Source organism: Uloborus diversus, unplaced genomic scaffold (assembly GCF_026930045.1).
Source record: "Uloborus diversus isolate 005 unplaced genomic scaffold, Udiv.v.3.1 scaffold_327, whole genome shotgun sequence".
NCBI classification, from domain to species: domain Eukaryota; kingdom Metazoa; phylum Arthropoda; class Arachnida; order Araneae; family Uloboridae; genus Uloborus; species Uloborus diversus.
In genome coordinates this window covers 49,187-121,275 of record NW_026558491.1, presented here as the reverse complement: position 1 = coordinate 121,275, position 72,089 = coordinate 49,187, and the positions used below count along the sequence as shown (strand labels likewise).

The window sequence follows — 72,089 nt, the reverse complement described above, 5'->3', positions numbered from 1 at the left end:
CTGAAAACTGCCATTACAACTGCTGTCGAGACGATAGTGAAGCCTACTCACGAGTAATGGTTGGATTCCAGAACCGTCTAACTGCTGTCCTTGTTAAAGATGGCGGTCACTTCGAACCTCTATATCATTAATAGCCCAATAGGTCCTTTCAATATACGTCATTAAATTCTTCTCATGTCTCTTGCTTGTTTTTATTTTTTCATTTGTTTCAAACATTACCCGCTGGGCCACCCGGTATGTAGGAAACTGGAGCACTTCATTTTGCAAAACAAAAAAAATCCTTATCTTAATGTATAAAAAATCTTCTGTGGGGAAGTTTGTTTCCATATAGTCCTGGATCTGACAGCACTTCTGTAGGAAAGTTTGAGTAGGGAGAATTTTTTTTCAAAAATGCTTAGTAGGTGTCCTAGAAAGTATTTTGTACTCGGGTGGACATCCGCCACCTGTTCACTTCTACTGCTATGACGTCATCAAAGATGGCGGCATCTCGATCACATAAATGCTCATATTTATTTTAATACTTGACTTTTTTGTGTGATTCTTGCACATTTTTATACTAATTTATATTAATTAGTTTACTTTTAAGTTACAGTGTTAAAGTTTTCCCGAAAAAGTAGTTTAAAAACAATTTATTTTATTGTTTTTTATTTATTTTCCTTTTTTAAAATTCACTCTTTAAAATTATTTTTTCAACTGTCAATCGTTGCACAACCGTTTAAAATTATACTCAAAAACTATTTATGTAAAAAAATGTTTATTTGCCATTTTCACCTGGTGTGACTAATCAATCAGAATGTTTATTAGTCGCTCCACTTAGGCGCGCCACTATAGGCGGCGCAGACATAACATTCGAGCGCGTTGTTATTCTTCGAAGTAGTAAGTTGGCAGTCATTGAATTATATGATGCGTTATGAGTGCGACAGAGGGTGGTTCTTGAGATGATGAAACGCTATTAATCTGAATGTTTTTTTTTGTTCGAGATTTATCGAAATAAAATTGAGATATGGATATTATTAAATTGTCGAGAGTGTCAAAAGACAGCATAAGAGACCTCAAACCAGTTGAAAAGACTTGCATTATATGTAATAAAAGCGACAATAGTGTGAAAGGTACAGAAAATGGTCGTGAAAAAATCAGGGTCTCTGCAAAATTGCGAAATGACTTAGCGTTTTGAACGCGTTAAGTGAGAAAGAGTTGTTATACTACCATATGAATAATGCATAAGCAATACTGTCATAAGAAACCTCTTTTACAGCTTCAAAATGAGAAGGAAAAATCAAAAGATGAAGATGACGGCATCATTACTGCTCAGTCGAATGTGCAGGAAAGTTTAAAGAAATCAAAGGAAGCGTGCACGTTATAACAGTCCACAAGCATAAGGTATTCCTCATCGATTCCAATTGTGTATCATCTGTAACCATGTATCACATAATCGCATTTGCGAGAATTACAGAATAAGTGAGTATCCGAGAGCTAAGGAGTTTTTAAAAGCCACATTATACTACTTACAAGATGATATTTTAACTCGCATTTGTGATTTGGAGGATGTATCAAGTGTTTTCGGCGCCGATCTTTTGCGCCATGACAATTGTATTTCTGGATATTTATTGAAGTACAAACGAAAATTTGAAGCAGATGACAAGAGTACACCTCCAGTTTCAGAAAAAGTGGCAGCCCTTCCGCTTATAGCTCATGATATCGAATCTGGACTACATGAAGGCTCAGTTACATTCGAGACAAGTTTAATATACAAAATGAGGGCATCAAAATCAGCAACAATGAGCTTAAACTAATGCTATGTGATTGCTTTCAAAATGACATTACTTTCGCCAAACCTAAAGAGGCAAACAAACCGATTATGTTTTGTTCTGCGAATCCTCAAACAGAAGAAGAAGCAGATGTCCTTAGAAGCTGCAATCCTGTAACAGAATGCGCTATTCTCCCTAGTGAAAATGACCAGCTTTTACCGCCTTAAAGGCGGTTTTTGGACAGGCGGCAAAAGACGGTCAATGCCGGCTTTGACCGTCTTTATCTCAGATGGTAACGACCGGCTTTAACCGTCTTAAGACCAAGACGGTAGAGACCGGCTTCAGCCGGCTAAGGCAATGAAAGCCGGCATTGACCAACTGTTACCGCCTGCCCAAAAACCGCCAGCTTACTATACTAATGACAAGGATAAAGCTTATGCAAATAACACAAAAGGTTACAGTTTTAATGCATCTCACAAAACAATTCCTATTTTACCCTGCCTAAGTATATGATTTTTACTATTGTATTTTAAGATTTGAAGAAGATGGATTCAAATGCAAAGCGGTTATATAATCCCAAATATAATAAAAAACAAGGTGGTGCTTAGGGTAATCTCATACAATACTGAGATTACATACAACATTGTGACATTTAGCAACAATAGATTAAAAAGCAACAACTAAATGCAAACAGGACACTTAGTTCCCCCAATTGGGGGAAAATATACTTTAATTTTAAAAAGAATATAAAAAAAAAATTATATTAGGTTTAAAGAATACAATAAATACAATTTCAAAGCAATCAGATTAATATTACTTTTATACCAATAATGAAAACACTAAAGAGTTTAGCTTGCTGTTGTAAGCCAACAGGAATGTGCAACAGTTATTTCAGGAACTTCTAACAACGGTCGGAAAAATATTAACAAGACAGATTTAGACACTGCTGGTCGGTTGGTCAGTCTTTGAATTTGCCTACAGAGGCGAGCTCTTTTACCCCAAAACTGAAGGAAGTAAATCTTTGTATAACGCAAAACGCCGAAGCTACATTGCGTCCCCGCAACGGGGCAGTAAGTTAGTGAGCATTTCTCACCGGAGGAGGGAGTCAAGCGCCCGAAGGGAGCAGCCAAGCTGCATCAGTACCAAGTCATTCTTAGGGATAGGGGAGCTTTTCTCCCCAGGGTTGCGTACGGAAGTCAGGCAGGAGCGCATCTTCATCTGGGGGCACCAAGGGCAGTCGAGAGTTCTGGCGGGATGAGCCAATCCGCAGTTGGTGCAGAAGGGACCTTTTTCTTTATTGGGGCAGTCTTGCAGTCGGTGAGGGCCGGCGCAGAAGACGCACCTTTCCGTGATGTAGGTGTAGGAGCAGTGCCCCTACCTTTGGCAACGGAAACATTGGAGTGGGCCACGACGGGTATGCAACTTCTCCAGATGGGCGATGAAATCCCCGACTTTCATTCTTTTCGTAAAAAAATGTCCTCTTCTCTGCTTTCGAGTTTCCTGAGATGTACGCAGAAGATGGGGAGAGGGCCTTTCCGGTTGATGAATTGGAGTACGTGAATCACGTCTTGCTGAAGTTGCCAGAATGCAGATTTGATATCCTCCTGGCCAATGTCAGATGGGAGTCCTTTAACTACGACACGGGTTGGAGGGATATAGGCGATGGTTGGGGTGTGGAAGTCGATAGCATGATCTTTAGCGTAGTTCTCCACTTCAACTTGGCCATTTTCGGAAGAGGGGGTAATGATCCTCCTCCCTGATGAAAATCCTCTTCAGGGTTCTTTTTCTTGATTTCCTCGATAACGGTCTTAGGATTGGCAGCGTTGATAAGCACGACCGGTTTTCTTTTCTTTTGGCTAGAGGCGCCGCTCAGCTTTTGGTGAAGGATCTTGTTTTCCTCTTCCAAATGGGCGACCTTCTTGAGCAGGATCTCTGCCTCCTGGTGCTGCTGTAGTAATATTTTCTGGGTTATGCATGTGTCTGAACATGACTCTCTTCAGTAGTACCGCATCTCCTTTGGCGATTTCGTCGTAAGAAACTTTTTATTCTATTTCCTGCAGTTACGAGTTTTTGTTTTAAGTCCTTCAAAAATTGCATATCATGACTTGTTAACAGTCTCACCTATTCCTGACCATGCGATGCCTAAATCCTTGTATGTGGCTTCGAGTGTTGGGTAGTCTTCCATCTCATCGTCGGAGTATGCTGATGTAAACGAGCAATGGCTTTGCGAGTCATCATTCTTCGTCATGTCTTGGCTGAAATTACTGCCGGCGTGAAGGGGAAGGGACGCCGCGGTCACGGGGGAACTCCCGTTGGCCCCAAGCAGGGCCTTTTGGTTGTTCTGCCCCTTCGAGATTTTTCGTTTCGCCATCTCAGTAGAGCATGTCTTCCTCAGATCAATCCTGTCCTGAGTGTGTGTGTCGACTTCAAATGAATGGTGAGTAGACACTGCTGAGCACAGACCTTCTTTATGTACAATAGAGCTTGAAAATCCAAGGTAATTGGGGCTCATTCCACCTCGGGTTACCCGGAAAATTCCTTCAAATTAATTTTTTACCCTTTTCTGATGACATAAGGAGTAGCCACTTTTACTTCCTTATAGAAAGAAAAGCAGTATTTTTGTCGTGAAAAATTATCACTGAAATTTCCACATAAATTTTGTTTTTAATTACCTCTAATTGAATTTGGGTTTTTTTCCACAAAGTCTGTATGTATGTATTTACCCGAGCATATTGGTAGGCAACCAAACATATATTTTGACCGAATCCATTTCAATGAGTGTTGTCATAACGCTTGTATCTGTGTGCTTGTGAGCATATATATTTATAGACCGCAAACGTAACTGCACAGCATCAAATGTATCTGCGAACGGCGTGCGTCTATATTATTTAGCTATCATGCCTGTTTCCCATTGTAGAGATATGGGTGTGTAGAGATTGAATAAACACTAAAAAAATAACGATGTTCGATAACGATACAGTGAAAACAAGCCGTTCTATGACTCACACAAGTTGGAAAGCCAAATCTCCATGCCGGCATGCCGTAGACACAACATTCTATTTTTGCGGAAGAAGTAGGAGTAGGTAATTACCTGAAGGAGTACGAATACTCGGGAGAGTGTGGATACATCACCGCAAATCTATAAATTTTAAATTTGTAAGGCTCTTCAACAAAATTGTTTCAAAGAAATGCTAATGATTTTCATGGAAAATAATTAAAATTTAAGTAAGAATATGTTTAAGTTTGAACACAAAATAAAATGTTGCAAAAGTTTTTATTTCTTTCGCCATCTTTTAACTCAAGAAAAACTTAAATGGCATCAGTTTATTTATTAACGAATTTGTTTGTTTACGTTTGCTCTTCATGGTTGCTCGGCTCGTTTGTAGACAACAAGCAGCCCTGTAAAGAGAGCTGTGAAAATCATACTGCACTAATAACATTTAAAAATTAAAACTAAATGTTTTATTGATTTACCTTTGTCCTACAATAATTTACATTGTTTTAAAATATAAATAAAAGTGTTCAAATGCTAACAAGCCTCCGTTTGGTCTTGTAGCCCTTCACTGCACTATCATATTTGATGCATAATTTGTTTTCTCAGTATTTTGTCTTTTTCTAAATGCTGTGTTAAATTAGGAACATGAATGCATGCCTAAAAATCATTATTTGAACCACATTAAGTGTAGTTGACATCGATAGTCAGTTAATTCTTCCTGTTGCACATGTTGACACATTTACAAATTTTTTAGCATTTAGAGTCTTACCTCTTTAATGGTTTCATAAACTGCTTATATGATTACATATCATAAACCTCTTCGATGAAATATATTACTTACTTTATAAATGCAGTGAGTGATTTCAATTTCAGGTATCGAAAATGTGATAACATCCCTTCTTTAGAAAATGCTTTAAAAAAAAATCCTACCCAAAAGAAACTAGACAATCACAATCTGACACTTTTTTGTTTATTTTAGGGAAAAAAAGTAATTTTATTTTTTATCCATTACTTATAATTGGCATCTTATTAGTTTAAATAATGTTTTATTATTATGTTTGCAGAATAGTGAAAAAACAAAGAAGTTATACAAACAAAAATTTTAATCTTATCGCTATCAATATTCTGCACGTATAATATCATAAAAAGTATGCAAGTATGCAATCAAAGTTTAATTGCCGTGTGCCTTTTGACAAGAATTTCAATATTTTGTCTGATTTGATGGTACCGAATGGAATTTTTTTTTTTGTATCATTAACCAAATTAGTATTGCTTGCTTGATCTTTCAAATTGTCATCGGTACTTAACTGTAGATTTTCCTCTTTGGTACAATGTGGCATTGAGCAATGACAGCCTTCACCAATTGGGGTGAAAGTTGATACCGGCTTTGATCAAGGCAGTCAAAGGCTGTAAAGGTGATAGAACCATCTTGCCTGAAGCTAGTACTGCCTTTGACAGTCTTCAAGTTAGGTGGTCAAAGACGGTACCAGCTTCAAGCTGAAGGCAGTACCGGCTAGCAGCAAGACGGCTGAAGGCGGTACCGGCTAGCAGCAAGACGGCTGAAGGCGGTACCGGCTAGCAGCAAGACGGCTGAAGGCGGTACCGGCTTGCAGCAAGACGGCTGAAGGCGGTACCGGCTTGCAGCAAGACGGCTGAAGGCGGTACCGGCTTGCAGCAAGACGGCTGAAGGCGGTACCGGCTTTTTTCTAAGGTGGCAGAAGCCGGTCATTTTTACTAGGGCTACTAAGAGACGCATCGCAGGGGCTAGATTTTGAGCTCAGCGATCAATTTGGTGATGCGCAAGACCTTAAAAGATCTTGGACTAAAAGTAAAATAGCTGATGTTTTAATGAACTTTTTCAGTACATTATTTGACATAGATCCAAACTCCATGAAAGAAGTTGACAATGAACAAGAAGAGGAAGTATTCTCAGAAGTGGTATCTTAAGGCACAAGCGTTATTACAAATAATGTACTATAATATGCATCGTGGAACTAAAAAAAACTCCTTTACATATGATGATGTGCGAAGAAATACATGAGAAATGCAAAAGTAAAACATTGATAACAAGCTTGAATCATTTTGGTTTCAGTGTCAGCTACAGTGAGGTCATTCGTCACCACGATAATCTAGCACAATATGCTTTTAAACAGTCTCCTACCGCAGTGCCAATTCTCAGTCATTTTAAGACAGATTCATATACGGTTGGCGCTTTCGATAATTTTGACTACGAAGAATCTACTTTATCCGGTATAAGAGGCTCTCATGACAAAGTGTGCGTACTATTCCAAGATAAACAGCAAGACATATCAGTTAAACCATGTTCATCGGAAACTGGTATCACACGAGGTATGAACTATCTGAAAACTGTTCATTGTTCAATGACCAAGGGCTGATGGTAAAACCACAAAAAAGTGCATTGTTAAAAGAGCTGGAAACATTTTATGGTAGCACCAGTGAGGATACCTGGCTCAAGTCTGACGATAAAACCTGCTTTATAGTCGATGTTATGAACTCTGTACGAAAGGTTATGACAAATGAAAATAAAACCTTTTGTGGAGCTGTTTCAGCCTTTTCGTCATGCATCGGGAGCATCATCAAGAACTGTGGAAGAGTAGATTACATTTTTGACAGTTATCGCAAATTTTCTCCTAAAAAGTCTGAAAAGGTGCAAAGACAAGGTAGTAATATCGTTATAGATGTGGTCAAAATCTCAGAAGATGTTCCATTGCCTGTCCAACTCAGCAGCTTTTGGGGATCTTCAAGAAACAAACTGATGTTGCAAAAGTTCATTGCTGATACAGTGACAGCTTCTTTGACTCAAACACTACATAACACCAACCACACTTTTAGTGCCTTTCATGGTGATGAAGAGAAGGATGTAATATTTAACTGTACATCTGTGCAAAGTGGAAAACAGATAAATCACCCAGAATTAAACTGTCTGACAGTAGAGAAAGCTGGCTTCAGAATGTTTATTCATTCAAAACATGCATCCCTGTGTGGGTTCACTAAAATCGTTATTGTTAGCGCGCCGACACTGATATAATGGTGTTAGCTTTGTTTCACTATCTTACTCTTTAACGATTTGGTGTTCTAGAACTTTGGGTGCGTACTGGAGTTGGTGATTCTACACGAATCTTATCTGTTAATGATATTCACCGAAAGATAGGTGAAAACTTATGTTCGTTGCTTCCTGCCATCCACGCACTATCTGGATCAGATTATACAAGTAGGTTTGGTACCAAAAATCTGCTCTTCATTGTGCATCTGTAGAGTATTTGGAGAATTTTGGCGTATCATCTGACTGGATTTATAGCAAAGCCTTAAATCTGCAGAAAAATACTTAGTGCAAGTACTGCAAAAAGGGTCATTCTGTAAATCTTTAAATGAACTTAGGTTATATGGCTGTATCATCATGCCAAAAATATTTACACTGATAACTTGCCGCCTACTAGCAGAAGTGCTAAGGGCCACTTATTAAGATCATATTTTTACACATACCTACAACGACATTGTATTGGCGATGTTGCTATTGACTTAGATCCTTGTGAATTTGGTTTTGCAGTGGTAGATGATGATTTGATGCCAGAAAAAAACTTACAGAGATTTCCAACTGATTTTATTGGAGCATGTAATTGCTTGAAATGCTCCAAATCTTTCTTCCTGTACTTGCAGAGCAAATGAAGTAACCTGTTGCTCTTTTAGTAAGTGTAATAGTACGGGTTTGCAACCAACTCGTAACAACCCCTTTTAAATATAATTTTATTAAGTGCAACAAAAAAAATAAAAAAATAGTAAGTTATAGCAGTAGTAAAAATACATTGCTATTCGCCTTGTAAGTATAACTTGTACACTAATTGTAACTTATTGGCCAAATTTTCCTTTTTGTTGGTTAAGTATTAACATAAATTTGGGATTATATGGGGACGAAAGCGCGAGCCCGCCATCTTTGATGACGTCATAGCTAAAACATGTACGAAATGCCAGATGTCCACATAAAACTCTAAATACCTTTTAAGACACCTACTAAACATTTCTGAAGAAAAATTCCCCGTACTCAATCTTCCCATCGAAGTACTAAGCATTTATGAGAGCCAGCGGCCGCCATCTTTGATGACGTCATAGCAGGAGAAGTGACCAGGTGGCGGATGTCCACCCGAGTCCAAAATACTTTCTAGGACACCTACTAAACATTTTTCAAAAGAAACTCTCCCTACTCGAACTTTCCTACAGAAGTGCTGTCAGATCCTGGACTAGGCTTTTAAACGGATGGATCGATTTTGATCAATTTTTTTTGTATTATTAAGTTGTGGCAAGCACAAAAGACAAAAGGAAAGTCAGCTTTGCTTTTTGTAATGAAATTTCCTACTGTGATATGTCAATTGAGAATAGATGTAGAGAGTGAAGCCTTTATTTCTTGAAAGCAACGATTTTAGGTCCAGTAAAGTAATTTAAGGGGTCTAAGGACCTTTAAACTTCAAAATTTTCGATTTTCTGGAAGAAATATATGTTATGCACAGTTTAATTCTGAACAATTTGATACCTTATTTATTACTATACGCCAAAAACTTTTCGAGTTATTGTAAAAATGCCTAAACTTTCCCCATAGAGATTTATGTTAACAGTAGCTGTTTAAGCCTCTTTTTCTCAGGAGTCGGTTTCTTCGGTTTTCTCGTTTTGCGCGCATGATATCTCAGAAAGTTTCTTATATAAGTCCGTAAAACTTTTAATGTATGCTTATCTGGTTTATATTTATGACCTGAACCTAAATTTATTTATTTTTCGAAAATTATTTATTTTTTTTTTTGAAATTTGGTAAGTTAATATCGAAAATTTCCAAAATTTTGGGTAAAAAATATTTATTTTTAAATATTAACTTTAATTTTTTAGTTGAAATTTAGGTTCAGATCGTTAAGATGTATCAGAAAAACATGCATGAAAAGTTTTACGGAAATATATTAGAAACTTTCTGAAATATCATGCGCGCAAAACGAGAAAACCGAAGAAATCGGCACCTGAGAAAAAGAGGCTTAAACAGCTGCTGTTAACATAAATCTCTACGGGGAAAGTTTACGCATTTTTACAATAACTCGAAAAGTTTGTGGCGTATGGTAATAAATAAGGTATCAAATTGTTCAGAATAAAATTATGCATAACATATGTTTTTTCCAGAAAATCGAAAATTCTGAAGATTAAAGGTCTTTAGACCCCTTAAAAATCTCGTTTCTTTCACTAGATTCACGCAAAACGCGTATTTTTCGACGTAGTTAAACCATGTGACCGGCTCTGTGCTTTTCCTAACCAAATGATCGGATGGTACCGTACATAACATTTGTTTCTTTTGGTTCAAATCCATCCGAGTTTTAGCACCAATGGCAAGAATACTTAAGAGTCATTGTCTGTAAGGATCAGGCAGGTTGTGATTGTTGACATTTTTAATTTTTCTTATTTTCACATATGTTGTTCCTTATCATGAATGTAATGTTTGTGCAAAATATGAGCTTTGTCTGCTTTACCGTTTTTGGGAAATTAAATTTTTAAATTTAGGGGGCGTGGCACATTTTTGCGTGTTTTTCAAATTTGAATTGTGATTTTCAAAAATGAATTTTTTTACTACAATCAATGCTAATTTTCTCAAAGCGCCTTCATGATGACACCAACAGTTTTGCATAAATTCCTAGCTACACTTGCACACATCAAAAATATGAAATAAAACTGGTGTCACTATAAGGGCGCCAGAAGATATTGGAACTTCCATGTGATAAATTTCACAAAAATGCAAATGTTTAAAATCTAACTAGTACTCTCGCCGTCATAGCAGAGATCTGAAACTAATTAAGTTTGATAACCAGCATGCTCGTCTAACATATGCAGGGGTAGAAGTGACCGACTTCTCACATATAGGACATTTTCCGCAAAAAATATAAGACACATTATATGAATAATTTTGCTATGAAAAAAGAAATAATACATATCATATACTATTTATTTATTCTTATCAATGATTTTGTTTTGAAAAAAAAACTCAAATAAAATTATTCCTTACATCTGAAATGATTTTCCTGTAGCTGAAAGAATAATTTTTGAAAAAAAAAAAAAAAAAAAAAAAAACAGTGTACTTTATAGACGAAATAATTAAACAAAATTTGAACAAAGAAATTTTTATTTTTTCTTCCTCACTCATGACCCAAGTACTAATTCCACTGTTCTTTGATTTTATATCTAAACTGAACCCTTTAACACTTGTATTAAGAACAAACAGAGCTTGAGAAGGATTCTCTTGACGTTTTTCAGAGTCTTCTTTATGCTTGAATGTTTTAGCATGCTGTCTCAATTGCGAAAATCCACTATTGCATATGGCCACTGAACAGTTGCAAAAATGGCAAAAAGCGGTAAAATCATCTTTTCCTTTAGTGCACCATCACCAAAATTTGTAGAATTAATGTCCTCCTGGTTCAACAACAACAAAAAACGGGAATATAGGAAATATAGGACATTTTTGATGCTTTTCTTGAAAATATAGGATATATAGGACTACTTCGACCCCTGCATATGAAATAAAAAATTCGGTGTCACTCCTATTACTTTCGGAAATATAATCATTCGAAATTAGTATGTTATGGAGTTATTAAAAAAAGACTTCTAATTCGAATGGCTTTTTGCACGGTTTGTTTAAAACTTTAATATGAAATTACAGTAGTGACACCTAAAATAATATGTTTCTAATGCTTTTTATTAAAAAAGCTTTATAAAAAGCATTAGAAACATAGTAAATAGATATAGGTACAGATGGACGTATTGTGTAATGTGCATTATGGCTAAAATAGTCGTACTAATATTAATATTTTTCTAACCATACTAATTTTTTATCTGTTATTTATATTAAAAATGGAATTATTTATAACATAATGTCTTAAATAATGATGATCATAATTATTATATAGCGAGCATTCAGAATCTGAAACATAATTTGAGGATGACGTAGACTAAATTAAAGAAAACATAAAAAATCAAATCACCCAGTTTCAGAAAGACTGTCATCTCTCATTGATATCTGGTAACTTTGTAGCACTAAAGCTTGGGAAAACATGGTATCCCGGAGAAATAGTAAAAGTTGACCATTTGCAAGTAAAGGTCAAAAGCATCTCAAGATGGATTGGAATAAATAAATTTATTTGACCGGAAAAAAGGCGAATATTGGTATGATAATCTAAACATATTACTCACAATAGATCCACATGTACCTATATCAAAACAAGCATTTTCTATTCAACATAAAGACGCTCTTACTGCCCAAAGCTGTTAATGTTAAACGTTGCTTCTTTGTAATAAATTAAAAATAAATATGGTCAATACACTATCTGGGTGTGATAAGATTAAATTAACAAAATACATAAATAAACAAATAAATTAATTAAAAATAATAATAATAAATGAAAAAAATCCACCACAACATACTAACTTCGAATGATTATATTTCCAAAAGTAGCAGGAGTAACACTAATTTTATTAGTTCAAATGTTAGTCGTGTTGGTTATCAAACTTAATTAGTTTCAGATCTCTGCTATGAGGGCGAGAGTAGTAGTTAGATTTTAAACATTTGCATTTTTGTGAAATTTATCACATAAAAGTTCCAATATCTTCTGGCGCCCTTTTAGTGACACCAATTTTATTACATATTTTTGATGTATGCAAGTGTAGCTAGGAATATATGTAAAACCGTTGGTGTCATCATGAAGGCGCTTTTAGAAAATTGGCACTGATTGTAGTAAAATTCATTTTCGGTCATTTTTAAACGGAGTTTGTAGCCGTCACTCTCGTATAGTACAGTAAAATTAGGCCAAAAAATGGCCAAACCCAAACATCCAAAAAAAAAAAAGGTGAAACCTGTTGCAAATTACTTCTTACCCTTCCAGCAAGAAGGGGTAAAAAGTCCCAGCACTTTGCGCGTCGGGTTTTGGTGGGAAGGGGGGGGGGGGAACGAAAAATTGCTCTATTTAAATAAAAATAATTTCTATTACTTAAAAAAAATTCTCAAACCTTGCAGAAACCACTCTATAATAGTTAAACAATAAATAATATTACAGAAAAAAAATTCTTATTAACAGGGGTGCACAGGCGGGCGGGGGGGAGTCCATGGAGCAGCTTCGCGACATTGGAATTTTTAAAGTAGTTTTTTCAAGGGGTATTTCTTTCTCTTTTGAGGACTTATATTCTGGATGGGTACTCCATCACACTTAAGGGGTGCGCCATCGCTTTGGGGGGGGGGGGAGGTAACCCTGAATTCACATTCTAAAATCAACTATTGCAGTGAAGTTTACGAAAAAATTTCCCTGGCATAAACTTTTCCGAAGTACAAAATGCCTCACAATGATATGGTAATGTCAGAATGATAATTCTAAAAGATCTAAGCTAGCTCAGTAACCAAATTATTTGTGACTGGAGTTATTAAACTGTTTAGAGAGCTGGAAAAGAAAATTCCTGTGCAGCATAAAAAAAGTCGAAATTGACTAAAGTTTCTCTACTACTTGAATAATTTACTTCAACTTTTCTACAATCTTTTGCAATCACCGTAAGGGGGGACAAACCGAAATTGCCAATAGTGAGATGGGAATGCTGCAAATCTGAACCCTCTTAAGTCGGTAGGGGTTCTCATTTGCAAACACTAAGCTGCCTCCCTTTTACGCAGCAAATTATGTGAATATATGTGTGTAAATATGCGCACATGTACTTGCAACACTATCTGAAACTTCAGAGTACATTATGTGGTAAAAAAATTTGATCACATCAAACATCAGCTAAAACATCAGCTATCCAACGATTTAACGCAGTGACAAATTCAGGTGGTCTAGAACCTGTAGTGATTCAACGATAGAACAAGTCTTAATGAGAGCAATGAGCAATACAACAATAGAATGCTAAATATTTACACCTTTTTGTCTCTCAGTTTGGAAATCACAATACGTTTTTAAAGCCCCCAGAGGTTCATCCTTCTCAAGTTGGTAGTGGTATTGCTCGCTGATAAGGTGAGATGCGATGAGACCTTCAACGTTCGGGTAGTACCATCAAAGGAAATTGAAGGCAAACAATTTTGTGGCATTTCTTTGTAAAGGAGGTAAGCAGTTATGTCTTCAGCTTTTGTTACGAGAGTAGTTACTATCTGTAAAGATGTGTAAGCCCAAACCATCTTTTACACCGAATGGTATGAACAGTAAAGATGGAATAACAAATTGCTAAAAACTTCTGGTACGAGTTATGCGCTGATCCACCATCAGTATTCGATGAACCTGATTTCAGAAGGAAAGAAATCCTGTATCGTTAAAGTACTATTATCTGAAGCAAAACGTTCATCCACCATCACAGAACGAACAGCTGGTGTCATATGAGGCATTGAGAAGCAAAGGGATGATTTTCAAGTTTTGAAAATCATCCCTTGATTTTTAGAAGTCGCGTTATCTTATATCCCTCGCGTTTAAAGATAAGATCCTAGGTAGGCTTTCATTGATTTTCTTTTCTAAATCATGCTGTATAGAAGCAACTACCAGGTCTACTAGTACCATTTCATGCCCCAAGATAGAGAGGTTCACCAACCATTTGTACTGGTTATCTCCAAATGTTTAATTTTGCCACTTACATCCCTTTGCTTCTCACTGCCTCAAGCTTGTGTCATTTTTGATGGGTGCCAAGAAAGCACCACAGAAATATCATCTGCATCCTATTACAACAGCCAAGCCTTCTGCTCTAGAAGACTTTCTGCGTCTCAAATCTTGTGCTTGCTCTGAGGGGTTCATTAGATATAGTGAATGTTTGAAAAGTCTGAAAGTGGACTGAAGTGCTCAATTATATGCACAAACTGTGTTAGACATAGCTGCAACAATAACGATTTTACTGAGGATCTAGATTCCGAAAAACATCTTGATAACGAAGACCTTTTACTACAAGCGTAGGAGAAATCATTTGAAAGCAAAAAACAGTTCGGCATAATTTTTCTAGCCATTTAATAAAATGTGCACCATCAGAGGGGGTGGGGGGGAAGGATAATATTTTAGTATATAATTTCGTTTAGCGACCTGAGCTACTATTCTTATGGGGTGGTCAGTAATGATTTAATGCATTTTAGATTTGCATGAAATAATACTTCTAATTGAAATAAAAGGTGGGGGGGGGGGGTGAGGATTTATTTTATTTGGCAGAGGGGGGGGGTGCTGTAGCTTTGACAGGAGGTGTACCATCGCTCTTGGAGGATGGACACTTGATTTCTAACTTTTAACTTGGAATAAAATAATGTTTCCATATAAAATGTATGGAGGGGGGGGGGGGGGTTTCTCGGGTACTGCTTCGTTTTACGGGGATAGGGGGGCTGTGTAACATTGGTGGGTTATGTCATCCCTCTTGTGGGTCAAACACCTTTAATTTCAAGCTTTTAAATTTAGTATAACATAATATTCTCATCTTAAATTTACTCTAAAAATTCTGGAAAAATACCCAAAACAGCAATTTTTAGATGCCCCCCATTCCAAAACCCGAAGCACAATGAGGTGGTACTTTTTACCTGTTCTTATTGGGAGGGTAATAAACAATTTGCACCAGGTTTAGCTTTTTTTTTTTTGGATGTTTGGGTCCGACCCCTACTTTACTGTACTAGTAGTGACACCGATCTGACAGCTGTAATAGTATCTAAGACCATATACTGGTATAGAATTTAAAAATCCATGTCATTATAGGGGCGCTTAAAGCAACAAGAGCTTTAAAACCTGCAAATTTGAAAAACACGCAAATGTTCCACGCCCCCTAAATTTAAAAATTTTAATTTCCCAAAAACGATAAGCAGACGAAGCTCATATTTTGCAAACATGACATTCATGATAAGGAACATATGTGAAAATAAGAAAATGTAAACAATCACAAATGCCATAAAATGCCCGATTCTTAGACATTGGTGGAATTTGAAGAGGAAACAAATTGTATTTTGTTCCAGATAAATTTCAACAGGGTAACCATAGTTCTGTACACACAAGAACAGTGCAGTGGAAGATTTTTAGCTTTGGTGGAAATGGCAAATTTGTGCTTTTTTAACGATATTTTTCTCACTTTAAATATACGAAGTTTTCGTTCAAAAGATGGGCTCGCTAATCTGTCTGAGTTTGCTTCGCACACTGACCTGCTAGACTAAAGGAACGTGGTGGCTTGGCCAAATTGGCCATTACAATGCAATTGCATGATTATTTGTTTACTACTGTTAATGTAATTTATTTTATTTTTTTGTTATTTGGTGAAATATTTTTAATTGCAAAAAATTGTTTTTGGTTTTTAATGTGTTTATCATTTTAGTTGGCGAATGTTTTTATTTTACATCCGGAAGGGTGGGGGGGGGGGGGGGTGATTTTCGCTTATTCAGGGGTAGTTTTTATCTTTATATTTTTTTTTTTTTTTAAACGATATCCATTCTCTCTTGTTTTATCCTTTTTCATATGAGGGACGTTGCAGCGGGATTTCCCGTTTTTTTTCTACATGGGAAGTTAGTTTTTTATACTTAATATCAGGGGATCATTTTTATCCTTTGAGTATGGCTGAATGAACAAACCATACAATGTATGAAGATCTTTCAAATATGCGAGAAAAAATAGTTGATGAAACTGCTTGGGCACTAGATAAATCAAGTTGTAATAAATGTACACATTCTGACACCAAGCAGCTTAAAACATTTTCTCAGTTCAAACACTTGACAGTTTATTGAAATTTTTCAACTTTTCAATTTACAAAGTTTGAACAAAACGTCTGTCAGATTTTATTATGTTTGTTTGGATCCCCCTGTATTGTCCAAACTGTTTACAGTATTTACTCATCTTTCTTGTTAACAGTTTTAATATGAAAGGAAAATAATAGAATTACAATAGCACTCAAAGCATAGGAAAGAAAATATTTTTTATTAAAATGTACATAAAATGAAGGAGTGTTCATGATAATGAAATGACAATGCATACAGAACTAAGTAATAAGTCCAAATGATGAAGAGAGAGAAATCATAAAACACTTTTACACTAGGGATAATATTAATACGGTCTTTGTCTTCTGTCACCCCTACAAGAAAGGAAAAGAGAAGATTAAACGAAAAATTGATAACAAAGAGATCATAAAAGGGCAATTACATGAGTGAGGGAATCACATTTTTGATGAGAAACAGAATGATTACTTGAATGTCAATTTTTGGGATGCAACTCTGCAAAATGAAGAGCAGTTGGCAACCCTAGTTCATAGTTTTGCATTTTTCAGGGTTCATACTCTATTTGGATGAAAAAATTCCATGACTTTTCCAAGACTTTTTCATGACTTCAATGAAAATTTTCATGACCTCGTTACATGAAGAGAATATCACTATTTAATCTCAAACTTGGTAATATTTGGAAATGAGCATTAGCAAAACGTCCCACAGCCTCATTGAAGCACTTACTCGTTGTGGGAAAAATATAAGTGCACACCTAAAAAACTAAACTATTCTTCTTTGTCTTTATCATATAAATTTAAGTGAAGTAAAAATGCAATGAAGCAAATATGATGATGCTTAAATGTATGATTTTTTTTTTAACAGGCAGAATGATATTGAATGGGACAAAGGTTGAATGAGTCATCATTAAGTTTGAATAAATTTGCTTCAAAAGTTACCTTTTAGTGCCTTTAATCATCCACATAACTTGACAGTATTTTGGTTCTTTGAAGTAAAGCCACATAGTTTAGTTCTTTATGTTTCCAAACCAGATCTTTTTTGAAAAAACTATTCAGTAATGAATCAATCTTCTGATTCAAAAGTATATTTGTTTTGTTTACAAATTTGCATTTTCAAATGCATATAAATTAATAGGTACAGAAATTTCAGAACACGTTTAATTCCCGACATTGAACGTAGCAGTGGGTCGCATGGATTAGTTTTGCATGCCGTATGCTGGGCACTACTGTTTTAGAGCATTGGAATTCCTCTTTTTCTGTATTCTGTCGCCTCACTTAATATCTATATTTTCTAAAACATTCAACAAATTAAGAGATTAACTCTGAAAAATTTAATAATAAAGTTCTTACAAGTGATGGAATCGAACTCGCATGCAACTGAATTGCTTTTTTTTGAGTGCGCGTGGCAAAACTAAGAACGTGAAATTTTGCTACTACAGAATATGAAACATAAGAAGTGTTGAAAATAACAGAAAATTCAAAATAAATGATGTCCAGGCAGTAAAATCACATCGCAAAAAATGGCAAGTGGCTGCGACAGAAGTGGATGCAATGAGATTTCAAAATTCAGATTTGGTTTTTGGATCGTTCAATTTTCCACTTTTAATAGCTTTTATGTGCTATACTGTTAAATTACTCAAGATTTCTAATGCTCCTTTAGTTACTGTTCCTTTCTCTTTGTCCAGGACATTTTTCCATGACTTGAAATAAATTTCCATGACTTTCAATGAAAATTTTAATTTTCCATGACTTTTCCAGGTCTGAAATTCTGTTATTTTTTTTCCATGACTTTCCAGGATTTCCATGACCCGTACGAACCCTGATTTTTGAATGATTTTTCATTCTCATTGAATTGCCCCAAAGAGAATTAATTCTTACCCGGGTCCTCCTCGCATTGGTCCGCCACGTCCGGGACCTCCACGGCCCCCACCAAAACCACCACGTCCTCCCATGCCGGGCGGTCCTCCTCTTCCTCTGCCACCTCTGTCTCCACCGCGACCTCCACGCATTCCGCCTCCGCGGCCACCACCGCCACCTGGACCTCGGGAGCCTCCTTCAGGAGGAGCACCACCACCCACTCCTTCGGGCCTCGGAGCATGGCACCTATTGCATTCCACTCTCCAAGAAAAGTTGTTATTTCCACAATCCCTAAAAGTAGCAAAGAATTAATAGAAGGATGTACCCTTGGAAGTTGACAGCTTTCATCAAGTACATTGATTTATATGATATGGGTCTATATAAAATTAATCTCTATAAGTAAACCACTTTACAGCCGTGGACAGGTAAAGAGCAGTAACTGCAAATCTTACATTTTCGTCTATTAATTGTACGTTTGTTCTGCTGAAAAAAACTTCATGGCTAGTATTGCAAACAATAACAGGGTGGCAACAGGAACTGTGAAAAAAAGTTCCCTGACTTTTCCCTGATTAAGTTCAAATTTCCCTGATTTACATTACCTATGATAATGGTTTCCTTTCTTTGCCGTACCTGAAAACCATTGCATATTGAATAAAATGTAGTGTTTAAAACGTTTACAGCTGTTAATTAAAAATAAAAATTGACAAAATGCTCCTTTTCTTAGTGAAAATAGTATTAATTTATCTACAGGGAAATATCATAGGAAATCTAAAACAAATACTTAATTCCAGTAACCAGTTAGAATAAAAATTCTAGGAAAATAATTAAAACTACTCTCAAAGACACATCGAATCATTATAAAAATTAAAAAGTGTACACGGAAATAATTTTGAACTAAATTTTCAAGCATTATAATCATTGCTGCAAGAATAACAAGTAATAGTGGAAATACAGGAGTGATGTTGATTTACTTACTAAAATAATAGACATATTTATGTAAAACAAATTGTAACCTTTTAACAATCAGTTGTATTTAACTATTCTCTAATCAAAAATTTAGGTTTCAATGAAAGAATACACTATTTTAGCTACTAAAAATAAAATATATTTAAAAAAGTACACAAGGTTACGCAATATCAAATTATTTCATTATTTGTTGAAAAAAATCCTTTATTACATTTTTAACAAACATTTGAAATAATGCAAAAAACAATCAATTTCAAAATCCATGTGTATATAACTTAATTTTAATATAAAAGAATTTTTAAAATCTGAAAAAATCCCTTGAAATAATGAGGCGACATCGAATAATACGATGGCAAAAAAAAAAAAAAAAAAAAAAAAAAAAAAAAAAAAAAAAAAAAAAAAAAAAAAAGTTGATCTTGATTTTTAACCGACTTTAAAAAGGAGGCGGTTATCAGTTCATACCGTATGTATGTTTTTTTTTTTGTTTGTCCACTCATAGCGTCTCACCTAGTGAACCGATTTTGATGATTCTTTTTTTAATGGATAGGGGATGACTCAACTTAGGTCCCATTACTTTGTTTGACCATATTTGTTCTTTAGATAAAAAGTTATGGGCAAAAAACCGTAAATTTCACGCAATTTCCCTATTAAATGATTAAATATTGTAACGAAGTTCGCGCTTTTCGTCCGTGGATAACGGTGGCTCAGTGGTAGAATTCTCGCCTTCTACGCGAGCAACCCGGGTTCAAATCCCGACTAGGACAAAGTGAATTCTACTAAGATTTCGTTTCTACTGTTTCTCGAATGTTCTATTGATTTCTGTATCTTTCCGATTCTGGAAAATTCCGGTATTTTCTCAAGTGGTAAAGATACATTTTTAGTGTCAATCGCTTAAAGTTTAAGATGTGCTTATAGTTTTTTTTTTTTTTTTAGTATGTAGCATTTTTAGGAAAAAAAAGGGTAAAGTTTCATGATGGTAACTTCTTACTTTTACAGAAATATATACATTTACACTAAAAAGGATGAAAAAAAAATTTTTGGAAAAAAATAGAACCGACTTCAAAATTGCTCTAAAAAGGGAAAAATAATTTTATTCTTTAAACACCATCGATAATACTTTTAAACATAATTTTTGAAGTTGGCGCAAAAACGATAGAACAGATCATTCACCGCCATAATTCAACTACAACTATAAATTTTACCAGGCCTAGTTCCTTTACTACCACATACATTATGCATTGATAACAGCATCTTTGAGTAACGATATAAATGTTTCGTTTCTAACTTTGGATGATTTTCTGAAAAAAAATATGAACAAAGCATGGTTACACTGGATTTTACTTTTTGTTTTTGCGCCAACTTCAAAAATTATGTTTAAAAGTATTATCGATGGTGTTTAAAGAATAAAATTATTTTTCCCTTTTTACAGCAATTTTGAAGTCGGTTCTATTTTTTTCCAAAAATTTTTTCATTCAATTTTAGCAATTAAATTTAAAATGCAAAGAAGAAATAACTTTAAAAATTTTATCAGCATTAATTTAAGAAGCAAAGATTTCTCCTTGAAATGTGTGCTAATTATTTAAAATCAGTACCGTCAAGGGAGCTAAGGCATTTCTGACGACTTCCTCTTTGTCTGGTAAGGTTGCTTATTTTACGTAGCATGGGACGCATGAAAGGAAAATTCAAGCTACATAAAATAAACTTTACAGACACTGAAGCAATCTTAGGAAATTCATCCTGTGGTCAATAAGCTAAGATTCAATACTGTGAAATTGAGGTAAAAAAGATGCACAAATATGCGGCAGTGAATAATCACACCTCATTAATTTTACTTTTTTTAAAACAGATAATTAGTGGAAAATATGTAGGTAGCTAAGATACTTAATTTTTCAAAGTAAACAATATAAAAAAATTTCATGTAATCAATTTTCCCCAAATGTTATTTTTACGAAATTCCCTGATTAATAAACTTCCCTGACTTTTCACTGATCTCCTGCCACCCTGAATAAGAGCTGCTTCAAATATTTTAAATTTCTGCAGATACTGCAGTTTACCTGCCCACAGCAGTATAGTACTGCACAGCAAGTGGTCAGCTTACGTACGTTTCACTGTAGTAGCTTAATTAATCTTAATAGAATGATTTTTTTTTAGCCTGAAATTTTGAATGTTTCATTTAGTTAACATTCCAATGGATTTTGTGAAAATTAACTCTTAAGTATACAATTTAAAGGGAACTATCGCATTGGAAAATAAACAAAAATGAATACTGGTTAAATTGAGAGGCTGGTTAATGGGAAGTTCATTGTAAACAGTCCTACAAATAAGCTGTTAGCCGCAACACGAGACCAAGAATCTTTATTTGCCCTAGATTTAGAAACTTAGACACTAAGATTTGATGCCTCAAGTTTTTTTTGCATCCCATCCAAACATGGGCACAAGTTATGGACAAATCGATTGAAATTGTTTTTTAAAATTACAATCAATTTGGTAAAGTAAAAAATCACATTATTTTATTTATTTGTTTTTTTAATATGCTTCTGGCATGTAGCACTTACATACCTGCCAACATTCAAAGAAAAAAATCCAGTAGATTTTTTCAATGTAGCGCAATATCGCTTTTTTCCATGTTATTGAGAGGAAAATAGGGATTTTTTTATTATCTCAAAGTACAATCATATGCAAGTTCCTTGGATCATATACAAAGAATTTAATTAATGAAAATATTAAATGGAAGAATAAAAGTTAAAGTAATACTTTTTCAATGAAAAGTTATTTAGGGAAAAAAAGAATTTTAATTATCTGTAAAAATTCAATCATAGACAAGTTTTTTCAGGTCTTCTTCAACAAGATTTAATCTACTTTTTTCGGCCACAAAGTGCCCGATAATAGCGGTCGTTTTGTGTACAAGACATGTTGTAATTAAGCAACATAGGTTAGCGATGAGTGCACGAAGTGAGATCGCAACCGTAAACAAGCTGATGTTGCCAGATTACAATGTGCTTAAGTTTGAAATTGAGCAGGAAACTTTCAAACCATGGAGTAAAAGCGCTAAAACGATGTAAAAATTTATTTTTAAAGGGGTTTATTTTTTTTCATTTTCGAGAAAATCCCTAAATGGAGGGACTTTTTTTTAGAGATTAATTAAAACCGGGAGATTTTCAATAAAAATCAGGAGACCGGGAGAAATGTTAAAAATGCGGGAGTCTCCCGGAAAATCCAGTAGAGTTGGCAGGTATGCACTTATGTATAATAGTCGGGATTTTTTTACACCCAGTATGAATGCATCTGATTCATTAAAAAAGGACATGCCTAAAAACATGACAGTTAAAGTTCTTTTTCTAACCCAGCCTTCAACGATGCAGCAATTGCAGGAGGAATATTTTACTCACGGGTTAAGGCATTTCCAATCACCATCCCTTCCTGAACCGCCGCCAGATCCCCTGTCGCCTCCTCGGCCGCCATCATCACGACCGCCACGGCCTCCTCCACCACGTCCACCGCCTCTCCCTCGGCCACCGCCACCACCGGGACCGCCGAATGGCTGAGATTTACGCTGCGCTAACTGAACATTAATCTTCTTTCCTTGAAAGTCTTTGCCTACAATGAAATAATACATGACAATGACGCACATAACACTTTAAACTGAAACTCAATTCATTATGAAATAGGCAAACTAATTTAACTGTAATAACTTAATAGATCATGCAATTGCAATATGCAAATCATGTTCGCAAGTCCTTACTGGCTTTATAAGTCACTTTATAGTACTTTATACAGGTTGTACATAATACATGATTCACAGGCCAAACACAGGAAACTTCCAACACTTTTGAAACAGTCGATCACACTTATGAGCAAATTTAACATTTTTCTTTTTTTTTTGATGCACATCTACACAATTCAAGCATGCTTCTATAACTATTTACGACCCAGAATTTTACCTGAACACTTTATACACAGGGCTAATATGAATGCTTAATTTTAGAAAGTATTGCACAGACACAGATGAACATTTGAAAATAACCACAAACTCATCTAAAAATTCAGTTAACAAAGTGTGGCTCAACTAATAAAATTTCTACCATATAGAGTTTCCAAAACGAAACAGTACTTTGTAGTAGAGCTTGACTACGGAGAGATGGATGAACTGGAAACAGAACACTTTGTACTAGGTAGGATCAGCAAGAATGTGTCTAGCAGTAAAAGCAGGGTTCATATTCATTTTTAAAAGTAAAAATTAAGGACTTTTTAAGGACTTGCAAAAAATTTTAAGAATTCATCGGAAATAATTAGACAAGTGTAGGTACACCATTTGAAAGTTTTCTAGCACCTTTGCCATAGTATTAAATAGTTCTGAGTCAAAATATTGTGTGATTTTGACATTTGATTAAATTTTTAATGGGTTACAAAGTTACTTTTGAGCTGATGTTATAAAAATTATCTTGACATTTGTCCATCTTAAGGCTCTTGCAGGTATATTTGATGAGTATTATATAATTTTAACAAAATTGCGGAGGTAAGGAGATAAAAGCATTAAAAAAAAACAAAAAAAAAACCGGTATTTTCAGACACAAAAATACCGGAAATACGTCAGAAAATACCGGAAATTCGGTAAAATACCGGAACACAATCACCCCTGATATAATTGTCAGAAATTTCAATTTCTGTGGTAAATCCAAAATTTACATTAAGAGATAAGTAAAATTATGAACGCATTTTATAAAATTGCGCCCACACAATAATATATACAATTTTTTTTAAGATTCCATTAATTCAGCAATTTTTTCCCAAACATCTATAAATATCTGTTGAACATACCTTTTCAACAGATATCGCGGAGGATGAAGATTTGAAGGGGGAAAGAGAAAACGGGGACCAAACTTGATATAGTTTTTAAAAAATGAAGGACATTTTCAGAAATCTAAGGACTTTTTAAGGAAGTATGAGCCCTGACCAGGAAACATCACGATCAAGGAAATTCAAAAAAATTCCAAATTGGTGGCATTCGAAAGAGCATTGGAAAAAATGTTTATGGCACTGAAACTACGTGCCCTCGTGACCACGTTATCGAAATATGATGTCTTAAAAATTGCCGAAATTTTTAGTAAAGTCGCCAAATTTAGCGAGTTTTGTTCAGAAATGGAAGGTACGGCGCGAATTCAACATCTGCATCTGACAAGACATTTCACTTCCATATTTGGTCACCACCAAAGGGCGTCAGAAATATCGCATTAATTCTTTACTGGGGTGGCTACCATGGCGCGGGGTGTCGTGGCACAGACTGCGGCATTGAAATTTTTAGGGGCTTGTGTTCCGGGATATTGACGTGCAACTGTATAGGGGAAAACGCCACAGCCCGAAATATTTGTTTTATTTTATTGTAAAAACAATGGAATTTTTTGTTATTCTTAAGACTGTTAAAAAACTGATGTTGCGGGTGAAATATTTCCACTGAAAGAGTTTATTCGATGATGAAACTGTTTTGAAAAAAATATGATAACCGTAGAGAAACGGTAAACACACTTTAAAGTCTTTTTTTTTTTTTTTTGAAAAGTCGTAAATCTGAAGTCTTCAACAGTATCTAAATACGAAGAAAACGACATTTTTAAAGATTTCAAACCATGTTCTCAAATTTAAAAAAAAAAAACGATTTTTGTCAGTTATTTTCAGTGTGTTTTTCGTTATGTGTATCGTTTTCAAGTTATGTGTAAACCCTCTAACAAGTCAGATAAAAAAAAACTATTAATTTTTATTTTGCTCGAATTTGAATTCCCTTTTAACGTGAAACATAATTGGTAAAAGTGACTTCAGTATTTTTAAAAATGACTAAATAACATGCAATATGATGTGCATTTACGTTATAGCGACTTTCAGTTGCAGTGACAGACTTTTTCGAACTACAGGGGTTGTTGAAATGAACGTCGACTATAAAATTTTTGATAAGAATCTGTTATGAAGTAATTTCCGACATCGTTGGTTTTGCTGTGCAAATTTTTGACATTTACTATCCGTTGTTTTCTTTTTTTTAATTATTATTTTTTTCGATTTTAAATTAAACATTTTCGCTAGCAGTGGTCAGACAATAGAACTTCATTAATGATAATAACTTTTGAAAAAATAAATAAGAGCTGGAATACTACAATCCATGATCATGTTCTTTCAACATCAAAAACTATCCATTTTATTTTCAATATATAAGCTTTAATAAGCATGTTTTTTTTTACTTATTCATATTAATTCTCGTACATAATTATTAGTTACTTACAACGCATTTCATTACAAGAGTACAAACTTAAATTAGTTAAGTAAAACACACTTGAAATGCACTTAAATTCTGAAATGCATTATTATCACGATTACAAAGTTAAATCCTACGTTCAATTTCGTTATAAAGTTGTAGCTCCTCTGGATAAAGCTCTCTAGTTTCCATTTCACAGGCTTCATAGTTATTTTTTAATTTTGCCCACACAAGTAAAGGGTTAATTCGAAACATCGTTTACGCGCTTTGCAGATGACCAGAAATGGAAATGAGAGTCTTGCTAGACGCAGGCGATGAAATCACGTGGTATTTTCCATTTCTTGCCAAGTCTTTAAATTTGGCGAATTTTCGTAAGATTTCGACAGACTTTGACCCCCCATATCTCAAAAACAAAAGGACGAGGGCACACAATATTTGGGTCAAATTTTTTTCTAAAGATACTCTTTCGAATGCGACCATTTTTTACTTTTTTCATGATTACTGAACTCGTGATGTTTCCTGGTGAGAAGCACGTGATGTACGTCACGTGAATTACAAATGATAACTTCCAGTTCATCCACCATTCTTCTGTGGTCAAACCCTTCCCTATAGATTGAATTATGCATGCTTACATTTCGAGCGTGGGCTATCACTGCCAAATGCAGATAAGATACCAATATTCAGTTTAATACCTTACTTCCTATTCTTAATCTGCTTCAACATGAATTGAACTATATATATTTTTTACCATCATTCTATATTTTCCATATGCTATTTTAAACAAGCCTACATAAACAGGGGATGTAAATTTACAATATGTTAGATAGAACCCCTGATTTTGTTTTCTGTCAGACTAGTGACAAAAAATGTACCAAGAGGGGAAATAAAATCAGGGGCCAGAGTTATCCAAACTTACTTTTTAAAAATTGGCAAATATCCAATGAACTTGCAGAAGAAATATGTTATTAATAATATATTAATAAAGAAATGTTTTTTAAGCAGTTTTTTCTACAGATATTTACAATTTTTTGCAGGTTTGCTTTTCACTTACAAAAAAAAATTGTTTTAGAGATTTTACTCTTTGATGCACAAGACCAGTTGTGGGGACATCAACCAATATTTCTTCATCACCATCATCGGAAGAGTATTAAATCTAACATCAAAGGAATTTGAGTCATTGAAGATTATCTGCAACAGCGGCTTCCTCCAAAGAAAGGGTGAGCCACTCTCCAGACAAACTCAAATTCCTTGATATTTCCAGGTTTTCCAGAGTGAAATTTATGAAATTCCAGACACCACGAAACGTATTTCAAATAGTGCCCCCCCCCCCCCAGTTTAATTTTGAAAAATAATTACCACTATATTATATGACACATCTCTATACACAGTTATGTGTAACACCCCTACAAAGGTTTTTCATGCTTTGTATTCTAAATAAAAATTGCTCACATGTGTCCCCCTTTTCCTTATATACTAGAAAGGAAATTTTTTTAAAAAATTATGAAGAACATCGTATAAAATTTGTTCTTTAGATTTATTTCAAATGGCATTAAAGTCATTTTGCCAAGTTAATATTTCCTTAGATTCGATTTTACTTGATTCATGAGTTCTTAGCTGCCAACCTCAAGATTAAACAAATACGAGTAAAAGAAACTAATAGGAGTATCAAATGAGGGAGTCACATGGGTGCAAGTTTGGTGATGTGTTCAAGACTGAAAATATTTTCAGCTCCCCCCCCCCCCCCTGCAGGCTTAAGGAAAAATTTATGTGTATTAATGGTGTAGATTTTAACAATGCTAGTTTTGGAATCTGTTTGATTTAAATTTTAAGCTTTTAAATTGTAATATTTAAGAGTTTTGACATCATAATTCTAAAAAATGTAAAATCCAGGAATAAGTGTGTGTGTGTGTGGGGGGGGGTCTGGGGGACTCCACAGAAAACTTTCAAATTGAAGTGCAAAAAACGCCATGGTAGGCCATTTTGGTAAAGTTTTGGGAAAGGAGGGGTTCAGGAACTCTTACATCAATAATTTCAAACTGATAGTCCCACATAACAATATTGGGCAGCTTTCAAAAATATTAGAGAAAGGGGGGGGGGTGCTCTGGGCTCTCCCATAATTCGATGTTTTAAAAATGAAATTGTACTCCATCTTTCATAACGTTTATATGCTTTTTGAACGCACTATGGAAAGGATGGAGTTCAGGAACCCTCCTTCGGCAATACTTCGAAATTGAAGTTCCAAAAATGCAATTTTAGACGATGTTGGATAATGTTAAGGGTAAAAGCTTTCACAGCGACGCACCATTTTTTTGCCGATGGTAAACATTTTTATTGTAGCAATAAAATCGCTTAGGACATAAGGTTTTCATTTTTGCAACATAAATCAGTTCTGATCGGAATGTCTACATAAGGTAGCGCGAACAAACCAGAAATGAAGGAAAGGTGGGAGAAGGGTATGGCCGACTAATGATAATGAATTGGCACCATTCCCCCACGCAGTCTTCATTTGAAAAAGAATTCTTTTATAAGATAGCAGGAGGTGAAATTAGCAATAAAAAATCGCTTCAGTGAAGTAGATATATTTTTTAAACAAGGTATCCTTTCCAAATATTCCTAAAGTAGCGCTTTAAATTTTCAGCATCAAAACATTTTCGGAAGAGAACTCCCGAAACCCTTCCTCTGAGTTCACCACAAACGTCTTAAATTTCAATTTTTAAGGCTTCATTTTCTAAATTGTTTTGTAGGGAATAGTACCCCTCTTACCTATAAACATGACTTATGACAGCCTAAAAGTTTTAATACTTAGCCTAAAAAAATTTATAAGTTTGCAGAGGAGAAATATTGAACCACTCCCAGCTTCAAAAATGGCTTTCAATTCAGTTTTTCGATATTTTATACTGTAACCCTTGAGTAACCCTCCCCCCCCCCCTAAATTGTGCAAGATATCAACGTTTTAAGGCCTCAGTATCATGGGTTAATTTGCAAACTGATTACCCTCTTTGCAAGAGCAGCGTTTTTTCGCAAATTCGTGCTGACATTATTTTTCTTTTCTTTCTCTCTCCCCCCCCCCCCCATATTTACATTCTAGAGAGTGTTAGATTCAATGACATCAGAATTTAGTGATTCCTAAAGTCTCTGCAAAAAAATACAGGAACGGTTGCTAATCGATGTTTTCAACCAGCTTGAAATTTCCCCTCGATTATTTGCAAAATTCCCAGCTTCATTGAAATATTCAAAATCCCTGATAGTTTCTGTTTTACCTGGTACGGTGGACGCCCTTTGATGTGGCAAGAACATTTCATCTTGTCAGCAATCACTTTCAATCGATGATTCAGATTCAGCTCTTTAAGACATTTTAAGAGTGTACATAATTTTCATTTATGCATGTAAAGTTTGCAAAAAAAAAACCTCGCAAATGAAAAAAAAGAAAGAATGATAGAAAATAGCATGAGAAAAGGCTAAATTTTCAATTAGAGCCGATTATTTCGAAAAAACAGGGAGAATAGCGAGTAACTCATCGGTCTGCAATGCAGTGAGTGGGAAATAACAGAGCTATCCCTAAAAAAAGTCAAACGGCGCGAGTCGAAAAGCCACTCCTCCCAAAAGCACATGGCGGAAAACCGAGAGAATATCCATGTAAATTCGTGGTTATGGAACGGTCCAGTAATTAAAGCATATTTTTCAAACACTCAATTTTTCTTTTTTAAGTAAAAACTGAAAGAAAGGCATCGAATTCCTTTCCGTCCCAACCTCCGTCTCGGAAATTTGTCCAAGACTGATATCCGTCCTGAGACGTCCTCAATTGCAAATTTCCCCCTAGTTTTCCAGTGATATTTCAAAATTCCCAGTTTTCCAGGTCTCCATCATGCAATAAGGCAGAACAAAAGTAATGCAAGAGCAGCTTTAAACAGCCAAAAAGAAATTCATGTAGAAAAAGGTTCCACTTTACATCAGGGAATGCATTGGTGCCGGAACGCAGTTTCAGAACTGCTTTTGTGGAAAAAATGAATTTACCTTTAAAATAATATTGGCCAAGATTCAAGATACAATTATTTTTCATTTGCAATCCAGTACTGGAAAATTCAAATTCACTACTATTTATGTAATAGAATGCTCAACATTTTTTTTCTTGGCAAAGTATCCTTAATTTCCATGCTTGAATAAGGTATTTTCACTGATTGCACTTAGGCTAAGCAAAGTTGAAATTAAAACAATTTGGAAATGCTCTGTATTTAATGGTCCACAAGTCAACATATAGTATATATTCTTGTCCAAAATATATATATAAAAAAAAGATAGGAAAACACCTCGCCAGTCTGAATTATTTAATTCATGTCAGCAAGTGGCCACAAAAGCTTGAAAAAAGCCGATTTACAGGTCGCAAAAGGATTGAAATTTCAATCACAGGAAGTAATTAATGGCAATGCTTGGGTTAAATGTGTGCATCTTTTCAAAAATATTTTTTTTAATTTATCCTTCTCTATAGTTTTAATCACAATTTCCTCTGTATTTCAATTATCTTAAAAACAGAGCTTTAGAAAAGCACAATAGCTCAATGCAGCCAAAATTATTTTCCACCCCCTAGAGAGCAAACAAGTATGAACTTGGGGTGTATGTTTAAGATTAAGAGACGGGTAATATCAAGGTTAATTGGAGGATAAATGCTGGCGTTGACAGCAGTTTCACTTTCATTTAAAATTTTCAGTATCACACGGAAAAGGTAGAATAGTCACTACTTGATGACTAAAAGAAGAGGTTTGGAAGTTGCTCACAGGATTAAGGAATACATAGAGAGCTTTCTATAGTGATGCAAAATTGCTGAAAAAGAAAATTGAAGCACTCAATAGCGATTTTTTTTCTAGGAATAGGTCAGAAGTTTTGTTTGTCTTCACGGAAACTTCATTTTCATCCACGTAATATCTATGACATGTTTAATGTACATAAATAGTAAACCAAACTTAATTAACAAAGTGTTTGTTTTAGCCCTGATTTTGTATTAACAGAGATCGTATTAACAGAGTTCAACTGTATGAGTCTTAAGAAGAAATAAAGGAATGCTTTTAAGTTTTTGGGAAGAAAACCATTCAGGAAGAGTATTAGGTTTATCGTGAAGCAAAAAGAATCAGAAGAACTTTGACAGTTCATAGGGTTTTTGGCACTCTTAACGGAGAGCCAATTTTGATTCCCTATTACCCCAAAAAGTAATTTTTTTTTTTTTTTGAAGGCCAGGCATCACCTTCAGAGAGAGGCACTACAGCTTAATTTCGAGGAGATTTGACTAAAAAAATGTAAACATTAGTAGAAACCGAATGTGGTACACAAAAGATCGTAGCAAAAACTCTTTTTTATACGAGGCTTAACATTTTAAAAAATAACCATATTAGTTTAAGAGTAAATTAGTTCTAAATGATTCAACAAAATATTTTTTATCATAATAGATTTCTACTGGTCTTTGAAAACCGGCAATATACTAATTAAGTTAAAATATTTCGGACATTAAGTTACTCTTTTTTAGAGAGGCCGCTTAATACATTTTTTTAAACAGATAAAAGAATTTTTCACCTACAAGACTCAAACTATTTTTACAGCTATTTGAAGTGGCTCTGGCATTCTTTTTGTTCTGTCTAATTGACCTTTGTTTGCGAGGGGGGATTTTCTCAGATCGTCCAATCTTACTTCATGAAAATTGAGGAATAGAGCTGATGTCTTGTTTTCCTGCTTGGAATGTTACTTTAATAATAACATACTGAAGTCTGGATCACTCAAGTCACAATCACTTAATGTTATTAGTGACTCTTCTTCCACTACGAGCAACAAATCTTTAAATTCGCCAAATCATGAATGGAATCTTGTTCTTTTCAGAAGATACCAAAGATTTTTGTATGTTGAAATGGATGTAATTTTTAGTACAAAGGATTAAAAAACCTTTTATATTTCAGAAATAAATTTCAACTGAAGGATCTGAAAGAGAGGGGGTGGAAAGGGGGTAAACTTGAGGATAATTTAACTGTACCAGTATATGGCCAGTGGCCACTATAGATTAAGTTTAATACATCATTTGTAAATTTTCAAAGTAAATTTAAAGTAATTTATAACAAAATGAATAAGTTGTAATTTTTAAAATTTGCCTCAAGTACATTTTACTAGCAAAACTATTGCAAAACACAAGTATTTTCAGACTAGGACCTCGATAATGCCATAGATATCAAATGCAATTATAGCATTCTATTCTTTATAGTTTGCCTAGAGAGGGATGGGCATAGATTCTCTGACAAGCACATTTGCAGTGTTACAAATGGGCACACAATACACCAACTATAAAGCCAGGATTAACAAGACTTTCATTATCTGCTAAGCAAAATTGAGTGTTACATTGAATGTCCCAAGTAACTGCATTACAGAGGGTTACTCGTTTGAAACGAAAAGCGTTACACAGAAATTGATATTAAAACAGAAAATATTACATATTAGTAATGCTGCTTTATCTTACTCAGAAATGCAAACATTATTCCTGAAAGAAAAATAATTAATACATAAAAAGCATAAATGCAAAACATGAGCAGTGTTTTCCCCATCAAGAAAGTTAAGTTCTCATAGTAGTTCATGAAAGTTACCTCCGAACCAATTAATTGCTGAGCTTGCAGTTGGAGGGTCGTCATATGTGATAGTAGCTTCTCCTTTACCTTTACCTGTAATCTTATCTTTATAAATCCAAATTCTTTGCTTACCAGTCTTTTTATCCATCTAAACAAAAATACAAAATTTTACAAGTAAAATAAAAGTTACTTTAATATTTTAAGATTTAATTTGTATTTATATGATATATAGGAATGGTTAACTTACTTTAATGACACCTATAGCACCAAAATAATTTGAAAGTTCATCTTCATTTACAGCTTCAGGTAATCCAGAAACAAACACAGTATCCTGAATTTCTTCGCCTGAAAAATGAAAGATTAAGTTTTGACTAAAACTAAATTTTCTATAGATTTAACTTGCTCACGGATTATTTCTTTTCAATTCTTATTTTGTTCTGTCTCTCTTTTTTTTTTTTTTTTTGAAAACTGTCAGAAAGCTGAAAATTTCCATCCCTGGCAGTGTGGTATTTCGAAGTGAAAACCTAATGAATCATTTTTTTTAAATACTCCATCTTAACAAATTCACTAAGACAGAAATCAATCTGTCAAATTATGCTGTTTTAGTTTTATAGTGTACAGAGCCATAGGGATAGTAAAGACTCCTGTCAAGGTGGAGCAAGCATCTCAAGATAGTGGTTTTTTTAGTATCCTCCCCCTATGCCAAATTTTGGAAAAGGCTTTAAATTCAAGCCAACCCCCCCCCCCCCCACACACACAAAAAAAATTACGCCATTTTAGCAGGGATGAGAGTGGTCAAAGAGCAAATAGGAAGAAAATCCAAAAAATATTTATGAAATGGATGATATCCAAAACCACATCAAAATAGAACCTGGAAGCCATATTTAAAAATTCAACAAAAACTGGCTAATTTACCAGTTTTAAAAGTGATACGAATTTAATTAAGTACAAGCAATAATTTTGTGCAATTTGCTGCATTGTACCATTTCTTGCAAGAGTGTTTATTCCTAAATAAATCTAAATTTTGAAAAAGGGGTAACAATTTCTAATCTGAGTCCTTGAACTGGCTGCATCACACAATAGTGTCAACTTTTGATATTTTTTAGAGAAAAATACATTTTTTTTCATTAAAAACATTTGAGTTTGACGAATGAGAACATAAATTATAAAACTAGGTGCTTGTAAAGTAAAAATTTACAACAGAGAGAAAAATCTAAAATTTCTTTTTGTGGTAGAACATACTTTTCATATTAAGAATTGAATTAACAAGCTGTAAAGCCTAAACCATTTGAGATTCATCGTGTAAATATTTTTTACACTTTTTTAAATACACAAAAAAAGGAACCATGCCAAGTTTCAATAAAATTAGAGACTGTGTTGTGTAACATTTCTTGATTTACTTTTGCATTTTTTCTAAAATAAATTAAGGAAATAAAAATATTGAAATGATGAATAAAATAAGCAGAAGTAAGGTAACACATAGTAAAAACCACCAAACATTAAAAATAATTGAAATACTTGCAGGAATGCAAAAAGATCGAAATCTCGAAAGAGGCAAAAAGGAGGAGGGAAGGTTTTAAAAGCCAACAGAAAAAGTCGTAAAAATCTCATCCCTGATTTAGGGACAGATTCAAAGAATGCAGTTATATGGCTCCCCACTAGAATTAGTCCTCCCCTGCCTAAAAATTAGCGATGAGTGTCGGTAAGTCCCTCTTCTCGCTATGCTTGAGTACAGCTAATAGTAAAACTTTTTCCTTACGACCACCACCTAGAACTAATATCTTTCATTTGATTTAGTTATTCAAAAGAAATCACTAGTCATTAAAGCACTTAGGATCTTTCATAACTTTCTGAACCTTTCCAAGATGTCTTTTGTTAGTTGATACATATTAGGAACTATTAACTTCTAAATATTGCAATACAGCAATCTATTACAAACCTCAATGTAAAAAGACGCGTGGCTTAACAGTATGAAGAAAATAAAAATAAATAATTTTACCTCCATAACTTCCGCCACCACCACCTCCATTATACTGGTAGCCACCTCGTCCACCTAAAATTATTATATTAAAAATTCTACATTCAAATTTAAAATTTGGAAAAAAATACAGTTTAACAAAAATATTTCATGTATGCTATTAAAGGGTCGAAGTATAGCTTATCAGTTGTCGTTATGTAGAATATTGAGTAAAATCTGTCTTAACAGAGAAATATTAAAATCAGTTACTCAGGGTTCCATATTCTAGATAGGCTATCCTTTTGTTATTTTTTCCAGAAAACTGCATGTAGTTTACATTATAAAACTGTCTAATAATACAATGCAGGGTGATTCAAAGGAATGGTGGGGTTTCAAATGACTATTGCTACGAGTATCAGTGGTACAGAAAAATCTTTTTTATGTACTTAAATCATTCTAAGCTTGATCAACCATCTTGGACACCAGAACAAGATCACAACCAGGGCTGTGGATACAGAGTGATGGACTTAGGGGCAAAGGAGATCGAGTTCAAGTTAAATGTTCCAAAATTCCCAGAGCCCCACCTTTCCTCCGACTCCATAGCCCTCACCACACCCCGCATTCTAACTCCTGCAAAACATACTGTGGTATCTCCACAGCCACAGAAACAATTGCTACAGTGATCTTATTTTTAATTTCGTCAAGGTTAACCAGTAAGGGGTTACAAATACAGTATCCCTTAAAATAATAGTTAGGTCCAGCAATTGGGGTGGGGAAAGCGACTTCCAGCGGCAGTCAATTGAAACTTGACTTATCACTCTTTCATTCAAGCTTTACCAGCGAGCGGTAGGTTGAATATTCCCAATTTCATAGCTGTATGAAACTCCATCAATCTTTTTGAACCACCCTTGCACAGTAAACTCCCGATTATCTGCTGAATTGGGTGGCACGGGTGCCGAGGATAATAAAAAAACGCGGGTAAGCCGCAAAAAGACTAAAATAAGCGACAAATAAGCATACTTGCCAACCTTCGAAGGAAAAACAGAAGATTCCACTAGAGGTATCACCAGCGGCATATCTTCACAACATAATTATTAATTGTGCTTTTAAATAACATGAATACTAAATTTAAAGTAAAGATGGGGATTTTTCACAGATGTAAGCTAATTGGTAACAGCAAAACATACTGCAAAGGAAAACCCTAATATGTAGTGAACTTGCTTCAAGTTCTGTACATTCCCCAGTCTCTTCCAGAAAAGTAGCTACCAAAATTTAATTCCTAAAATCCGAAAAAAAAAATCAATATTTGATGAAAATAATATATATAATAAGTAGGTATACGGTAGCACATGTTAAAATAACTTCAAACTTTCAAAATAATTAAAATATTTTCAAGATGCAAAAAGATTGAAATCTGCTGCAATTTTCGTCAGAGCACGTGCTTCGTTGAACATGCACAGTGGAAAGCTTAAAAAAAATTAATTTTTGCTAACGGTGTTATTAATTAAAAACTTTCTTATTCCATAACATTGGCAGACTAGAAAGGGGCACCATCTATTGAGAAGATTGAAAAAATGGGAGAAAATCGTAAAAAACGGGAAATCAAAGCAAAAAACGGGAGTCTCCCGTTAAAATAGTAGAGTTGGCAAGTATGATTAAGGTAAAAATTGTTCTTCCTCAAAAACTTAGCTGTATAGATGCATAATACTTTCGGCAAACAAAAAAAATACAGTACAGTAAAAATGTCTTGTATTTTTGCACAACAGAACATATCAATATAAAACAAGTGTACATATGACAAAAGTACAAAAAATGAATAAATAAAACAAAAAAAAAAAACAAAGTTTAAATTTTACGTCTTTCTATTTTTAAGTCTTTGACAAAGAAAAAAAACATCTGGAATTTGCTTTTTCTGCGAAAATACATGTTCCTGATTGTTGATTCACTCGCGGATAATCCGCCCCATGGATAATCCGCTAGCGGATAATTGAGAGTTTACTGTATACAGAAATTCCAACCTCTCATAGATTTTAGTAGTGATTATGGAATACTTCAATAGTATTCACAATGTTTCCTTAGTTATGAAAAATATTATTTACGTCTGCTTTTGAAAAGACATTAGGCAACAGAAAATCTTTTAAATGTGTGGAGATTTCATTCCAAAACAGTTCTCATCCTTTTCTTATCAAGCCATGAATGACAACTGTTCTACCCTTCTCAAACGGTAAAGATTATTGAAAGTAAAACTTAATCCTTTTTAATTGTTCCTTATATTATTTGCTGTTTTCTAATCTCTATAAACACTCTTAGTTCATACTTGTCAGTTTTCCAGGAGCTGGGAGATATCCACTGCATTTGGCTATTACAAGACAAGGTATTTGAACATCTCTGGCCATTATAGGATTAAAAAAGTTATAACAAGGAGTGCAAAAAAAAAAAAAAAAACCTTGCATCGTAGCTTAATAAACTTGACAATGCTTAGAATTCAGGAAATTAAGCGGGACAAAACGAGCTAACTTTGCTCCAAGCAAAGTAATGAGTACCAATTTGTAAAAATGACCATTTTTTTAATATAGATTTTCATAGCCGGACTTTTAAAAGGCATCAGCAAAGGGCAGATAAATCTGAATGAATCGGCATAAAAGCTGAAAAAAGTTGGTAGTAATGGACGTGTTAGTGGCAGTTGCTGTTTAGGCGTCAAAATTGTTAAAAATAACATAAAATTTAGCAAAATCAGCTTTCAACATTTGACAAACTTTTATCGTGAAATACCAGTAGTTCAAAATTCGTACAAAAGCAGCGATTCTCCACGCAATCTAATCAATACTCATACCTTGCCTGCAAAAGTTGTGTAAGTTAGCAGCTCTACATAACGTATAGGAATAAACATAGTTGGGCCATTTTTATGGGGAATACTATTTTACTTTGTGTTAACAGATAATGTGGCTACTCAAAATGATGAAGTAGAAAAAGACAGACTGCTTTATAGTGGGATTACCTATAGACATGCAGTATTATTGACCACTTTGAATCTAATCACCAAAATATAGCACACAACATATGAAAGCACCAAAATATCAGAGTACTAGTACAGAACTAGAATTAAATCACCCTTGCACAAAGGTGGAAAAATTAAAATAACTGAACTATGTTCAGGCAAGACAGCCAATTGAACAAACTAAGAAATGTTTAACCTGTTGATACCTTCCTTCGTAAAATTTCAATTGAAATACTTAACACCATTGCTCTAGTGGTAATACTTTCCCTCTTTAAAAAGTAGGAGAGGTTGCCAAAATCTGGTCTTTCTACATGCTGTAAATATTAAGATGAAAACAGGTAATTTTTATTGAAGTTGTTTCTCCTTTTACTCCTGTATATGCAGCATTGGAACCCATGAAAATTTCTTTGTAAAAGTAGTGCTAAGTATTAAGCATAAATATGGTAAACGTATTATACTGCCAACGCTTGTCCAATTAAGACTTTAAAGAAATTTCTTTAAGATGCCAAGAAGTTACATTTTTATAATTAAGAAACACTAGCTAATTGCATTTAAAAGTTAATGATCACTGGATTTTTTAAAAGTCAAACAAAACAACAGACTTTATGGGAAGAATTGTTTAACGATTGCATAATAAAAAACCAACATCCTCAAAATCTAATTTATCCATTGTCCTTGACATATTTTAAACATATGCTTGCTAAAAACCATTTAAGTAAAAAGTGAAACACAGCTCGAAAAACAGTCAAAGGTGTATCTTTCAAATTAAGACTGCCAACTGCTCATACAGAATTGCTTGGTGGGCGAGCATTTAATAAAAACTTTTCCAAAACAAAAAACGAACCTTTAGTATATAGATACAGCATTTAGACGTGCTTTTTAACCAACTGATTTTGCTAATAAAGGACAAACAAAGAGATCAATTACCAAAACGGTAAGCCCATTGATAAATGTTAGGTAAAAGACAACACACCTGTCAACTTAGAAAAAGCTTTATGCGTATAATATTTTAGGCTTAGTGTTACAGGTATATGAATAACATGGACCAGTCTAAATTCGGATCGACCAAATCCAACGGTTTTGGTGAAGCTTTGCATCATCTTATGATGTGCATAAGAGAATTCTTGATCTCTCCTTTGAAACACCACTCAATTTAAAAATTCTTATTAAAGCAGTATACTCTACATCAGAAAGCATTTCTTAAGATATTGGACACACTCCCGACATTCTAGCAGTAATCAATTACACTCAATGTATTAAATAAAGAAACCATATTTGAATGGAACTGCACGAGATTCGCAAATCAAAACCAAGGTTATCTAGTTAATTACTTACAAAGTAAATACGACACAACAACAAGGGTGGTACATTAAATACCCATCTTTCAAAGATATAAATTTTGTATTATCTACATCACATAAGTATTTTCTCCTTTGACTTTACAATTTAAAATTATAGGAAAACCAGTCATCACAAAAAGTTGTGCTCCAATGAGCACTTATAAGTACTTAAATAAAGAACTATTAATACATTTAATATAATTAAATATTTAATATTTAAAAAAATACTACTGAGTAACAAGTTTTCAAACCATTATGAAAACTATCACTTAGTAATAAAGCTGTTTAAAAAAAATCAAAGGGCCATTTTTTACACTTTTTTTAACAAGCCTTATTTTACACCGAACATAAGTTAACATCACCTATTTCATATGAAATATTCTTCCATTCAACACCTTAACAAGTCTACTACTAATTTTCATTCTATTCATTGTATACACTTATAAGAATAAAAATTAAAATAGTCCCCCCCCCCAAGGGAGGATAGTGTGATAAGTCGAATATGGTGGAGAAATCTAAGTTTTAATTGCATGACAAATTTAATGAATAAAAATTACATTATTATTTGGCATACTTAAAACAGAATGATTTTTACTTTCACATGAGGAATTTTTGCTAAATGTGTTTGTAATTTGTTTTACCAAAAGCTTACACTGAGATAACACAATCTAGGTTCAATGAACATTGCGCTTGATGCCAACTTAAGGTGAATCAAACTACAATTTATTTTCTTTTATTATTAATGAACTATTTTAGAACCATTTGAAAGCACTAAACGACAATTAAAATCATAGTCGAGAAGTCAGCATTCTACTTGTTTAAAAGCTTTTCCTTTTGAATTCCCTTGCAACATAATATTAATACCACTTTCAAAACTAATTTTGAAAGAAAAATTATTTGAAGATGGCAACTTGCAGAAATTTTGTCTATATTTAAAAAACAATTTCTATGAACGATCATTTCATTCCACATTGCTCCTTTTTACTAAAATCAATTGTTCATGCATAGGTTGCTTAAATATTTTCCTTCAAAGAGAGGTAAAGAACAGAATTACAAGCTGTGAAAGTTGAAATTTAATATTGAGACGATATAATCAAAACCAGAATTTTACAAAAGAAAATTTTACATATAAGAACAATCAATAGAACTAAAGATTAAAAAGAATACTTGCAGAAAAAAAAAACATGCAATTAAAACTTAAAAAAGAAGTTTCAACACAAACCACACTGAGAACCTTGATTTCAAAATATTATAGCATAACTTTCTGATGGGAAAACACTGCTAACATTTTGTAAAAATGCATTACATGACAACTCTAAATAGTAAATTGATACCTCAAAACAATGATAGATAATTTTATAATTTGCTCCATCATTAAATTTAACTTTTTCTGTTTATCAGTTTTCATATTTATATATTTTTATAAATTATGAATCAAAGGAAGCTGATGAGAAATTAAAACACTTTATAAAATTATCTAGCCATTAAGGAATCAAAGATAGTGACGAATAAGAGGAAATGAACTTTTATCGGACCACTCTGTGGCACCGTTACCTTTATTGAAACCGCCCCGGCCAGGACCTTGGTTACTAAAAACGAAGCAGATCAGTAAGCATAACTTCACAACTGGAACTTCTTCATTTAACTTGTACACTTTAATGATGCATGTTTTAAAAACACCTTACTGAATAAACACTAATAAAAAACCACTGGGCGGGTTAAATGTTCATAAATCTCACATGGAACTTATGAGTAAAAAATGACATGAAAATAGCAAATGACTTTAAAACATCTTGATTGAATAAAAGAAATTAAAATAATTGAGCAACTTACTAAATAAAACTTAAAACTTAAATGAAAGCATTCATAGCTAAATTAAACTCAGTGTAAAAAGCTTAAATCAATACCAATATGAAAATACATATTTCCTTCAAAAATCATACAATATTAATTGTTTTAAAATGCTGTTGTGAAAGTATCTTTGGTTTATCAAAGGTTTTCTTACCAAAACATTTAATTAAAAAAACCATTGCTAAGTCCTACTACTAATTTTTATATTCTAATAGAATTTTTAAAACTTTAAAAGCTATTGATTTACACTAGTAATCATCAAAATTAATAGAAATGAATTATATTAAATCTTAGAAAATGAATTGCAAATGATCATTGATTTTAAAGCCTAAACTATACTTGTTAACGGATGAACTGAATAATTTAAAATTAAATGCAATAATGAGGTTTTATTTAGTTCAAATAAAACTGAGTAATGGAATGCCTTAATAATATCAATAAAATTTTAAAATATACCAACCTTTTTAATAATTGGAAACAATTTTAAAGAATGAATAACCTTTAACCCTGCTATATCAAAAACATCTTGGTAGGAACTTTTTTGTAGGAATGTTGATCAAGAATCCGAGTATCATTTACATTATTGTAGTATAAAATACTACATTTCATAAAAAACCAGCAAAGTACAAATACCATTATATCTTATCTTGCTTCAAATACAAGACCAAAAGATTAGGCTTTTTACATGTTCTAAAGGAAACCAACACACAGGCAGTACTGAGGGAAACTACCAGATAGTGACACCTTTCAATACATTGCTGGCATAGAATGAACAGAGATCAGTTAGCTTACTTTTGAAGCATTGTAAGTAATCAATTCAACTTTAATATAATTTAATGCACTAGTTCAACTTAATACTTAGTTATTTTTTTCTTTATGCCACCTCTTTTTTAAAAAAAAATCACACAGCTAAAATTTGAATTCCTTGAGTTACTAGATTCTTCTACTCTAGTCATACATTTATTAGAAATTATACTGTCATAATAACTCATTAAAGCACTTGCTTTTCGAAAAACTTAAATAACCTAAGTTAAATAATAGCAAAATCATAATTCATTTCCAAAAAACTAAAAAGACCTTATTACATATAGCAACACACAGAAAAATGCACTGGTGGTTATTTCACTGTGGAAAGAAACATGTGCGTGCACTAATGGAAATGAAGCTTTTTTTTTCGAACGCAAATAGTCCTTTTAAACAGTCGTTAGCTGTTGCATAGACTTACTTTTTTTTTTCTTTTTAAAGAAGCCTGAATAGTTCATTTCAATAACAATTTTAAGCAACAATTTGCTTTGTTTAGCTAACACATTAATCACTAAAACGTGCACAATCCATTTTACAAAAGCAGAGAAGCTGTACAATTTAGAAAATTTTTTAAAATGCCTACGATGTCCAAAAATTAACTAAAAATTTACTACTAGACGCTAATAATGCATCAAGTGAAAGTGAAAACAATATTTTACAGATAAATACCACCAAGATAAATTAAAAGAGTTTCCATAAGCCTGTAGGTTGTGCGCATCATATCCACATCATATTTGTCAATAAATGAATACCAGGTACAATAAGTTTGAAATGTAAAGCCATTTGAGTTTTCCAAATCAGTCTCCTGTAAAATCATATGCTACATTCTGCATAATTTTTCACCACACAGTACCAACATGCAAACCAACTGTGGACCAAAACCACTCATTGCATTTGTTAAAGACACAGTAAACATGACAAGCATGTACATTCCTGAAGTTTTAGTAGGCAATTGCTTATTTTCAGTGGTTTTTTTTTCCTTCCAGGCTTTATTTCTTACATTTTTTTACTGATTTAACACCTTAAACTTTTGTACTCATAACACGTTAACATCACAATCAGTTTCTTATTGTTCAACCAATTTTACGATTTCTTTTTAAGTTTCTGACCAATCTTTGTGCAACATTTCATCTAAAGAGACTTGAAAATCAAGTGTTTTAAACACCAAATAAGGAAGTAAGTTAAAATGGATACAGTTTAACACATAAACTTTATTTGCTTAAAAAAAATCGGCGGCTTTTTATGAACACATTTAAAAATCTAACAAATATTCATAAGCAAATTCTGTAGTTGTATTAAATGCTAATATCTATATAGATATTTAAATATGCAAGGTTTCTTGGGTTTTGATATGTTTTAGTTATAGGAGTTAAAAGCATTTTACATTACTATTAAAATCAACTTTACTATTTATCAAACCTTACTTATTTAAAATTATAAAATGCTACAACAAGCTAGTACCAGATCAGTTTTTTAATTATTATATTTTACACAATTAAACCTTACATATTTACAGCATTTTAATTTTTAAATAAGAAAGCTTTGATTTATAAAGCCAAAGATTTTAAATATATCAAAACTTAAACTTACCCATAGCCACCGCCGCCACCACCTCCTCTGCTACCTCTGTCATAACCACCAGGACCTCCTTAACAAAGATAAACCAAAATTATATTTAACTGTATTATATTGACAAAAAAAAAAAAAAGAATAAAGAAAAAAAATTATATTAATTTGAATTTTTGGCATCTTGAATTCAAATTATGTTTTTCGCAATCAAGAGTGTGTGTGTTTGTGTAGGCACATGTGTGTGGGTGAGTGCATGCGTACGTGTAGGCGTTCGTGTGTGAGTCTGAGAAGGAGGCATGTGTGTTTGTGTACAGTCATGAGTGTGTGTATGTATGTAGGATATGGACGCATACCTAGACAGTTTTTGCAAGAGCAGCATCGTGAGGTCGATTGACGCGATGGTGGTGCTGGCGGGAAAATAAAATCAGCATAACGCCAAAAACAGTCAAATGAGAACAATAAGCAATCGCGATTGCTCAAAAAAAAGTGTACATTACTAATTTCAAAAAGAAAATCCTACTAAGAAATGCATTAGAAGAAAATAAGAGCACTACAGATTGAAGAGCTTTTAAAATTTAGAACTTAAAATACAACACTAATAAACTGATTAAGTTATAAAATTGAAAAATACAAAGAATTGAAAATAAAAAAACAATCAAAATTAAGAGCTAATTCTTGATAAATAAGCACAATAAACAAAATAACTCATACAAAATATAAAACAGATTTGTTATACTGTAGAATTAGGAAATAACCCTTCCGTATAACATAATTGCTGATAATTCAATTTTTACCAAATGACATTAATGACAATAAGTACAACACAGTACCTCAATAAGTTAGTTAACATTTTAAAAATAAACACAAAGGAACAGTAATTACAGCTTAAACAGAATAGAAATTCAGACTGAATGTAAGATTACCTTGAAATCCACCTCTTCCACCGCCCGGTCCACCATAGCCCATAGGTCCTCCATATCCATCATTAGCAGGTCCACCTGGAACTGGTCCTGGACCTCCAGGAGGCATAGGTCCACCATAGCCACCTGGAGGTCTATTGTAATCACCACCAGGTGGTGGTCCTCCATAACCTCCAGAAGGAGGAGGCATACCATGACCAGGAGGCCCTCCAGCTGGTGGGCCGACTGGGGGTATAGCAGATGCTCCAGTTGCAGGAGGAGCACCAGCTCCATATGCAGGAGCTGGAGCAGCTGAGCCTACACTACTAGGAGGTTGACTTCCGTAGCCGGTAGGAGCAGAGCCGCCGTATGATCCATAACTAGGAGAGCTTGAGTAACCTGAACTGCTTTGTGGCGCTGAAGCTGAATAACCTGCAAAGAAAGTAGATGAAAAAAATTAATTTGAATTTTGTCATCTTGAATTCAAATTATGTTTTTCGCAATCACGAGTGTGTGATTGTATGTGTGTGTGTGGGGGGGGGGCATGTGTGTAGGCATGTGTGTTTGTATCTGTGTGCAGTCATGAGTGTGTGTGTGCATGGGGGCGGGGTATGTGTATGCATATGTGTTTGTCTGTGTGCAGGCATGAATGTGTGGGCGTGTGTATGTGTAGGTGTCTGTATGCATGCATGTGTGTATGTGTTTGTGTATGGTGGTGCTTGTGTATGTGCGTGTGTATATATGCGTGTGTGTGTGTGTAGGATATGGACGCAACATGGAGACAGATTTCGCTCGAGGAGCAGCTTCGTGAGGCCGGCCGACGCGATGGGTGGTGCTGGCAGAGGGTGGTGCCGCGCCGGTGGGAAAAATGATAGCACGGCAAAAACAGTCAAATGAAAGCAATAAGCAATCATGATTGCTCAATAATGATTTTTTTCAGAGTGGGGAGAATGATGGAAAGGGAATCATATTCAGAAACTGATAAGGATTCATCCACGTTGACTTCAACTTGAAACAAGATTTCCCTTTTTAAAAAGATCAATTTTTACTCGGGAACCTGGGATGAAAATTCTCAAAAATAGAAATTCTCTAAGAGGGAGGATGACAAATATAGTTAAGTAAACAGGAATCCAGATAGCAGGCGCTACCAGGGATTGAAAATTATATTGCCAGAGGCATGTAAAAATTCCGATTGGGCATGAATCCTTACATGCCGGGCTGGGCATGCATTATAATTTTTTAATTAGGTATTCTGGAAAGTCATGGATTTGACAACTGGTCATAGATTTCGAGTTCTAAAACATACATGCTTAACAACATTTTACGGATATGCTTAAAATTTATATATTGTAGCCATTTTTCATGCTTTTTTACATTGACCCAATTTTTAACGCATATCCAAAACCGACTCCATCCATTTCTTTTAAATTCATAGGTTTTAGTTTACTATAAGATTCTATGGCTTGGACAATAACTCCTTTCTACAAACGCGTCATTTTGCTACACTAATTTAAAAATTGCAAAACATTTGCATCAACATCTATCGAGCAAATATCACTTGTTAAAAATTATAAGTTTTACCAGTGTTTCAATTCAGGAAGTTTGGATGAAAAAAATTTACATTTACAGTCGTCCCTCGCTACTTCACGCTTCGACTTTTGCGGCTTCACTAGATCGCGGTTCCCCCCCCCCCCAAATATAGCACTTAGCTTTTTTTTATGTGCTCGTGTAAACTGTTTCCTACATAAAAATAAGAAAGTATGTCTTTAAGTAAGGTAAGCTCTTCTGTGGGCTGTAGTTGTACTAGTTGAGGAAGTGGAGGTATGAAATCGTCGTAGAAAAAGTTGGGAATCGCAATCTCATTTTATTTGTTAAACACTAAATGAAGAGTATAAATCACTGCATTATTACATCTGTAATTGTAAATGGTGTTCAACAATGTACTAGATTTTTAAGTTGTATACGTAATACCTTAAATGAGAATAAACATAGAGGAAGAACGGGGACACATGCGGTCACTAACTGGCAATTAATTCATTATCGAACAAGTTGAGCTATGTTCATAGATTAGTAGTAGTGTGTACGAACTGCATGTGTGGGTCAGGGTTCATACACTTGTGGTTAAAAAAAATTCCCTGACTTTTCCAGGTTGTTTTTTAAAAAATTCCAGGTTACTCGCTCCATTCAAAATTAAGTTTAAATAGCAATATTTTCCAAATAATTAAAATTGTTTAAAGTAGCAATGTGGAAGAACTGAAACTTTTCTCTTTAGATTTAAAAAAAAAAATCTTTTCTTTTTCTTTTCCAAATTTTAAGTTTTTAAACACTTTGTTCAAAATTGTTTTAATTGATATACTAATTGTTGAAAACAAAGTGCTTCCAACTTATTTTAGCGTTTTCTCGATGTTATGTGTCATGAGTAATATTAGCCTTTTGCTGTAGTGGAGCAGCAATCTTTTAGCATTCGCTTTTGGTCCTTTGGTTCACAATACTCCTTTTTATTTTCTTATTTGTATGTAACACAAAACATATTGAGCAAAATACAAAGCTATTTTTCAGTATAAATATGATTAACATGTTGCATCGATGGCCATACCAGAAAATGCATAATAACAAAAATCATCAACCGCCGATTATAGGCCAATGCCAATAATCTTTTTTTTTCTCTTTTGCTTATTAAAGAATGCTTCCATTAAAATTTTTCTTTTCTAGAAAATAATTCATTTTTAAAAATTCATAATTTGCTGCACATTTTATGTTTCTGTCAATAGTTTACATAGAGATAAATATCCAATTCTGTTTTTGGAAGTTTACGTCTACTTCCATCATGCAAACGACCAAATATGGCGACTAAGTGAAAATCTTAAGATAATTAAGTAGATTTTTGAATTTGTAGCATAAAAGTAGTTATAAATAAACTACAGTTAAGTCAAAATAGTCAGTTTTTAGCCCATAGGGTCTAAAGCAATTATAATTAAAAAAATTGTTCTGAAGATTAATTTTCTCATTTTTCAAGAAAATAATGAACTATCCGAAAAAAAGGCACATTTTGCTTTGTTTTCAATAGTTTGCATAGCAATAAACATCCAATGCCTTTTTCGGGAACTTCAGCACTTAAAAAGTCTTATGTACTTCCATCTTGGGAATGACCAAATATGGCGGCTGCAACCAAAAATAAGAAGTAATTTTTTGAATTCATAGCATGAAAACAATAAATCTTCATGAAACTACAATTCAGTTGAAAAGTTTTTAGCACAAATTGCATCCAATGAAATGAAGATAAAATTAAGTTTTAAGAACAAAATTTCATTTCTCAAGAAAATTATTTAAAATAATAATAATAATAAAACAATTTTCAGCACATTTTGTGATACTTTCATTAATTTGCAGTTAAAGGAAACATCCAATTATGCTTTGCTTTTGGAAACTTTGGCATTTAAGGATCGTTTCTACTTCTATCTTGTGAGTGACCAAAAATGGCGACTACATTTCACACATAGCTTAAAAGACTTTCGGATTAAAAAAAAAACGATTTTCCCACATCCGCCCACCCCCATTTTCAGGCTTGTGCTTCCGAAGCAGTAAATTGTCCTCTTCCCTGTTGAGTTTGTGCATAATTCCTATTCACCCGAGGAATTATTTTCTTGAGAACTATTGAGGGTCAAAAATGGCGGCTGCGAAAGTTTTTTTGGGTCGCCACTTTTTTAATTGCCAGTTTCATTTTGCCTCAAAATTTTTACAATTTAGGAAAAATGGACAAAAAGGAAGATTAGATCTCATGAAACAAAATTCCCTGGAAAAAAAAATTGGGGGGCAAATTTTGAAAATTACCCGACATTTTTAACTGTTTCATTTTCCCCGACGATTCCAGGTTTTCCCGGAGCGTACGAACCCTGGTGGGTGTAGTTTATTTCCCAGTAATTAACAATGTGATACTTATTACGTCTAACATCTCATTTTCTCATATTTTTTGTAATTTTTAAAAGTAATGCAAATGTAATGGTGGCTCGTTTCATGTCTAGGGGGCTCTACCTATGTTAAAAACCCATTTAAATTATCTTAAGTTTTAGGCGCTCCAATTAGGAAAATATGGTTTATAAATACAGAATCCTACTTCGCGCAAATTCAGTTATCGCGGCCAAGTCTGGAACGAATTAACCGCGATAAACGAGGGTTGACTGTAGATTTACACATTTGAACTTTTGCTGAAAATTATTTTACAGGGAAAAACGGGAAGTTACTTTTTCCTTTTACAAAAACAAAAGTAAATTCAATACAGTTGAACCTTGATACAGTACAACCTTGATATCTCAAATCTCTTGGGATGGGAAAATTTTTCGAGATAGTTTTCGAGTTATCAAGGTTTTAAAAAAATTACACTAGTAACTTTCACATTTACACAAACGTACGCTACATTCATTTATATATGTACTATCGGACCACTTTGAATTACGATCAATAAAGTAGTCTTCAATATTTCACTAGATTTGAAATTTTCTAACATCGAAAGTGCACAGGATGAGATTTTGAAATAAACAACAATTTCAACTTGGTTTTTCACCAAAAAATTTAAAAATTCTAATTTTATTTTTAACTAGTAACCTCACATTCAAAAAGTTCTCAGCAGCCATTTTGTAGGAGTTAAAAAAAACTGAATGATGAAAATGAGGAACGCATTTTCCGTTTTTGCTCGAAAACTGATGGACGAAAAATCGAACCCCTTTCCTCAAAATGGACAACATGTTCGAGAGAAATGCACAAAGATTCTAAACTCTGGGGAAAACACAGCACCTCCTTCATACCAACACTCCCCTATTATCTTGCCCCTATTCACAAAATTTCCAAGAAAAGGGACGAAAAACGTTAAGAAATTGTCCCTGGAACTGGTTTTACTACAGAAACTGCCAAAGCAAAAAACGACAATTGAAACTTGCTTCTGTGCAAACATTTCGACATATCAAGGGTTTCGAAAAATAAATTTCGAGATAACTATGGAAAATACATAGGGGTTTTTACAGAAAATGCTGGGAAAAATTTTTGTTTCCAGACATCAAGGGTTTCGAGATAAGGAGGTTGGAGATATCAAGGTTTGACTGTATCTCGAACCTCTTTATCTCGAAAAAACATTTTTCCCCTGCATTTTCTATAAAACCCTATACGTATTTTAAATAGTTATCTCGAAATTTATTTTTTGAAAACCTTGATATATTGCAATTTTTGCACAGAAGCAAATTTTAGTTGTTTTTCTTTGGCAATTTTTGCAGTAAAACCAGTTTCAGAGACCAGTTATCATCTCTCTTCTAGGAAACTTTGATTAGGGGATTGAAGCAAGATAATAGGGAAGTGTTGGTATGAAAGGGGTGTTGTGTTTCCCAGAGTTTAGAATCTTTGTGCATTTCTCTGGAACATGTTGTCGAGGTTATACTTTAGTTTTGTCTTTTTTTTTCAGTAAAAAAGGACTAAAAAAGGAAAACCTGGATCCATCCACTCCAGGTACAAAAAAAGTGAATAAGGAATTTGCCAAATTAAGTTTAAAGATGTTCAGATAACGCTGATACCGCCAAATAAGAGATGCATAGTGCAATTTCAAACTTACTTCCGGCAGTGTACGAAGCAGCAGGTTGCTGGCCATAACTGTATTGCTGCTGACTTGATCCATATTGATCAGCTCCATAACCACTATAAGCAGTGCCAGTTGCTGGTGCAGATGAACCACCCCAATTTGCTGTTGTTGATCCCTAAGCAATGTTTACATCAATGTTATAAGTATTAAAAAACAAATTTTAACAGAAATGGCAATTACGAACAGCGGAAAAGTGGCATAACTGACAGCTTAAAAATACTGACTGAGTTTCACGTTATCCAACTAATAGCAGTTCCTTGTCAGATGTAAACATATTTAACAATGGCGTCTATTGTTATTTTGCTGCCGGAACAAAAGTCCATTTGGTAAATGTTTGTTAAAGATAGAAAATATTTATTTTAATCACAAAAAAATTAAATGAAAATAGTTGAATAAACAGCAGAAATCTCAACATTAGCTTGGAACCTTTTAAAGTGAACTTACCTGTAATGTGTAATCATGTCAACAATTCAAATGACAAAATGGAATAATTGCATCAATTCCGCATAGTTTCTTGCAGATTTGGAAAAATGCCTAATTTAATTAGCAGATCGCTGATGCTGGGTATTAACATTTGGATGAGTTATTGATTGCTTGTGAATAGATGTAATTCAGCTTTTAGCTTTTTTTATGTTACTAACGGTCTTTTAATAGATATTTATGCAGGGTTCGCGTTTACACGATACAGCAGGTTTTTTACGCAAATTCTCAGGAAAGGGACGCAACTTTCAAGAAAAATTGGTTCCCAGAAAACCCAAAAGAACCAGAAAAAAAATTGGAGAAAATGCCAAAGATCTATTTAGTAAATGCTTTTAAGCTTCAATGACCAGGAGAATCAACAGAAAGGAATTAAAATGACTAATAATAATTGTTGGCCAGTCAATAGAATTTTAATGTTAAGACTGCAGCTTAAAGTGACCTTCTGGGCAGAGCTCAGGGAGCAAAATATTTTAAGTTCATAAATAGCCCATTGTACTTGTTCAGTGTGCCCTGTCACGCCCTACAGCAGCGCCACCTACGGCAAGTAAGAATAAGCTAGCAGAAGCAATTGGATGTTCAACGAATGAGGAAGTAATCCTCAGCTGTGCCCTGCACATATATGTAACGGCCCCTTGGCCTATGTGAAGAACTATTTCAGCTGTGCACTGCATACATATGTAACGGCCCCTTGGCCTATGTAAAGAACCATTATCAATTCAATGCCCCCTTGGCATGAATAAAATAATTAAAATTTTCATAATACAGTCCACTCTTTTCTGAGCTCTCAATCATTGGTCCGTGCGACCCTGAGCTCCAGTAAAATGACTTCAACACTTGTTGGATTAAACCGTCAACGAGGAGCGCTAAAAGTCAAGGTAGAGAAATTGTGTAATTTCGCATCTTTATTTACCCTGGATATTGAAGATGTGACAAACAGAAATTTTGCTAAAAAGCAAAATGAAAGCTGTTCTCGAACTGAAATCAGCACTTGAAGAGATGCTCTTGTCCTATACAAGACTCCCGGATGAAATCGATCAAAAGGACGCTCTATCCCTGACAATGGAGCTTCAAGACGAACTGGATCAAGCAGAGGTAAAAATTAATATTTTCCTCTCGAAATTAAACTGCAATTCTTCTAATGAAGAAACTTAAAAATGTAAACAAATTTAAAATTCCCGACTTACCCTTACCCTCATTTTCGGGAAGGTATGAAGATTTCCAGAACTTTAAAGTTCAGTTTATGTCAATAATCGGAAATAATCCTGAACTAACCCCCACGCAACAATTATGTTATTTAAAAGGTTGCTTAAAGGGAGAAGCTAAAAGACTTGAATCGTCTCAAGATACATATGACTCTCTTTGGTCACCTTTAGAAGACAGATATGAAAATAAACACGCAGTAATAGAACATTATGTGCTTAAAATATTAACTATGTCTAAGATTCAAGACTCTCCCAATCAGTTAATGCAATTGATAGATGATACAAAATGTCAAATCCGCGCATTAGATTTACTTGGATTGAAATCTAATGAACTGTCAGACACATTAATTCTGCACATCTTGTTTCAAAAATTAGATCCAGATGTCAGGAAGAGTTTCAAAATGACACTAAACAAAAATGTCATTCCGAAACTGAACGATTTCTTAAGCTTTTTAGAAGAGCATTCCAGAATAATTCAAGCGTCTACTTCTCAAACACAGAAAAAGAAGTTCCAAGTTAATATGAAACTTGGCACCCATCCAAATAGTGAAAACCACTCTCTTCTTCTGAAAAATAATAATAAAACTAAGCAATGTGTGATTTTCAATTGCAATGAAACGCACCCCTTATACCAGTGTGAGAAATTTAAACAAATGAATTTAAACAAAAGAATAGGCCTAGTAAATAAGTATAACTTTTGTAGAATTTGAATAACCATCTTCCAAATCCTTGCCTTTCGAAGAGCAAATGCTTCATTTGCAATAAGGCTCATCATAGTGATTCATTGCATCGAGCAAGAAAAAAATGAAGACCCCAATATGTCTTCTCAAGTAGGCGATAAATCAAGTCCACCCCTCCCTTCCTCCCCTTCTACTTCAAAACTGCCTTACTGACGCATGAGAATCAGAAAAATCCTTGCAAATCCTTGGTTATTTTGAACACAGCTGTGATTTATTTGAAAAACAGCAGTGGATCATTCAGTTCATTAGTGGCTTCCTTAGATTGCTGCTCTAGTGTTAATTTAATCACCACGAATGGCAAATTCTTTAGGATTAAAGAAGCAAAAAACCCTTGTTCCTATTGCAGGAATCAGTGATTCCATCTGTAATTCAAAATCATTTATCTCACTGAGTTATCTAACGAAACTAAATCTAAATTATACCATCTGGATATTTTAGTTGTTCCAAAAATTGCTATCTTCCCTCCCTGTCATATAAATATTTCCAATTATAATTTTCAGTCCAATGTGAGACTAGCGGACAATGCATGGAATATTCCAAAAAAGGTAGATGTAATACTGGGAGCTTCCCTGTTTTTTGATCTTTTAGGCAAAAATAAAATTAAAATTGATAACTCACAGTTATATTTAGTTGAAACTGTATTTGGTCATATCGTATCAGGTACTGTACCCCTATCAAAATCCGATAAACCATCATCTAATTCATGTTTTCTACTTTTAGAATCTGAGTGTTTGGACAAAGCATTAACCTCCTTTTGGGAAATTGAGCAGGTTGATCAAACCAAACCAATAGTTAGTGGAGAATTGCATTATTGCAATGAACATTTTTTAAATACTCATTATCGGAAGAATGATGGTAGATACGTTGTTTATTTGCCCTTTAAACCTCAAATATCGAAAGATGAGGGATTGGGGGATTCTCAGCAAATCGCTTCAAAGAGATTAACTCAGTTGTGGAAAAAATTAGATCGCGACCCAAAATTAAAAGAATTCTATGTAGATTTTCTTCAAGAATATGAAAATTTAGGCCATATGGAGGAAATAGTTGCAGATAAAAATCCTGAAGAGGGCTTTTTCTTTCCCCATCATGGTGTGCTCCGACCGTCCAGCACATCATCAAAATTAAGAGTTGTTTTTGACGGAAGTTGCAAAACAACTAACGGGAAGTCACTAAATGATTTGTTATTAAAGGGAGGAATGATCCAAAATGATCTCTTTGCTATAACAACGCGTTTTAGAAAACCTATTTGGGCGGTTACTGTTGATATCAATAAAATGTTTCGCCAAATCGAAGTAGATCCTTCTCACACTAATTTCCAAAAAATCTTGTGGAGAGAAGGGAAGGAGGAACCGGACAAAATTTTTCGTTTAAAAACTGTCACATACGGATGTGCAAGCAGCCCATATCTTGCTATAAGAACGCTTCAACAACTTCATAATACTGTAAAAATAATAATACAAGGGATGAGGAAAAAAGTTTCCCATTAGCCTCGGAAATCGTCCTCAACGATTTTTACATGGACGACTGTCTCTCTGGATCGTCCAATCTGACGGACTTCAAGGAATTAACTAGACAGTTATCTGAACTACTTCAGGCAGGTCAAATGTGTCTACACAAATGGCGTTCGAATGCAGATGTAAGGTCATTAGACTGTCCAGATTTCTCTTTCAAGGAAAAAGATTTAGATTCACCAGTGAAAACACTAGGACTGCTATGGAATAGTAACTCAGACACCTTTAACTTTAAGGTTACTGTGAACTTAAGCTCTACTTATACAAAGCGAGAAGTGCTCAGCCAAATTGCTCGCTTATTCGACCCGTTAGTACTAATCGGTCCGGTAATATGTCAAGCCAAAATATTAATGCAACAGCTTTGGTTGCTAAAATGCGACTGGAATGAACAAGTTCCACCTGACTTTTTGTTGGAATGGGACAAGTTTCTAAGGTCTCTTCCAGTTATAGAAACATTTAATATTACAAGATGCATCCTTGTACAAGATCCGACCTCCATCTCAATCTACGGTTTCGCTGATGCCAACGAAAAGGCATTTGGAGCATCAGTATACCTCAAATCCTCTAACTCGAACACTCATAGCTGCAAACTTATCTGTAGCAAAAGCTGAGTTTCACCATTAAAGACGGTCAGTATTCCCAGATTGGAGCTGTCAGCGTGTCTCCTGCTATGCCAACTGGTTCACAGAGTGATGACCGCTCTCAAGCTTAAAATAGATAAGGTGACATTGTGGTCAGATTCGACTATTGCTCTCGCCTGGATCTCCACCTCACCACACCTTCTCAAGACATTCGTCAGTAATCTAGTATCATTGATTCAGGAACTTTCTAAAAATTTTGACTGGAAACACGTGATTTCCGAGTGTAACCCATCAGACCCATTGTCCCGGGGACAAGACACCATTTCGCTCTCTACGAACAAGCTTTGGTGGGATGGACCTGAGTTCCTTGCAGATGACAACTGGACCTTCTACTCAAACCCAGAATCTAATTACAGTGAAGAACATTTTGGGAAAGAACTGAAACAAAATACAACTTCCCTGTTGATTGTACACGAAAACTTATTTTTTGAGGACCTCTTTAGTATTACTAATCGTTTCTTGAAATTAATTCGTGTGATTAGTTTACTTTTTAGGTTTTACAATAACTGCAGAAAACCAGGTAGTAAACTAACAGGCCCCATCAGTTCGGATGAAATGGAAAAATCTAAAAATTTTCTTCTTCAACTTGTACAAAGTAAGTACTTTTTTGAAGAAATTTTGGCTTTGAAAAAAGGTTTGCCACTCTCTTCAAGGAGTAAGTTAAAATATTTTGATCCATTTCTTGATAAAAATTGTTTGATTAGAGTAAGTGGTAGGATAAACAATGCAAATTTAAGCTATAATCAAAGGCATCCCATTATATTGCCATCTGAGCATAAGATAACCAAACTTATTTTTCTTTATTTTCATGCTAAAAACTTTCACAATGGCCCACAAGCTTTGTTAAATTCGATCAGGCAATTGTATTGGCCACTTAATGGCAGGAACATTGCTAGACAGATTGTTCATCAATGTGTTATTTGTACTAAGGCAAAACCTATCCCTTCTCAACAAATAATGGGAGAATTACCTTCAGAAAGGATTAATGTTAATTTTACGTTTAATTCTTGTGCTATTGATTATTGTGGCCCATTTCTGATTAAGTATAAGGGCCAACGAAAAGGTAACTATCACAAGATGTTTGTATTTTTGTTTGCATGGCAACAAAAGCAATCCACTTAGAGATTGTAAATGTCTTAACTGCCGAAGCATGTATTGCTTGCTTAAAGCGATTTTTTGCCCGACGAGGTAAACCAGAAAAAATACTTAGTGACAACGCAAAGAATTTCGAGGGTGCAAATTCAGAAATTAAAAAATTGAGGGATCTTTTCAATAAACAAAATGATTCTTTGTACAATTTTTTAACTGAGGAAAATATAAAATGGAAATTTATACCTCCGAGAGCACCAAATTTTAATGGTCTTGCAGAAGCAGGAGTCAAGTCTTTTAAGTATTATTTCAAACGAACTGTAGGAAATACAATATTAACCTATGAAGAGTTTTTAACTATTGTTATTCAAGTAGAGGGAATTTTGAACTCACGCCCTCTAACTCCTTTGACACAAATATTGATGATTTAGATGTTCTAACTCCTGGACATTTTCTCATAGGTAGACCAATTAATACTATCGCTGAACCTAACTTAACTGAGTTAAATAATAACAGACTTAGTTTATGGCAGAAAACAACTAAAATGGTTCAAAATATCTGGAAGAATTGGTCAAATAACTATTTGAGCACATTAATTCAGAGAAATAAATGGTTGATTGCTAAACAAAATGTAAAAATTGGAGATATGGTAGTTGTAAAGGAAGAAAACCTTCCTACCTGTAAATGGTTATTGGGAAGAATTAATGAGATATTCTACAGAAAGGACAACCATGTAAGAGTTGTTACAGTTCAGACTAAAAATGGTATATACAAAAGACCAATTACAAAAATTACAGTTTTGCCTATTGAGAATGCATAAAGATTTACCTGTAGAATTTTATATTGTGTGTAATTTTGAATTGTATGTGAATGTTCTGTATTTCTCTAGTCATTTTATATAATTTTTTTTTACTATTTATATTTGATTATTTGTTATATTAATTTGTTGAAATCAACATTTCAACGCCGGGCGGAATGTTCGGTGTGCCCTGTCACGCCCTACAGCAGCGCCACCTACGGCAAGTAAGAGTAAGCTAGCAGAAGCAATTGGATGTTCAACGAATGAGGAAGTAATCCTCAGCTGTGCCCTGCACATATATGTAACGGCCCCTTGGTCTATGTGAAGAACTATTTCAACTGTGCCCTGCACACATATGTAACGGCCCCTTGGCCTATGTAAAGAACCATTATCAATTCAATGCCCCCTTGGCATGAATAAAATAATTAAAATTTTGATAATACAGTCCACTCTTTTCTGAGCTCTCAACCAGTACTGTCTTCGAGGAATAAGCTCTCCCTCAACTATAATCTTGAGAAAAGTCCTGAAAACAGCAATAAAGGCTTAAAGTAAGAGTGGTTTCAATGCCACAGGGGTGATTGTGACTCCATGAAAAAATACCTGAACTTTTTTCCAAGAAGAAAAAGTGTTTTGATGGGCATACATATACACATTACTTGTATGCACACATTATTTATATACATAATTATTTGTTGGGGCTAAAACTCGAAGTTTTAATTGGACTTAATATGTCCATGTACATGGAGAGAATTAAATTCATTTAATTTTTCTCATTTCTAAAAATTTTTCAAAGAATGTTTTATTTTCTTCCATTGAATCTGAATTCTTAACCATTGCATTCATTTTCTAAAAGTGCATAAATATTTTAGAATTAAATAAGTTTGGGGCAAAAGGGGCAGAATGTATTATGATCACTGCGCAATAGGGCTAGGCGATATCCGAATTTTAATGCAACGATATATCGCTCTCAAATATCGATATTCTCGATATATATAAGTCTTTAAATTCAACATTTAATGGGGGGGGGGGGAGGATGTAAAACCTATTACATAAGCATCTACAACAGAGAAAAGCCATAGGCCATCTTGGTGAATAAATATTTTAGCAATTTAATCTAATAATATAGTTATAGCAAGGATTTTCATGTGCTTGTGTCGGGAGGGGAGGGGGTCATGAAGCAGATTATACCACAGAAACATTTGGAGAAATTAATTTAGAAGAATTTAAGTCTTTTTATTAGTGGGTGGCAATTCTTGAGGGAAAAGAGGGCTTGGTAAAATTGAGGGGTGCCATCGCAGTCGGGGGGAATGGGCAACCCTAGTTACATTTGCATATTAAGTTATGCAACAGAGAAACGATATTAGACATCTTGTAAAGAAAATATTAAGGGGAAAAATATCAAGTAACGCTCTTTTCTCTTGTTATCTAGCCTTTATTCTATCTCTCACCCCAGCTGTTCTTCAATAATTACCATAGAGATTGCAAAACATGATGGTAGCTTACGCTTTATACCAAATGAAACGTTTTCAATTTGGACTTTCGGCGTTTCATTAAACATCGACCTAAATTTTACAAAAGTGGGTTTTTCTGAAAATATAGGATGGTTCCGGTATTTTCGAAAGTGAAGATACCGGAAATCAAGATGTAAATACCGGAACACAATCACCCCTGCAATTCAATCTTCAGGATTTATACAAGACAACTGTACAGTAAAAATATATAGCTATTTTGCATTCATGTAACCAGAATTGCTTTTGAAAATCATTATTTTTCATTCCCAATAAAAGGAGGGGAGAAAAATATGGCGAGCATTTTCCTGATGGTACTAAACAAAGTTCTGAACTTCACATTTCTTGTTAAATTGCTTATGAATACTTGAATTTTATACAAAAGCACTTTAACCTTTTCTTTTTCTAGTAATTCATCTCTTTCTGATGGGCTATTCTTATTTCACTTGCAAACGCCGGGTATTAATCGATTGCGCCATTTTAAAAATAGCACAAATGTCAAAACAGACTTTTTGAAAGAGTCAAATATACTGATTTAAGATTGCAAATGAGTAATTTTTACCCATATCAGAAAATGCTTTGTTTTTGCCATCGCAATTTTTGCGTTGGATTCATTTGCTTGCATTTTTTCATTTTTTTTTAAAATTATTATATAATTGCCAATGATAATGGGGGAAAGGGGGCTGTTTGCTTTTTTCACAAAGAAAAATTTCAAGGAAAACAAAAGTTAAGGGAGTGCTTTTTGCTTGATAAATCCGAGGCACTTGTTTTTTATTTTATGGTAAAATCAATTTTTAAAGTAAATTTTAAGTTAATCTCATTGTAACTAACCAAAAAGTTGCTCACATATATTAGTAAAAAAAACTACGGTAATAGATTCAACTATTAGCAAAATATATTTCTTTGCTACGTAGCAACACGTATGATTAAAAATTAGCAGTCGGAGTCGCAAAAATTTATCATCCACATACCGCGCAAATTAAATATCGTTCAAGACGAAGGCAAAACCTTAGCTGTGAAAAATACACCAGTCACATCAAAACCACAGGACCTGCGACATAGTCGACTGTGGCGTAAGCTGGATTACGTAGCCACAATGTGTAAAATTCAAGTTTCTTGGATTTCTCCGGGATCCCTTATCAGATCTAGATCAAATTACCATGGGACCAGCTGGGAAGTATATCCTTCCAAACAAAAAAGGATTTTTTTAAATCGTTCCAGTAGTCTTGGAATAATCCGAAAACATACACAAAAAGCCGCAAGACGAAATCATAACCTCCTTTTTTGAAGTCAGTTAATTATAAAATTTAAAAAGAAAAAAAATCAGCACATTTTGTTATTTTCATTAGTTAGCAATTAAAGAAAACATCCAATTATTCTTTGATTTTGGAAACTTGGGCATTTAAGGATTGTCTACTTCCATCTTGTGAGTGACCAAAGATGGCGACTACGTTTCACACGTAGACTTTCCGATTATAAAAAAACTATTTTCCACGATGGGCGCTATGATCTTCAGTCTTGTACTTCCGAAGCAGTAAATTGTCTTGTTCCCTATTGAGCTAGTGCATAATTCCTGTTCACCCGAGGAATTGTTTTCGAGGGAACTATTGACGGTCAAAAATGACGGCTGCAGAAGCTCTTTTGGGTAGCCACTTTTTATATTGCTAGCGTCATTTTGCTTCAAAATTTTTACAATTTTTTTAGGAAACATCAATAAAATGACAATTAGATCTCATGAGACAAAAATTCCTTGGGAAAAAAAATTTGGAGGGGGAGGAAGCAAATTTAGAAAATTCCGACTTTTCCACCTTTCATTTTCCCCGACGATTCCAGATTTTCCCGGAGCATACGAACCCTGTTAATACTAGCTATTTAAAATTAAATCAGAAATAAATAATCTAAGCAGACTTTTTTCAGTTTAACAAAAATTATGCATTAAAATTGTGTTGTATGCAAATCCAAAGTTAACCAGAACTGATGTCTGGCATGTTCAAACATAAGCTATTTTTTCTTATAAAATCCTACCGTATATGCTCCAGCACTTGCTCCTCCGTATCCACTTTGGGAGTATGAAGAATCACCTCCATAACTACCATAAGAATATCTGCAAGATTGATATTAAAATAGGAAAGTTAGTGGTCTGATACAGAACAAAAAGCAAGTGTTATTTAGTATTCACATCAAAGACTGTAACTTACCCAGTCTGACCAGCTGGATACTGAGAATATTCTGCAAAAAGGGATAACAATCCAACATTAACTTTTGACCAAGTCATTCACAATTGATAAATTCAAGTTTTGAAATTAATTAAAAAGCATTAACTTGCAACAGTACTTTAAAATGCTAAAGATAACTATAGGAGCTAGAGGGCAATTCCATGAAAAGTGAAACCAGTAGGTCAAAATTTCATATTGCAGTTATTTTGCTATATTATACATCATTGTAAAGCTTGAAATGTGTATTTTCAGAATATTGCATTGCTTTTTGAATAAAAATTAAATAATAAATTTTTTTCCTAGTTGGAAGTATGATAGTCGGATCTTCAAAACAATCAGAAAAAAATACCCCTTTTTCAAACGCTTATTTCTAATAGCAAAATAAAAATAACCAAAATTAATTGCAATACAGCTGAAACTATTAACATAATACTATAATAACATGCATTTATTTTTATTTTTTTACAAAATAAAATCAGGCAATTTAAATTTAAAAAAAATGAAGTTCAATGTTACGTCCGTAACAAAAAATTAGCAAAAGTTGTCGTTACTTCTTAAAAAATCAAAATTAAAAGAAATCCTTTTTTGTCCTTTTAGCAATTCATTAGAGTAATTGTTTACCATAGTTTAAAACATTAGAATTTCTTTAGTTTTTAAAAAAAAGGCGTTACAGACGTAACATTTTTTGTTACGGACGTAACAAAAAGCAGTACGATACGTCCGTAACACATGTATATTTCCAATTAAAAAGAAAAAAAGCACAGAATGGGCAATGAAAATATAGGGTATGACATGTAATATGATATAACAAAACTTCTAACACTGTGAATTTCAAAATTTTATAAATATTAGTGGATATTTAATTTCATTTTTTTAAATTATTGAAATACACATCGTCGCCTCAGAGCAACATTAAGACATCTAATCCTAGGAATAACACCAAGATATCCTACTGTTGCTCTGAGGTGTTAATCTCAAGGTATGATTTTTTTGTCCTCCAAATCATGCAATAAATTCAATTGCTGTTAATAATTCTAGATTAGCAATTAATGCTTAATAACGTGCATAAAAATATTCTAGAGGATTTCTTAAATTCTTAAACTTTGCTTCATCAATGCACTATGACACAAAAGAATAGTGTTCTCCAAGTAGATTTTTGTGAAAATTACTTGATCATTTAACACGATGAAATCCAAAGCATATTGTGCGCAATTTTCATTAATAATTTTTTTTTTTACTTATATTACAGGTATTAAGTATAGTTTTTCTCTTCAAACTTCTATCATTCTGAAAGCAGAGCCAAATTGATATTACTTCTTATTTAATAACTTAGAGATAAGAATTTTGTCCTGTTTGAATAGTTTAAACCAAAGTTACTGAGTTACTTTTTATTGTTATTTACTCTCCACAAAAAAATAATATTTAGATTACTGTTTCATTGATGCGTTGAATATTTTATAGTTTTAAAACTTAAATTAAAAAGAATGATTAGATTAGAATTAAAAGTACTAAATATTATTAAACTAGCTACATCTGATCCTCAGATAAAACACATTTAGTTTTGAAGCAAGATTTAGATTACTTAGGCAAATGTTGGCCAAAATGCATTTTTCCTATGTCAGTTTCGACAATTTTTTTCCACCGTTGGCAAAAACGTGCCAATTCTGTTAAAAAGCGATCGAAATCAAAGGCAACCGTTAAACTTTAAAAGAAATTTGGCAGTTAATATGTTTGTTGAGAGATAGAGAAAATCATCGAAAATTCTTAAACTGTAAAAGTACTCTCTTGTAGAAGCCCCCCCCCCCCCCCTCTCCTTCCATGTTCATGTTAAAAATTTGAAAAATTTATTTGTAACTGAATAATTCCACTTTTGTTTTGCTTAATTTCCCCTTGGATAATTGCACTTTTTATGACGCACCAATTTATATTTTATATTTATTTACATGGTGGTTAGTATATGCATGGGAGATGCTCCCTACCTCCGCAAATCTTTAAAAACTATTAAAGTGTAACTTAAATGGGCATAATAATGTGTTAATCTAGACCATTGCACTCTCTTAACAAAACTTATTAGTATACACAAGCTTTTATTTGCTTTGGCAATTACCATATCAGACATGTTACGTCCGTAACACTTTTTTGTTACGTCCGTAACAAATATATAAATTTCTATCATAAATTTTCCAAACAATATCCATGAAAACTTTATGGTTTTAGAAAGCTTGAAATCTCAAGAACAAGTATTTCAAAGAAAATTTTAGAAATCTATGAATAATTCACAGGAATATTGGCAATTGTATGACAATGTATACATTTTGCTGTTTTCTGAGTTACGTCCGTAACAGGCAGTTTTTAATTTTTGTCACTTTTTCTAATAAAGCAATCTGCACCCAAATTTTTGATAGCATTAATAACACCAAACTATACAACAGAAAAAAAATTTGTAGCTTTTTATGAAACCAAATTGAAATTATGTGTGTTTAAAGTCTGTGATTGTTACGTCCGTAACGGTGGAATTGAACTAGAGCTGTACAATAACTATTTTTAGGATAATTGTATGCAGTTTAATTTGATGTGTCACTCATATGCCTGTTGTTCATAAAATCACGATCATTTTTAAAATTAAATGATAGAGTCTGAATTTCTTAAGAACTTTAGGAATGCTTTCATGGCCCATATTATACAAATGAAACAGTTTGCTCTTTCCTTTTGATGAAAATGAGAAAGGAAAATTTGAATTCACTGTAAATATCAATAATTACTTTACAGTTTCGCTGATGTCCAGGCTCTAACGCATGATGATACAGTTTATCAAAAAATTTAATTTATACACTTTACTAGCCCTCTCAACAAAGGAGAAATATTATACACAGCAAATGTGTTGACCAAGAGTTTTTTGGACAGCAGCAAGGCAGGTCACCGTCAGTTTGATCAATAAGCTCTTTATCTATAACACTACAATTCCAAGCCATTGAGAAAAATCTCAAGATACAGTCAAACCTTGATATCTCGAACCTCCTTATCTTGAAACCCTTGATGTCTCGAAACAAAAATTTTCCCCAGCATTTTCTATAAAAACCCCTATGTATTTTCCATAGTTATCTCGAAATTTATTTTTCAAAACCCTTGATATGTCGAAATTTTTTGCACAGAAGCAAGTTTCAATTGTCGTTTTGCTTCAGCAATTTTTGTAGTAAAACCAGTTCCAGGGACAATTACTTAACGTTTTTCATCCCTTTTCTTGGAAATTTTGTGAATAGGGGATTGGGACAAGATAATAAAGGAGTGTTGGCATGAAGGGGATGCAGTGTTTTCCCCAGAATTTAGAATCTCAGTGCATTTCTCTCGAACATGTTGTCCACTTTGAGGAAAGGGGTTCGATTCTTCGTCTGTCAGTTCTCAAGCGAAAACGGAAAATGCGTTCCTCGTTTTCTTCATTCAGCTTTTTTAACTCCTATAAAATGGCTGCTGAGAACTTTTTGAATGTGACATTACTGGCTGAAGATAAAATTAGAATTTTTAAACTTTTAGGTGAAAAAAAACCAAGTTGAAATTTTTGTACATTTCAGAATCTCATCCTGTGCACTTTCGACAATTAGAAAATTTCAAATCTAGTGAAATATTGAAGACTACTTTGTTGATCGTAATTCGATGTGGTCCAGTAGTACATATATAAATGCATATAGCATACGTGTGTGTAAATGTGAGAGTTAGTAGTGTAATTTTTTAAAAACCTTGTTAATTCGAAAACTCCGATATCTCAAAAATTTTTCCCGTCCCAAGAGATTTGAGATATCAAGGTTGTACTGTATTCTTTAAAAAAGTACGATAAGCATTTTATTGCCGTGAGAAGATAAAGAGCAGCATCTGCATTTTTTTTTCTTTTTTAACATCTGTAGTACAAGCTTTATTGTACAAGCTTGCTTTTTCGGTTTTTGCCGAATCAAAAAAAGTCAAATTCCACCGTTTCACTATTGTTAGTGGGGAATCCAAATTGCGTTTAATGAAACATAATTCATCAAGGTCCCGTCTTTGTAAAACCAATGTACTTCGAGAAATACGGGTGTAACTTTTGATATTTACCCATACAATATACACCGAGCACTAAGGCCATCGTTTAGGGGGAAGGTCAACCTGCACACCAACAATCCCCCTCCCCTTTGAAAAATTAAGTAGGCATGGTTAAAATTTGCATTGTTTGAAATGAGTGTTTATTTCAGGTAACACAAAACATGATTTAATGGCAGATATTGCAAATAGTAATGAAAGCCACTTTCATTTGTAACTAACCCTCAGATTTTATTCTTTTTATTACTGAACTAAATTATCACACATCAGAGTGTCTACTTCTTCCAGGACTATACCACTAGTTTGGTTTTCAATGTATTGATTAAACTCAACATTTTAATAAGCTCTAATGCTAGCTATCAAACGCTAACCCCAACTGAAACTGTCGGCAAACATAACTGATAATTTGCAGGGGTTATTTTGTAAACAATACCTTTCGTTTGATAAAACTGTACAGCAAGATTAATTTTACACAACTTATATATAGATGTATAACTTATACGAACACGAAATCATCAGGCAGTTATAAACACAAATAACATGAATCATTTATAACTTTCCAAACAAAAAAAACATGTGTTCATTAGTTTTTTTTTTCTTTCAGACCTGAATTAAAAGCTTTTAATAATGTAATCTAAAAAAAAAGGGTTAAAACTTTTATTATTAATTTCAATACGAAGTAAAATGGCTACTAAGAACACGTAGCAAAATGGCGTACAGTGAAAGCAGTTTCAGGTTGAAACAAGATATGGTATGAAAATAAAAATCTAAGAGAAAAATGTAAATATAAACTTACGTTGATCAGCCATGAAGAACTGATTCAATATATTAATCGACAAATAATTACCGGCAACTACACAGGAATGACACGATTCTCAAAATCTTTCAGCCGGCCGGAATCGAGAAAGTGCAAATGGCAGCAATCGTTAAAGTTACAGTCTTTTTCTTCTTCTTCTTCTGGCGTTTATGGAGACGGCCAAAGCGGGGAAACATGTAGCCAAAACCGTAACCGGATTTTAACTGACGCGAGCAAAAGAGTTCTAAACAAATGCGGCTTCGACAGTAGTGTGTTGCTTAAGTGTTATGGTGAATCTTTACTATCTATTAATCAAAAATGCCTGCTTGTGCAGCGTACGGCTGTACGAACAACCCAGAAAGAAAAATTCCAGGGATATCTTTTCATAGGTAAGTTTCAAAATTTTGTTTTAACACTTGTTAAACCTTTTATTTCGCATAACAACGTGCTGAAATGCCCTTAAAAATGATCACTTAGCTTATAGCTTAATATTCTTAAATAACTTAATGCTGTGCAACAAAATTGAAGAAAATTTATTATAATTGCAGCGTTTACTGATCTTAGTACATTGTTATTAATTTCTTTCAGCTGAACAATGCACAAATGACAACGTTATCGGAGCTTAAGATTTTAGCACTATTTGTGACTTAGATCGTTTTTTACAGCACTAATAGCAATTTTATTATAATTGCAGTGTTTAATAATTCTCGTTCATCGTTGTTCATTTTCTTTCTGCTGTACGATGCACAAATGACAACACTATCGGAGCTTAAGATTTTAGCAGTAATTGTGACTTAGATCTGTTTAATATTGCATTAAATAGCAAATTTAATGTAGTAATTGCAGCGTTTAATAATCCTAGTTCATTGTTCATATTTTCTTTCTGCTGAACAATGCACAAATGACAACGCTATCAAAGCTTCAGATTTTAGCAGTATTTGTGATTTAGTATCTTTTATACAGCACTAAATAATACGCTTAATTAAAACTTCTTTTTTTTTCATATTATTTTTTATTTTAAATATTGTGTTTTTATTGAAAACAACTGATTAAAGGAAATTAAATGAAATTCATAAAACTCAATTTTGATCAAAAGAATTATTATTTAAAGTTCATAACTTTCACACATGCATTTTGTTTTGTCATGCATTTATTTTACTTTCAAAATGTAAACTTTTACTGTGCATAATAAAGATATTTTCTGTGATTTTTGCATTCTGTAGTTCTTTCAAGCAATGTTCAAAACTTATGAAAAAAAAAAAAAAATCCACGCTTTTATGTTCATACACTATATGCAGACAATCTAATTTTTAATGAGCACTATTTTAGACATACTTTTTCGTAAATTAAGTGCATTTAAGCTTCTGAAAGCGTGTTGTAATGGTCGGAAATGAATAACTACATCCCAAATTTAAAAAAAAAAAAAAAAAAAAAAAAAAATACAAATTAAAGGAAAAAAACGTTAAATTTATAGCTTATTACATTGTTATATATGATAAAGCATATTTCACATTAAAACAACAAATATTACGGAAATGAAACACATTTCTCTCTCTTTCTAAACCTTTCCCCTAGTATATGGACATGGAGAAAACCTACAATAGTGGAAACCCGACCCCATCCGCTCTCCAGGGTTACTATACAGCTCAATGGTCCGGCCCCTGCTGTGTGAACTTTCTGCCTGAAGAAGGAAAAAGAAAGTTAATTGGCGTTGGAGCATTGAAGAGATACAAGTGCGTTGAGTTTGTCCGGCTCCCGAGTTTGGCAGAAGATTTGAGTGACTATCCTGCATAGTTATTTTATTCATTATGAATTTCAAAAGAAAAAAAAAAGACTAGTTAAAGTTTTGAACTTCATTCGCATGTAAATAAACAATAATTCTCATTGTGGCAAGTAAGGAAAAATCTGAAAAAGCATTTTACTTGAATTTGAGAGAGAGAAAAAAAAAAAGCTTATTGAAATGCAGCTGAAAAGGTATGATTATTTTAACTAATATTTTCATAGCATTATTTTAATCTTTCCCCATTTATATAAATCTATATATATCTTCCGTTAAATATCGAAAAATAAGAGTTCTAAGTAAGTTGCTGGGATGAAAAAATTTTTGCGAAAAGTTTCAAAAAAGAAGGGGAGGGGGGGGGGGAATGAATGTTTTTGGTTTTTTTTTTAGCTGTAAAATTTCGGAAGAAAATGCAATCTTAACAATCTTAAAATATTATTTATTAACATTCAAACATGTACATAATTAAAATTACCATTTACCAAACCAAAGGCAGCTGAAATACGTTTCAAACATTTTTTCAACCAATAGAGAAACAGAATAGCTAGAGCGTTGTAGAATTGCATAACAAGTTTCAATTTAAAAAAAAAACCGATAGTTAAATAAACATGATAGCTTCCTAGGGCACACCCATACAAAAATAAGGAAAATATGTTTCAAATAGAGGAAAAGATTCAGAATCATGTCTAAAAAAGGCACACCAGTAACTCTAATGAGTGTTTAAAAAATGAGTTATAAAAAATGAAAGGAAAATGAAAGTTATCAAGAGATTCAGGATTCCTGATATTTAAATAAAGTAAAAAAAGGTATCTTATTAGGTATCTCTAAAAAATACCACCTGTATTCAAAATGTTAAACGTTTAACCCTAACTCAAGTTAAAATATAAAAGCTTTAAATTATCTTAGTCTGTAAGTTCAAAATGTTAACAGATTGTTTTAAGGTTGCATAATTTTGTACTTTAAACAATTAAAATCATTAGAGTGAAAATTGAAAATTTCGTCGTGAAAAACTAAAACAGCTAAAATGTTTTTTAAAAAGAAAATCCAGACGAGGATCTCCTATCTTTTTTTCTTTTAATAAATAAAATGATTTAGGGAAGTAGCTTAGGAGGGAGGACGGAGGAATCGCAGAACCTAACCATTTCCTTTTATCTTATGGTAATGAAATGTAATCTAAGTTGCGTTTTTAGAAACTTACTGCAGGAGGGTCCTATGACATCAACGAAGATCGTCTGAAACTTCGATTTTTGGCATTCAATTTCAGAAAGTTGTCGAAAGAGAGATCCTCTGAATCTCGTTTACCACAAATGATCTACAACGGCACTTTAAAGACCTCAATTTTCAAAAAATTTTCGATCGAAATCACTTCGTATCACCTTCTCCTAACATCACAATAAGTCGTTTAACGTTTAAAACTATATGTTTCGAACTTCAATCCAAAAAACGCTTGGGGAAACACTCCGATCCTCCTTTCTTATATCCTGTGGTAGCAAAGATCCTGTTTCGGAAGAGGCCCAGGTTCTTAGATTCTTACCTCAAAGAGATTATCACATTAATTATTTTTCATTGAATTGCTAAATTGGTGTCATTATAGATAATGCTAATTATTTATATCTGCTAATTAATAATTAATAGTTGTTTAAAACAGCAATACACTCCAATTTGTTAAGTCTGGGTATTTTAAAAAGTGATAAATAACCTCAAAACTTATGCATGAGTTATATTCTTATTTAGAGGATAGAAATACTGACATGTTTTTTCATTCAGTATTTCTGAATATGGTGTTTAAGAGCTGACTCTGCTAAGAAGATTGTAAACGCTATGGTTTGCTAAGTTGGATGAGGGGGAGGAGTGGAAGGTCTTACCTAAAAATGTTTGAAACTTAAGACCCGAAAACCATTTTTGAAAACATTACGGAACTGCTTGGGAATCGGGGGCTCGCCCCCGAAAATCTTCCGAAATTAAAAGCCGAAAAACAAGGTTATAGGCTCTCTTTAGAAGCGTTATGCGCTCGGCCCCTCCTTTGGCTACGCAGCTATCCAAATCCATCAAAGTTGTCTAGAGATTTTTTTTTTTCAAGACTTACGTTCTTAAAAATTTTCCAGGATGGCAGCCCCCAAACATCATCGCAGATCGCGTAAAAATACATTTTTCGAACATCATTTGCAGAAAATTTCCGGGGAGAGTTTATGAAAACCACTCTTTCCCACAACACTAAAAATATGTCATTCCCCTCTCCGTTCCTTAATATCCCCAATGGTGGTCTATGATTGCCTTTCTGGAACTTTAATTTCACGAAATCGCCTAGGGAGTGCCCCTGAGCCCCAGCGGAACCAAACATGACTTACTATCACCTGTTTAAATCTTCAGTTTCAAAAAATTTCCTGAGCCTAAACTCCCCCAAACATCGTGAAAGACTGTCTAAAGTTTCATTTTTAGAATCTTCAGAGGCAGAAACCTCCGAACACCACTTTTTCTAGCTTAACATTACTAGCATGATATAACTCATTTTGCAAACTACTTCTCCCATACAAAGCAATTTCTCTGATTTGTATACTTAAAATCCCTATTCGTGCGCCATGTAAATGTTCAATCAGAATTAAGGTACTCAAAGATACCAAAACGAATGATTACCATGAGGGTCCCCCCTCCCCCCCCAAAAAATTATATACAACATAATTAATTCACCATTATATTACAAAACTTTTTGAGTAGAAAATGTTCTTATGTGTTAAATTTTATATGTATAAAATACGTTTTCTTTTTCTTTTTTTCGAATTTCCTCAGAATGTCTCCTCCAAAATTCCTTGTAATTCCTCATTGCCGTTTTCTCTAGTTAATCTGCCACTGTCCATTGGACATCAGTAAATACCTACCCTCAGTGCCGGATTTAAGGGGAGGAGGAGAAGGGGGGGTTGGCAAGGGCGGCGACTTCTAGAAACGGTAAAATCACACTATTTTTATGTTTTTTTCGTTGAAACTCAATTTTAAAACTTGAAAGATGGATAGGGGCGGCAGTTTCGATATTTGCCCCGCCGTGGAAAAAAAAAATGTAGATCCGTCACTGCCTACCCTCTCCCCAAAAGTATCCTTAAATAGCCTAAAACTGTGTTTTAAAAACTTTAATTTCGAAAAACCTTCGGGGGAGGGCCCCCGAACCCCCTATCCCTTTCCTTCGCGTCAATAAAGATGGAATAAAAGCTTTGTTTTTAGAAATTTCTATGGAAGAACTCCCGAAAACCACCTTTTCTAGAAAAAAGCATATTGACTCCAGCGAAAAAGATGAGAATGAATCCACGGTCCTCTTTCTTCTTATATAAACCAAAGCCTAAAATCATGTTTTTAATAAGCCAATTTCAGAAATTTTCCGGAGGACAGCAATCTATCTTGACTTTAATCGAAATTAATGCATCCCCTTAGTGGCACTAAAGCACTGAAGCTTGTCTACAATTGCATGTTCCAAACTGCAATATGTAACGAATTCTGGTCAGAGACCCTGAATTAATATATATATATATATATATATATATATATATATATATATATATATATATATATATATAAAATGTGTGTACGTATGTACCTGGCGACGACCCTGCACACACACACACATTTCTTGAAAGCAACGATTTTAGGTCCCGAGATATATTTTAAAGTAAAGTACTGGTAGTAGAGGGGCTATGGTAGAAAAAATAGCCGGAAACTGCATTTTGTGATAAAATCATGAAACTTGGCATGCATGTAGACAATGTACTAACAAACATTTTTGGAAGGGGAGGCAATTGAAAATCCCCCCCCCCCCGGCAGCCATTTTTGGTCAAAAATCCAAAACTACTTTTCTTTTTTATTTTTTGAAAAATACCCACTGTATCTTCTTTTGGGAGTTCTATTATGCTTACTAAAGCGTAAAAAGTCATCAAAATATCTCTAAACCTCCTAATTTTAAAATTAATTATAAAAACTTGATTTTTTTAAACAAAACTTTAACTAATCAAGTCTTTAACATTTCTTGAGGGGTCGTTTGAGAAATGTTTTTTCATGCATTTTAAAACACTGTGTTAAGGAAAATCAATTCATTTACAGTAGAACCCAATAATCCGAACCCTAGAAATCCGAAACATCAGAAAATCCGAACCTATGTTTTAAAGTTTACTATTAAAAATAGATTACAAAACTAAGAATAAAACTAGAAATTAAAAACTATAAACAAAGCTAGTAATTTTTCAAAACTTGAAACAAGCATTTGAATTGTTGTTTAAGAATAAATACAGCACTTTGATTAGTTCAAAGGAAATCAATTTTCATTATCAGTGAAAAAAAAAAAAAAAAACTTCAAACACTTGGAAATGAAGTACACAATTTTTTGAAAGTTTCACTCACATTCTGCAGTTTTATCAGTCATACGTGCACTTGAAATAAAGGGGAGAGGGCACGGACGTTGTTTTTACAGAACTCCAATCTTTATTATTATTAAACGCTTTAAAACAAGTTTCAAGTTTTTTCTCATTAGACGATTTGCGGCGTTTGTTCTATGTTTTAAACGATGTAAGAGGAAGAAATATTTAATTTCTACAATAAGAAGTTTAGTGCTATGTTAATAAAGCTAGCAATATTTTTACTATTAATAAAGTTGTTATTTATTGAAATATAATTCACTGTTACAAAAACTACACTGCTTGACAATTGCTAAGGAACAAGTGTTTTATGCAAATTTGTACCTCAACCACCTGGCCAATGGAAATAAATTCAAGTTCAGATGGTGTGGTAGACCAAGACTCGTTATCTGTATAAAAGACAGTGCATACACGCTCAAAATTCGTACGAAAATTCACGCTGTTTGGTTTTCAACAAAAATAGTGCTGGATGTTAAAAAAGGTTTTTCTCTGAAATTCTGTTTGGTTCTTGAAATACTTAAGAGTAAAATGTCAGCAAGACACTATTTGAGTACCTACGATCGTGGACGAGCGGTTGGACGACTGGAAGCAGGTCAAAGTTCACCACTGTGGCTGCTGCAATGGGTGTATCAAAAAGTGCCATCTCCCGATTAAAGACGGCCGCTGAAGGTGGAAATGTTTTGCAAAAGCATGCCGGGGGTCGTGGTAGGAACACCACACCTTCAGAGGATCTCTATATAGCCCTCGTAACAAAAAGAAACAGAAATTTCACTCTTGGACAGATAGCGGCAAATCTAACAACCGCTGCCGATACGCATGTTTCTGCAAGAATAATCTTACGGCGACTAAATAATGTCGGTTTGTATGCACGGAAGCCCGTACGTTGCATCCAAGTTCAACAACGCGATCGTCGAGGGAGATAACACTGGTCTAAGGAACATGTTGGTGGGATCATCAAAGTTGGTCTAAAGTGATGTTCTCTGACGAATCTCGTTTCAGTGTGACAAGTTATTCTGGTCACCAACTACTGTGGAGAGAGCGTGGAACACGTTATGCACAAAAATTTGTTTGCGAACGTGATCGGTACGGCCCAGGCGTCATGGTGTGGGCAGGCATCATGCACAATGGCAGAACACAGCTTCACATTTTTGAATAAGAAAACAATACGTCGCGAATGTATTGCAGAGATGTTATGCTGAACCATGTTCGTCATTTTAGGGAAACTGTCTGTCCAGATTTTATCTTTACGGACGACGATACACGGCCACACTGGAGCATTGAAGTGTCGGACACACTACAAAATGAAAACATTCTCAGTATGCAGTGGCCTACTTACTTTCCCGACTTAAATCCAATTGAACTTGCTTGGGATGCTCTTGGCAGACTTGTTGCGCGAAGAGCTGTCCCTCCTAGAACAGTACAAGAACTCAAATCCGCATTGAGAGAGGAGTGGGGAAAACATCCCCCAAGAACTCCTCAATAATTAATGGAGAGTATGGAAAACAGATGTTAATTGTGCATCAGTGTCCCTAGTAATCATACATCATATTAAGGTACTCATGTCTCCATCATTCTGACCTAGATCATTTTTTTGGTGTTGTATGAAAATCATCCAAGTAGGATTATTTTTTTATTTTTAAGTTTTTACTTCTTTAATGCAGTAATATCTGTATTATTGTGTACTCATAATAAAGGCA

General features: G+C 33.9%; 1 protein-coding gene across 2 annotated transcripts; it reads right to left on the bottom strand.

The window, feature by feature from the left end:
- Window positions 1–16,654: 16,654 nt before the first annotated feature.
- On the bottom strand, window positions 16,655–64,340 carry LOC129233311 (RNA-binding protein FUS-like). Of its 2 annotated transcripts, XM_054867360.1 has the most exons (13): window positions 64,219–64,338; window positions 59,337–59,367; window positions 59,164–59,242; window positions 49,142–49,283; window positions 43,570–43,977; window positions 42,668–42,725; window positions 39,977–40,011; window positions 34,127–34,180; window positions 32,375–32,472; window positions 32,146–32,275; window positions 22,683–22,890; window positions 18,349–18,618; window positions 16,655–16,827 (listed from the first exon to the last, which is right to left on the bottom strand). In XM_054867360.1, the coding sequence occupies exons 1-13, from the start codon at window positions 64,229–64,231 to the stop codon at window positions 16,800–16,802; spliced, it is 1,554 nt and encodes a 517-aa protein (XP_054723335.1). In that variant the 5' UTR covers window positions 64,232–64,338; the 3' UTR covers window positions 16,655–16,799. The 2 variants fall into 2 exon arrangements, with proteins under 2 accessions (XP_054723335.1, XP_054723336.1); XM_054867361.1 differs by lacking the exons at window positions 32,146–32,275; window positions 32,375–32,472; window positions 34,127–34,180 and having other exon boundaries at window positions 64,219–64,340.
- Window positions 64,341–72,089: the final 7,749 nt, after the last annotated feature.

Coding starts and splice junctions, on each gene's coding strand:
- LOC129233311 (XM_054867360.1), bottom strand. Junction 59,243..59,336: donor TATCCAGCTGGTCAGACTGG/GTAAGTTACAGT, acceptor TCAATCTTGCAG/ATATTCTTATGGTAGTTATG. Junction 40,012..42,667: donor GGTGGCGGCGGTGGCTATGG/GTAAGTTTAAGT, acceptor CTTCGTTTTTAG/TAACCAAGGTCCTGGCCGGG.